Source organism: Solanum dulcamara, chromosome 8 (assembly GCF_947179165.1).
Source record: "Solanum dulcamara chromosome 8, daSolDulc1.2, whole genome shotgun sequence".
Classification (NCBI taxonomy): Eukaryota; Viridiplantae; Streptophyta; class Magnoliopsida; order Solanales; family Solanaceae; genus Solanum; species Solanum dulcamara.
The window spans coordinates 8,527,019-8,599,107 of record NC_077244.1 but is presented as its reverse complement, the minus strand read 5'-3'; the positions used below and the strand labels follow the sequence as shown (position 1 = coordinate 8,599,107).

Here is a 72,089-nt window from a genome sequence, read left to right as displayed (position 1 = left end):
GTGCAGATGGTTGGGTTGTATGCTGCAGGGATTTAAAGTGTTTTAAAAAGGGTGTGGTTGCTTCTAGTTGCAGCCACACAACTCTCCGTTTGGTATGGTTAAAGATTTTACGAAATAAAGGTTAAAAATTCTATTTTGTTATCGTAGTTTTATGCTAGTTGTTTAGAGCTTGTTTTGTGTAAAGTTGAGGTGATTTGATTGTATATATACTGCTGGTTGTTGTTGTTTATATGATTGTTGACATGGTGGCCGAGTTGAGATCTCGGGGATGGTGTATTTATGTCACGCCCCGAGAGGGTACCCTAGATGTAACCGGCACTCAGAAACCATTTTTGGCTCCCAAGCGAACCACATAGCCAGATCACACATCCGTTCATTCATTCATTCAGCGGAAAGTTTAAAAATAAAGAATAAATTAGCGGGCAACTCAAATCACCCATCCAACTCAAAGAATAAGGTCCATGGGCTAATAGATCAACTAAAATATTTGTCATTAAAATAGTTTGACAAGAATAACTCAAGGATAGGAATACTCAATCGACTCATCACTATCTAGTATATGAAGCCTCTATCACTACTATCTAATTGGTGTCAATGACATGTTCATGGCTACCTCGAATCAAAATAAAAAAAAGGGTTAACTCAATGCAAGAATACACAGATGGTGTCCTCCGAATGTAGGGGAGGACTCATCAATACGCTGAGTGCGAATAGATCCCCAATGATGCTCCTATTGACGATCTCTTAAACCTGTCTCTGCATCATGAAACAATGCAGGTCCGAATGGACGTCAGTACGTGGAATGTACTGGTATGTAATATGGCAGAATGGAACATACCTCAAGGAAGAATAGCAGCGGTCCAAATATCTCAAATTGAAAAGATAAGAGAGACTCAACAAGGCGTCATAAGTCTAAAGTAATAGTACATTTTTAGACAAAGACCAATCATATACCATACAGTCCAATCCAATCATACACAATACAGTTCAATCAACTCATTTACAATTCGATCCCTTTCAATCATGTACAATCCAATTATATACACTCAACTCAACAATCAACTCAATAATCAAATCCAATCTAGTCATATACCATTCTATTCAATCCAATCACAATTCATCTATTCCCAATCCGATCATAAACAATCTATTCAACATTCAACTCAACAATCAGCTCAAAGGACTCAACTCAGCAAATATGCAAATTAAATTATGCAACGTTTTACAATTCAACTCAAAGGACTCAACTCAATAAATATCTAACAACTCACTCAAGTGACCTAAGTCTAACAAGAAATAGTTTAGACATGACTAACTCATAAGCATATAGCAACTCACTCAACTCAACTGACTCAGAGCACTATCAACACCTAAATGGGAGTTTCTCTTATCCGACAACCATCACTTATGAGCAAGTGACAGTACAACAAAACGACGTTGTTGCCACGCCCGTTCATACTTTGTCAGGGTATGAACGAATCAAACACGCATGGATCCAATCCAACCAAGTCCTATAATATCAGGACAAAACTCTCGGGGAAGCATCCGACTTAACGGTTCAATCCTCCCTACATTTGGCAACACAAGTATTGGGTTCGAGTACGGACTATACTCTTGCCCAATTCGGTGCTCGATACTCCTCCCATGACTCGATGCTCATAAAACTCCTCCAATCATCTCAAACAAGCCCTCACGGCTAGTTTCATGTGGAACATTTCCACCTCATCAACTCTATTCTCATTTCAACTCAATTAACTCATAATGACAAGTCTAATTGGTCCTTCTTTCAAATCGACTCATCTCAAATCATCAAACTCTTCTCTTTAAAAATTTATACGATCTCAACTCAATGATTGCAGAAAATATTATGTACATAAAAATATAATTTCAACTCCTCAACTCAAACTCAAAATAGATACTTTAATGTAAGAATACTCAACTCATTTAAAGGTTCCTCATACTCAACTCATACTTAAACTCCTTTCTAAATCAAAGATGAAACTAATAATTCTTTAGACTCAAAATAGTGTATAAATAGTTTATGCAAAAGGTTCACAAATAATTTATTTAAAGCTCCTCCTCAAAGGATCATTTATTTTCAAAATATTTCTAAGACTCCAATCAACTCAAATTTTGCACATCATATACCACAAAATCACATTAGACTCCAATCCATTTTATCACACAACATCCTCATCAACATAACCTCTTCATTTAAATCATCACATCATCATCACATATCATCAAACATTATCATCACATCATTATCAAATACCATCATCACATCAATCATCAAACATCTACTCCAAAATCTTTATTTTAGTTCTATGTTCATTTTATAGAAGCAAAAGGACATTTTTAACTATCTAATTCATTCTTTTTATTCCAATCAATACATATATACAAAAAACCATCCATCCAAACTCAAGACAAATTATGACCAAAGAAATCTCATCTTGGGTTCATGTGAATGAAACATAAATCCATACTCTCAACAAAACTCAACTCAAGAATATCATCAACATCTATAAATCTATATACAAAGGTACATTTGAAATCAATAATATAAAAGATAACTATTTAGTAGCTCAAGTCATTAAAAACATCAATCAACTAATAGTACTTAAAAACATTCTATAGTTTAGGAAAACTTTCAAGAAAACCTTCTTAGAAGGTTCAACTCTTTCACAACTCCTATCCAACACATCTATGGGCATATGGAAGAACTTATTTTAGGTTAACCTTACATACCTTGTTTGAAGACTTTGAAGAAAACCTTGTGTTGGATCTTCAATGGAGAACTCAAATCTTGAAGCTCTTGGAACTCTTGAAGGCACCCTTTGTTGGAGAAGGATTTGGAGAAGAAGAAGAAGAAGAGAGGGAAAATATCTAGGGCATTTTAGAGAGAGAGGGGACTGAAAAATGGTCTAAAAATGTTCAAGAATGGTGTATATATAATTTGGAAAAAGTCCAAGTTGCCCCTCTTCAAAAATCTGAAAATTGGGCAAAACATATTGTTGGCGCTATAGTGGCGCGTCGCGCCACTGCAGCGCCAAGCCAAAATAGGCTTAAAACCCTGCACATCTAATAGTGGCGCGTCGCACCAAGCCCCAAACTACTGAGGTTGTTTTCTGGCGCTATAGTGGCGTGGGGCGCCACTAGAGCGCCAAGCCCAAATTTCGCCCAGGCTTGAAATTCCTGCAGTACTAGTCTGTAGTAAAATGGTCATAACTTTTGACTCCGAACTCCAAAAATTACAATATTGGTGGAATTGGAAAGAATACTCAAATACCTTTAATTTGGTAGGTCATAGTCCACCCAGTTCTTTATATCCTAGGAGATATGGTCGTTTTAAGTTGACCCTTATACTAACTCGTCCGAACACTTAATCGATTGGAGTTCTTTGGAGTCGACTTGGTGTTAGAGATCCCTTATGACCCCTAAACACATCTAACACACTTCAAATACTTAGGAATTAATCCTAAATCACATGTAGAATTATAATTCCTCCGGCCTGAGTCTACCCACACGTGAAGAAATGTTTGATTATTTGCGAAATATTTTCCGGGGTGTCACAATTTATATGGGAGATGCTGCCAAAATTTCGGCAGATTAGAAATTAATTTTTTTGAAGGATTAAGACAAGCATATGGTGGTGAATCTAATGACTATGTCAACTCTCTTAAATGTATAAAAACAAGTTGTACGCCTAAGCGCAGCTAGTAAAGAGCGGCACAGGTATGTAAAGCTAACTGTTCCTTCTTTTGACATGTCTTTGGCATAAGTATGTAAGGCTTACCCTTTTCTTTCAAGGAATGATCCCGATGTTATGGTTTCATAAGTGCCTCCATATTTTCTTTATTTTCAAAAGCTAGGTGTCAATGGTCCCAAAGAAATGACTATTTTTCTTATAACCCGTTAATGTTTTCCAAAATGTCTATAGTTTCCCAAAACAAAGGTTTACCCTTCTTTCTCTTGGCATGTTTTGACATAAGTATATAGAGATACTCTTTATTTTGGGCATGGTTTTTATGAAATAAGTATATGACCTTTTATACAATTTCAAGGAAGTCCTATTCGTAGAGCCACTAGGATAGCCATTTTTTCTTGAGTTTCCAAAGGATATTTTCTCGTTATTAGATATGTGTATATGATTCCGAAAGTTTTATTTTGATATAATCCATGAAAATTTTTGAAAGGTAATTGACATGACTCTTGTCCTTATTTTTGAATCATAGCTCATTTCGATTATTCTACGAGTCTTGAAAATTGATCCTATGTGCATATGTACACGATTTGGCGCCTTACAAGATTGTGACCTTATTCTGCGTTCTCTTAATATTATCCTTAATTGATAGTCTCATCCTATAATTATTGTTCCTTCAAGGTGAGACAAAGCGACAATGATTAGTCTATAATACAATCGAAAGTTACCGACCTTCCGTCACTCCAATATATACATGACTTTTATTGGGCTCTCGTGCATGCTATCTATATGTATATGGGGGATATAGTAAGGTGTATATATGGTGCTATAGACGCATTCCCACCTGATTAGTTGGAGTAATTTTCATGCTGGACACGGGATGCCCGGACGCGGGACATATGTGGGTGAGCCGACGTTGTTCGGTGATATGACTTTTATTTTCTATGTATATGAAAAAGAAATGTTTGTAAAGATAAGACAAGCATGCATGGCATCCGGCCTAAAAGGCACTCATATTTACAGGTTACTTCTCTACCTCATGATATGTTCTATATTTCTATTATGTTATTATTCATATTTATATTCCTTACTATGTTACTATTCATGCCTTACATACTCAGTACAAAGCTCATACTGACCCCTTTTTTTCGGGGGCTGCATTTTATGCCGCGCAGGTACACCCAGATGAGTAGAAGCTTTTGTAGAAGATGTTTCAATGGGGTTGGCAACTCCACTTGTTCTGGAGTGCTGCCGAGTCAGAGTTTATGCGCCATGATGTTTCGTTCGAAGTTAGAGACTTTGCAGACATAGTTGTGGGTATAGAGTGTCAGCTTTGTAAGCGGCGTCACCAGCTGATAGGTTATTATGTCGTATGTCACGAGTTTTATGGGATGATAGATTTTAGAAATCAAAATTCACAAAGCTTAGCTATGTTTTTTTCATTTCTTTTGATGTACAAGTCTAAATAGATTAAGTATGTAATATGAGGTAACAGGTTCGCTCAGCTCTGAGCATGGGGTCGGGTGTCCATCACACCCGATTAAGATCGGGGTGTGACAATCTATTTGATGCATGACATGTATGACTCACGTTTCAATATGCAAAAAAACAGTTTAGATTCTAAATAAGGATTTACATTATTCCGAAGGAAAGGTGTTAGGCATCCTTCATAATCCACAAAATGTGGTACCCGGTTAGACTTAATTTATCAAAAGAAGAGGAAATAAAATCATTATTTGTTAGTATAACACACATATATATAAAAAAATATGTACTACAATTGTATAATATATATATATATATATATATATATCAAGTAAATAATGTCTATTATTATCAACTATGTGTATGAAATATAAGAAAGACGATATAAATGTATATAAGAAAAAGGTAGTTTTTTATGCAATATTAAATATTTGCTCTTTTATAAAAAAAATAACTATTTTATCATATGAAAAGAAAAACACTTTTAAATATCATTTTTGGAAAGATATCTCGGAATACCTATGGTAAAATACTAGTAAATAATAAATAATTATCAAAATAATTTAAATATATATTTGTCTGTATATACTCTATAAAAATAAAATTTTATTATATAGCGGCTCAGATGTGTAACAGTAATAAGTGTTGTAACTACCTATTATTATTATTTTATTATTTTTGCCAATAAGGAGTAACGTCGTGGTGACTCAACTCAATTTCTTAAAAATATTTTAAAGAAATAATTTAATTTAAGGAGCCATCATAATTTTAGGATAATGAAAAAAAACAATTAATTATTAAAAAAATGTCTACGAGGGCCATCATTGGCACGGGTGCTGGCCATGTCTAGGGTGTATGCTCAGGGCGTGACAATTAGTCAAACAAAAACGTTCTTATTTCAAAAAAAATGCACTAACACCGTATCTATATGAAGGGGCCTTTTCAAGTGAATCTCCCACTTGATTTTGGTCAATCAAATAGAAAGACTCTTTGTTAGCTCTTCGTGCCTCCTTGACTTCTCAAACTAAACTAAGACTTTCCAACTAGACTATAGCCGGAAGGAGCTCTTTTTGTATTGAAAGTGTTGGTAAAGATGCTTATTGAAGACTTAGAGTAACCAAAGGATTAAAGATGCTTATTGAAGACAGTTCATCTTGATAACTCGATAAGTTGTATTGATAGAGCAAAACCACTTTTTCAATGGTGGGATCAATCCCAACCTATTATTCTCAGCCTACCAGCCTATTCGTGGAAGTAATTATCCAAAAAGTCTCCTTACTAGACCTAGCATCTTGTCATCGCTTTCAGATACAAGGAATTTGGACTAGTTATTAAACAACATATCTCACATTCTCTCTCTCAAACCTAGCCAAAGGAGCACATCTAGTTGAAAGACTCTCATTCTTAAGCTTTATTCATAAGTAACGAGAGGAGACTTTTAGAAATCCTCATGCCTTCTCTAGAGACAGAGATCTTACCGCTACCTCTGAGTTTGACAATCTAGTTTTCTAGGCTATTATCTTTTAGAATCTTGTTTCTCTCTGATCCTTCGTGCTTTGTTTTATCCTATTTCGATTATTTAGCTTTCCTTTGTTGTTATATCTTTATTTTAAAAAAAGGAGGATATATAGGGGAAAGCACACATTCTAAACTTAGCAAATAATTAGCAATCCTTGAGAATTTGCAAGACAATTCTCAAATTATTGACATGTTCATCCTCGCTTCGAGAATAGATCAAAATATCAATGATGAACACAATAATGAACATATCCAAGTATTTCTTCAACACCCTATTCATCCAATTCATATAAGCTGCAGGAGCATTTGTTAGTCCAAAAGACATAACCAAAAATTCAAAGTGATCATATCGAGTTATAAAGGCCATCTTCAGATGTCATAGTCTCTTACTCGAAGTTGATGATAGCCCGAGAGAAGATCCATCTTTGGGATGGGATACTTATTCTTGATTGTGACATTGTTCAACTACTGGTAAGCAATACACATGTGAAGTGAACCATCACTTTTCCTAACAAAGAGAATCGGATTATCTCGTGGGGAGATACTTGACGTAATAAAACCCTAATCCAACAAATCTTTTAACTGATCTTTTAACTCTTTAAGTTATGTAGGGGCCATTAGATAAAGAGGGATATAAATAGGCTAGGTATTGGGAAGAACATCAATACCAAAGTCTATTTCTCTTAGGGGAGGGATACCTAGAAGATCATCGAAAAACACTTCCAGAAACTCATTAACAACCGAAACTGACTTAAGAGTAGGAGCTTCGGAATTTCTATCTCTAACCTATAAAAGATGATAGATGAAACCTTTAGAAACCATTTTCCGAGCATCAAGGCATGAGATGAATTGACCCTTAAACACAAAATTACTACATTTCCATTCTAGGATTGGCTCATTAGGAAACTGAAACTTAACCACATAAGTTCTACAATCAATAGAAGCATAACATGCATGAAGCCAATCCATATCGAGAATAATATAAAAATCGGTCATATTAAGCTCTACAAGATCAACTAAGGTGATTCCTTGAAAAGATGTGACTAGACAATTTTTATAGACTCTTTTAGCCAAAAAACAAATGATAATAGGAGTATAGACCGAAAAATGCTCTAACAAAATCTCGAGACTACCATCAAATTTCATGGTAAGATTAGGAGTAAAAAAGATAGAGTAGCACCAGATTCTAACAATGCATAAACATCAAACTCAAAGACTCGTAACATGCCAGTCACCATATTAGGAGAATCCTCCAACTCTTGATGATTTTGTTGAGCATAAATTTTGTTCTGGCATTAACCACCACCAGGACCTGAAGTAGTAGATAATTTTCGTACACGAAGTCGCGAACAGTAAGCAATCAGAAGCCTAGAAGAAAGACTGTACCTACCAATCCAATAAGTAGATAGAGTAGAAGAGAAGGCCCAGAACAAGGTTGACTGAGACTGCCAACTGCAAGAGAAGAGACAAAGCAAGCCGGAAACTTCTTTTCATATATCCTTTGAGCGAGAAAGGTGTTGCGCCGGGGCCTCCTCAAGGTCATTTGGAACCACTTTAAGGCTGCTAAGCGCTTGAAAAGCATGCTAAGAAAGGTTGCTTCTGTTGCCCTTTTTGTGCAACAGTCCACCAGTAGCGGAAGAGAGGGTTACCATACATACAAGAGTCTTCCAGTTCTTACGGAAGCTCTTTTTTACCAGTCAATCAAGTAGTACAAGAACTGTATCTTATCTTATATCCCGGTGCGGCGGGTCGCCTTTTAAATTAATTAAGTAGATAGAAGAAATATTAAATAGATAAGGAGTAGATGAGTGAGTGACAGTCTTAGTTCAGTTTGAGAAGTCAAAGAGGCACGAAGAGCTAACAAAGAGTCTTTCTATTTGACTGTCCGAAATCAAGTGGGAGATTCAATTGAAAAGGCCCCTTACTATATGCAAGGCAATGGATAAAGGAGAAGTACTCGGCCCCATGCAAACGTGGACTCCTATGGTTTTCTTGAAACGTACCTCTCGTTTTCACTCTTTGAACTATTCTATCCTTCCTATAACTAGACTGTTACTTCGTACCACCTATAGGTATAAGAGTAACTAGACGTACCTAAAGCTTATATCTAGTAAGTATGTACCCAGATCCAACCACCAGATGTTGTAGATAAACCTACTAAAGAAGAAGTTGAGTATATCATAGCTGACCGCACCCATGGGCTAGCCCATACACCTACTGCACGAGTGGAATACTACTTAGTCAAGTAGAAAGGCCAACCTGAGAGCGAGGCAAGCTGGGAAGGGGCTGAGACTTAGGATTCGAAGACCAAGTCAGAGACTACTAGACATCTTGCAGAGCGACTCTCAATGAGGACGTTGAGACTATTCGGAAAAAAAAAGATTTTTTGGCTTAATCTGTGAATCTAGAAATTCATTTCGGCCAATTGAACCTTCTCGAACTCTTTCTTTTTAAGAACCAAAAAGATTTGTGCCAAAATAACAGATGCCAAGAAGAACAAAAGTCCTTGGACACGTAGTGATGCTGAGACAGACGACCGAAAGTTATAAGTTATAGTCCGAGTCTGAGGACGACCACCTCCACCTTTAGTAGCAACTAAAGGACAATTTTTCACTTGGTGTCCCGTCTTTCCACACCCAAAGCATACACCCGAACCTGCTAAGTATTCTCCTCGATGGCTCTTCCCACACTTCTTGCATGCGGGGATAGTTTGACAACTCGGAGCTCCTCCTTGAGGTTTAGGGTTAGACACCCTATCTTTGTTAAAATTTGGAGCCGGAGTACTAGATGAATGTTGATCGGAGAACTTTGAGCGAAACTGTGAACAACCACCATTTTTGGACTTTTCATGTGAATAGTCACCACCGTCGATTCTTGCCCTTTTTGACTCCTCAGCCTTATCCTTTATTTTCTCCTCCTGAATTTGCTCTTCACGTGTCATTAGACTTGAAATGTCCACTTCCTTCATGAACATGGTAATTCTACTTTCTTTGACTACTAAATCTGATACACCTGGGACAAACTTGTTCATAAGAGATCTGGCATCAGCAACCATAAACGGAGCATATTTTGACAATTGAGTGAACCTTAGTGCATACTCTCTCACTCTCATGTTACCTCGCCTTAGGTTAATGAACTCTTGTACCTTAGCTTCTCTTAACTCCAACGGAAATAAACGGTCAAGGAAAGCACCCTTGAACTCTTCCTGACCAATCAGACCCACGTCTCTAGCCCTTTCACCCTTACACTACTCATACCAAATATAGGCAACTCCTTTTAGTATGTATGCAGCCAAGTCCGTCTTCTCCACCAGAATAATTCCCATGATGTCCACAATCTTGCAAATACCCTTAATTAACTCTTGTGGATCTTCGTCCACCTTTGAACCATGGAACTTCTAAGGGTTCATCAGACTGAAGTCACGAGCTCTACTAGCATCCATACCCATATTTGGATTCACGGAAGCAATCACTTCACGATTGGCTTGTGCCGTCATAGCATGGGAAAACACTTAGAAAGCTTTATAAACTCGACATGAGAGACTTTCTCGGCTAGAGAGTCATTGGGAACTTGTGGAGCTTGTTTCTCCTCATTCACATTAGCATTGGAACTCCTTCAAACTTAATCTCTTTGTGTAGGCATGATTTTGTAGTCGCAAAGAACAAGCATTAGAAGGAAAACTTAGGGAGCTCAACTCTATTGCACGACATAAGAATGATGAAAGAAGTGAAGTGTCCTAAATGTCTCATATCCTCCTGTTTATAAATGTGGCATGCTTCACACCCATGAATAAGATTCTACTTGCGGCATTTCACACTTTAGGACACCTTAAACCTTATGCTCAGATACTAAGTTTGTCATGATCCAAGCTAGGTTCTAGACATGACACAGTGCTTAGGAGCCAGAGATACCCTAAACAAGCTCTTAGAATAGCATACATAAGAAATACTGAAAGAAAATCATAAATTCGGAATATAAGTCTCAAAAGATAGAATATCAATATAACAGAAATCAACACAATAGTCAAAATGAACTAAACATACTCATATAGTCTAGACATACCTTTACAACTTTAGACGGGACATAGGACAAGCCCTAACTCACCAAAACATAATGAAAGTAAGATAGTATGAACATAACAAAAGACATGATAGTTACGTCCTCAAAACATGAGGACTCACCAACAACTAGCAACTCCTAGTATAGAATTCAATGTCAGCCACGTGGAGGAATGGGAGCATTGTGACCTCTATTATGAGACAATAAAGGAAAAAGTATGTGTTAGTATATGAAATGTACTAAGTATGTGAGAAGCATGCATGACATGAATAAACGGACATAATAGGCATGAACATATGATGCATGACCAAATAACTTGAAAAGCATGAAGTAAAACATGAAAACATATGATAAGGTCAATGCATTATGAAAACATAATTTGAGAACTTCTAAGGAAATATAGTCATTTTTTGGGATATTAACGTTAACCGATATTTAAGACCATGTGAGCTATAACATGGAAACCGATATAGCTCCCACGTCAAGAAGAGAGAGGCTACTTGCCAAGGTAGACTACGTATCATAATCATCATCATGTGTTATATATGGATCCACTATCTAAGCCAATTGAGGCAAACCTACGGGGCACGTAGTTTGGGACTAGGGGTTGCTACTAGAGACTCTCTTACCAATTCTCCACCACCAAATCCTCTCGGTGCTAAGTTAATCCCAAAGGAATAAGTAAATCATTTATCATTCACATCATTAGGAAAGTTAATAATCAATACGAATCTATATCATAAAATATATCATAAGAATAGCTCCTTGAAAATCATGATCATAACATAATTCATATAGACACTTACCTTTCTAAGCATCTAAATTTAATTCCTTTATATTGTGAGAAAATCCTCTCAGAATTCATTGATGTTTGAAAACATCACTTCCATAATCATGCATAAATCCTTCCCCAAAATCATAGTTCATATGTGAAAATCATAGCATAGTGTATGGGTCCATGTGAAATCAATTTAAAATAATGTAATAAGGTGAATTCAAGCATAATAAAGTGAAACTATATCAATAGAATCAATATAGAAAGGACCCATGAAGAATTGACATGAAACCCTCTTGAATTAGGTAAAATTGAATTAGGAGAATTGAGTTCTTTTGGGACCCAATGGGTGAAAGGAATCTGTTGGTGAATTTTCACATACCTTAGCTATCAAAGCCCAAATATCAATAAAGATTGGAGGTTGAAACCTTGAAGATCCTTGAAAACTCTAGCTCTTTCTTGGGAAGAAGACTTGAGAGAAACCTTGAGTCCTTAAGTGACTTTGAGAGAATAAGAGGGAATGGGGTGAGTTTGAAGGGTTTGGGTAGTTGTAGGATGTCCAAAATAGTCCAAAATGGTGTAGTTTAGAAGTTAAATGAAGGAAAAAAGTCCAAATACCCTTACTTAAAAATTGTCGAAGGACCTACGACTGGTATACGAACCGTAAAGTGCAGTCGTACAAACCCCAGTTAAAAATTAGTTCACTTCCTATGACTCATGTCCTATGGGTTGTAGGTTTCCCTACAGGTCGTAGGACCCTATCATAGAAAAGGTGTACCCCAAACAGTAGCTACTGGAATTTGCACTTGGGATTTACGAACAGGTTCTACTGGTCGTCGAAGTATTTATCGGTCGTAGACCCATCTCGTCAAAAGGTCCTATAATTAGTCAAATTCCCAACCTTTAGGTCCTTCGTACGACCCCTTTCTACGGCTCATCAATCTTCGTCAAACCCTTTCGTCCTGCCAACTTTTCCAAAATCTCAAATGTCAAGCCTCTGATCTTTCTCTATGGTTCAAGCCTACGGATCGTATACATTTCAATTATCCGTAGGACCTCCTCATAGAGTGGCCTGACACTTAGTCAAATTTTCCTTTCTTCAAGCTTTTCCTACGACTGACTCATATGGTCCGTAGGTAGGCAGGCTTATTCAACCTGGCACCAGATGATTTCTGCAGCATTTTTCCTTTGTTTTGGCTCTCCAACTTTCGGGGTCTTACATTAACATATTCGTACAAGGATACTCTCGGAGCAAAGGCTTGAGCTCTCAGACTCACTTGCAATTACGTTAAGACAATCGAATTTACATTCTTTACTCCTTACAGCACTCTGTTTTCTTATATTTACTTTGGTTTAACTAATAATCAATATTCAAACCACTCATAAACTGACTTAAAAATATTTAGATTAAGACGCGTGCTTTTGAACTCATATACAAATCCAACTGTACTATTTTTAGTGTAAACAAGTGCCACTAAGCACCAATCATGGAGAAAACAGTATATAAGAAGGGTTTCTGGAAAATTGTGAGAAAATGCTTTCGAAGTGGAAGAAGCAATATTTATCCTTAGAGCACAATCACATTCACATTCATATGGAACCCGCTAACAGCATTTTCAGGTTAAATCAGGTCACAAGATGTTCTCCCAAAGTGAATGGACGAAAAAAGAAAGGAAGCGAAGATACTATGAATAATTAAAAAAGGAATATATGTAATTTGAAATATAGATGTATATTTCTTTTCGATTTTGGTGTAAGAATGAAAGTGTACAGGAAGCTGAGAGGATGACAGATTTTATAAGTTCATTTTACGTGCAGTACATGAACTGAATTTTATTTTATTTTTGTAACTGCATATATTATGCTCCCCTTGGGTCCAACAAATAATAAAATTCCTTAATCGATGATCTTTCAAAAACAACTTCTCTTCCTTCTCAGGAGTAGGAATAAGATTTGCTGTTGTTATTGTATTACTTATCAAAAGGCTATGTCAATTACTTATATAAGGAAATTCACCATTATTATTTTTTAGATTGATATGATCACCATTTTTCTAATATTAAAAGTGCAAGAACATTGAAAAAGTTCTATTACTCTTGGATCATATATAAACCTCAAGATATATTCTTCTAGATTTTCAAATTGTGATGTTTACTGTTCATCGGTAGTATACCATATCAATGCTGAACAAGATCTATTTCAGCTTCAGTAAAATCACAAACATTCAAGCTATATGTTTAGGGACTGAAGGATGTGGTTGAAGTTGTCAGCTTTGGTGTTCCAATTACGGTTGACGTTACCAAGATTTCAGAAACTATCAAAAAGATCGTTTCCACAGCAATTTCTAAGTTACAGGAAGTCGTTATTTTCTAAGATACAGAAGACTGTAAATACAATCAAAACATCAAAAGTGCTGTACCTCCTCAACAAGCCTGTCTCAAAAGCCCACTTAACATTCTAATTGACAATTTTTCAGCATCTAGTGCAGCTGCATTGAACGCCATTTCTTTTGCAGTGATTAAAAGTTGTATCATAGTGGTAGTATAGGCGAATAAACCACGCAAAAGAAATACACTTCTTATTTTTGTTAAGAGCTTGGATATAATCTTATACACCCGTCCAATGAGACTAATGGGTGTAAAATCTTTTAACTCTTCAGCACCATTCTTCTTGGGAAGGATTTTTCATGCATCTCACTCTGATGGAAGTTTTGAATAGTAGCCATTACATCTTCCTTGAGAAATTCCCAGTATTCTTTAAAAAATCCCATTGTGAAACCAGATCATTGCCCACATTGTTGGAATAGAATTTAAACTTTCAATCAATGTAAAGTACCACAGGATGCTTTTAAGAAATAGAATATCAAATCCATACAACAAGATGAGCATCTTTCTCTGGTTTAAAGAAACTGTTGTATTAAACTATCGGCAGTTATAAGAACACTAAAAACTGGAAAAGTTGTGTTGTACAGACACAACCAGAGGCACATTATTCTAGAAGACCCAAGCACGCCACTACTTGAAAGATAAAGGAAGCACACCAATATTTAAAAGATAAAGGGCATTTAGATATTCAGATCATCCCTATGCTCATCCAGAACAACTCGGGCAACATCTTCGATGTCCATACCTATCATACAACTGTGATTTAACTCCTGAAAGGTACCTGAAGCAAGTGACATATTGTGTCAGAATATAGAAAAAATTGGAAAAAAACTCTGAAGCATGAAAATTCATTGTCCTTTCAGAAACATTGCCTGAACAAGTTGTATAATAGCTAAGATCAAACAAGTTTTTTCAAGACAGAACAGAACATATACTACGAACCGATAAGCCGCTTTTAGAGGCTTTTAAGTTTAGCACAAATGCAGAGTCTTGTAAAGAGACAATAATGAGACTGAAGCTAATCATGACAGCAATAAATACCAGTAATCTTCCAGTTTCAAATTTATATCTAGCCTCCAAGCAACCTTATTTATAATGCTTCCATTATCATTGACAAGTCAAGGCAAGAGAACACAAACAAGAAAATATCAGCATGAAATTCACAAAAAAGAAGATCACAGCTGAACTCAAATGATTCTAGAGACGGGGTTAATTTTAACAAGATCACATTGAAAAACTAAACATAGAAGAAATTAGATATATGTTACTCTTATCTTATAAAGATAGTGTCCACAAGATTAAATATTTTTATCGACAACAAAACGTCCTAAAACAACAACTATGATGAAGCTACACATGGAGACATGATCATAGAACAGTTTCAAAATTCATAACTAGTACAGAAAAACAAAGAGGTACCATAACCAACTCTAAAAGCCAGCCTAGAAGAAGGTGATATCTTTTAGAAGTGGTTATAATTCTAGCGATTGATTTAGCTTCCCAAGGTTTCAAAACCACCAAGGTATTAGAGCATCACAAGTCAGTTCAGATATTAGTTAGTAGTTTAGTCGGTATTAGTGTTTTAGTAGTCCTTGCTTATTTAATTTTTTTGATAACATAGGAAACTCACAACCGCTACCCTTTGGGTGCACACAGGGTAAGACCCCCGCTCATATGCAATAGCTCGTAAACCACACAAGAGAGGTAACCCGGACTATGCAAGCCCGGTGTGACGAGCTCAACCTAGAAGGCAAACCTCTTGCTTTCGCTGGCAAGGGGTTTCGAACTTTAGACCTCCAACATGGAAGTCCCAAGCCCAAACCATTGTAGTCCTTGCTTATTTAGGATGCTGCATTAGCTAAATCAACAGATATTGTTTATTTAGATTACTTTAGTTCAGTTCGATTAGGAGTCTTATAATTTCTCTGTAACTCTATTTAATACCTTTCCGCATTCATTAATAAAGCATCGTCTTCCAGCACTACATATTCAGTGTTTACATTGTATCAGGGTTCTTCACGCTATAACAAGAACGATCCAAAAAAAATCCTTACTTTTCACGCAGATCAGCAGCAATGGCAACAACGATGGTAAAAATCCCAGAGTTGTCAATGCTGATAACACGACGGATACCAACATTATCATCTACGTCCCAATTACCCATCAAACTAACCGGTGATCACAACTTCACCACCTGGAAAGCCCAATTCTCCATGATTATGTATGGCTACAACCTTTTTGACCATCTCGATGGGACCACTCCGGTCCCCAGTCACACGATTTCCCTCGGCACGAACATATCTCCTAATTCTGTCTTCTTAACTTGGTTCCGTCAGAATCATATCCAGAATGGCCTCATGGCTTCTGTCGAACCCATCATTGCCTCTACTGTTGCTGTCACTGACTCAGCTAAATCAGCATGGGATGCTTTGCATACCACTTATGCGAACAGATCTCAAACTCAGGTCTTCAGTTTGCGTGATCAGCTTGCCCGTGTCACTAACGACTCTCGCTCCATCACCGAATATCTTCACACTATTCGGTCCCTTTCGGATGAGTTAGCGACTGCTGGTGCTCCTGTGTCCAATCCTCAACTCATCGTCAAAATATTTAGTGGTCTAGATAGTGAGTTTTGTGAGATCTCTGCTGCCATTCGTGCACACGATATGGCTATCTTCTACGACGAATTGTTTGAAAAACTTATAGACTATGAACATTTCCTTCGCCACGAGGATGCTAAGAAACTGTCTAGTCCTATCACTTTTGCAGTCGCTACTCCCACCAAATGCAACACCAAATAATCGCAACCATCGCAGACAGACCAACAATTCCAACAATGGCGCCATAACTCACTTCCAAATACTCCACCACAATGGCAGTCCAACCCAAAGCCAAACAGTGTTACTCAATGTCAACTATGTAACAGACTAACAGGATTGGCCACACCGCCAATGCCTGTCGCTCGACGTCTCACAATCACTTTGAAGCCAAAGCGAACTATGAAGCTGGGTTTACTGCCGCCACCAACCCCTAGATAGCTGACTCAGGAGCCACCCATCATATCACAGCAGTCATACAACCTACAGTTGTACCATGTTAACATAGATTTCTCCATAGGTGATGGTAACAAAATTCCCATTTCTCACACTAGTTTTGTTCAATTAAATGCATCAAATAATGTTTTTAAGCTGACCCACACTCTCTATGCCCCTTCCATTAAACGCAAGCTTCACTTTGTTTCGAAATTTTGTCAAGACAATCTAAAGTCTTGAATTTTTTCCTTTTGACTTTGTTGTGAAGGATTTGAAAATGCGGAAACTGTTGGTGCACAGTCGGACCATCAATGGACTGTATGAGTGGCCTGTCTCACATCCCCAATCTCACATGACTGCCACATCCATTCCTCTTCCTACTTGGTATCAACATCCTGGTCATCCTCACTCTAGAGTTATTAGGTTTATTTTAAATAAATTCTCGCTACCATTTCATGAGCTAGACAAACTTTCATTGCAATTCTTGTTTATCTAATAAAGCCCATCGACATCCTTTTACCCAATTATAATTGTTTGGCTCTAAACTGCTTCAAATTATTTTTAGTGATTTATGGGGGCCATCACCAGTTTTATCTCTTGAGAAGTTGTATTTTCGTTGACCAATATACGAAATATACTTGGCTCAACACATTAAAAAAAAGTGAATTTAAAGTTATCTTTCAAAATTTCATCCTCTGATGGAAAAACATTTTGACGCCAAAATTTTATCATTGTACACTAATGGCGGAGGAGAGTATAAAAGTCTTGACTCCAATCTTTCACTTCACAGCATTGAACACCTCTCCACCCCCACCCTATACGCCTCAGCGAGTTGCACTTGCAGAACCACGACATAGTCATATTGTCGAAACTGCAAGAACATTTTTACATGAGGCATCCCTTCAACCCCAATTTTGGTTTTTCATGTGTCATCATGTTTTCTACCTCATCAATCGCCTGCCAACCTCTCACCTAGATAATCAATCTCCATTCCAAAGATTACTTAGAAAATCACCCGATTATAACTCCCTAGGGATTTTTGGTTGTTTATGTTATCCATGGCTTAAACCATACTCCAAAAACAAACTTGAACCAGCATCGACCCCGTGTGTCTATCTCGGATTCTCTTTATCCCATCACAGTCACCAATGTTTAGACCCAATTTCTGCAAAGTTGAATTTATCCCGAGATGTGCGATTTGTTGAGAATATTTTTTCAGTTAAAACTTTGTTCCCAAACACTACCATTAATTAGCTCACCTATGGGCAAAAATGACAATGTCAAATTCTTCAGACCCTACACCTAAAACTCCAATAGTTTTAGATCTCCCCCCTTCACTAGAAATAGAAGCATGCACACTAGAAGATAAACTTGAACCAACATCGACCCCATGTGTCTATCTCGGATTCTCCTTATCCCATCACAGTCACCAATGTTTAGACCCAATTTCTGCAAAGGTGTATTTATTCCGAGATGTGCGATTTGTTGAGAATATCTTTTCATTTAAAACTTTGTTCCCCAACACTACCATTAATTAGCTCACCTATGGGCAAAAACGACAATGTCAAATTCTTCAGACCCCACACCTAAAACTCCAATAGTTTTAGATCTCCCCCCTTCATTAGAAATAAAAGCATGCACACTAGAAGATTTTCGATCATCGTCTGCTCTTTCTCCAGCCAAGTCCCATGGCAAGTCAAACTCACAGCCCTTATCTGACAATGCGTCAGGGGTGGATACAGCTTCAACTCTTGCAACTTCCCTTTCTAAAGGTAAATTTCTATCTCCCTCATCTCCTATAATTACCACTTCCCAAAACCCCTCTTCTATACTTAATGCTTAGTGTCTCCCACCACCATAAATTCACAAATGCCTATCCCCATAACACACATAGCAGCTCGCCTCCGCTCTTTGTCTATCGGCGTAGGAACACCAACCCTCAACACCCCGGCTCCTCGGCCAACTAGTCCTATCACTTCATTGGAAATCGCTCCTTCACCGACTAATTGTTCGTCTCCTCCTACCCGTGTTGTCACTCGATCCTAAAACATCACCAAACCCAAACAAATTTTTGATTACATAGCCAAATTGAATCCCACTATCACACCCACTACTGTCAAATAAGCACAAAACATCCTGAGTGATGTGATGCGATGAAATAGGAATTTGATGCTTTAATTAAAAACCAAACTTTGGAACTTGTTCCTCATGACCCGACTAAAAATATTGTATCTTGCAAATGGCTTTTCAGGATCAAGAGAAATGTCAATGGGACCATCAAAAGATACAAAGTGCGTCTAGTTGTAAAAGGCTTCACTCAGAGGTCGGGCATTGATTTTCATGCCACATTCAGCCCAGTAGTCAAGCCCACCACAGTTCGCATCATCCTCTCTGTGGCACTTCGTCACAATTGGCACCTACGTCAACTTGGTGTCAATAATGCCTTCGCCCAGGGAAACCTGGACGAGGAAGTGTACATGGCACAACCTCCAAGGTTTACTAGTAATGAGAAACCAACGCATATATGTCGTCTATGCAAGGAAATCTATGGCTTGAAACAAGCTCCTCGGGCATGGTACAATTCCCTCATGAGTTATCTTTCATCCATAGGCTTTGTTATGAAAAAATTAGATATCTCGCTACTTGTCAGACATGGTCTAGGTGACACATTGTTCGTCCTTGTGTATGTTGACGATATTATTGTCACTGGGAGCAACACTTTAAGTGTCAATCAGGTTATCACTTCCCTTGCTTCTCAGTTCTTTATTAAAGATTTAGGTAATCTTCACTACTTTCTTGGTGTTGAAGTGATACCTGAAGGTTTAATTCTCAGCCAAGAAAACTATGAGAATGAGATTTTAAATGATGAGCTAATAATCGAGTGCAAGAATGCCAACACGCCAATGAGTGCCTGTGAGTTACTCACCTTATCTGATGAAACTCACCTAAGTGATGCTACACATTATCGTCGAGCCTTGGGTAGGCTTCAATACCTATCTTTCACCAGATGAGACGTAGCCTATGCAGTAAAAAAGTTTTTTCAATTCATGCAAGCACCGTCAGATCTTCAGTGGAAAGCTGTAAAGCATGTTCTCTGATACCTGCGTGGTATCATTCAACTCAGACTACGTGTTACTCTCATTAAGACTTCAATCTATGTGTACTCTGATGCAGATTGGGGTGGGGGCATTGCTAACAGAGTTTCTACATCTGGTTACATCTTGTTTATTGGTCACAATCCAATTAGCTAGTCCTCAAAGAAACAAAATATTGTCTCACACTCCTCCATCGTGTCTGAGTACAGGGCAGTGGCTAATGCCCTTTCTGAAACCTTGTGGCTCACCAAACTCCTAAATGAGCTACATTTTCCAGTACATCAGTTACCTAAAATCTATTGTGACAATCTTGGAGCCACATTCCTGAGCAAGAATCATGTCCTCCATAGTCGTATGAAGCATGTTGCAGTAGACATACACTTTGTTCGCCACCATGTTAACATCAAAAGGGTTCATGTTGGTCATGTCCATGGTGCCTATCAAATAGCTGACACACTCACCAAGGCACTGCCTACATCTACTTTTGAGAATAATTTTTTCAAGTTACGCTTAGTGACCACAAGATTTAAAATTTACTACAATAGCATTAGGAAAGCAGCTACAGAGGTTCTAGGGATATCGTGGGGTAATTTTGGTGGTCATCAAGGAGATTGGTGGTGGAATGGAGAAATCCAAGGCAAAGTGGAAGCAAAGAAGGTTGCGATTACTAAGTGGAGTGTGTGGACGAGGAAGAGAAGTGGACGCTTAATTTAGTTTATAAGACAACGAAGACAGAAGCTAAGGTAGCGGTCACAACTGCTAAGACGGCAGCGTTTGAATGCTTATAGGTCGACCAAGGGGGGACAAAGGTGAGGATAAGAAATTGTATGGGCTCGCAAAAGCGAGAGAAAGAAAGGCTCACAATTTGGATCAAGTGAAGTGCATCAAGGATAAGTACGACAAGGTGTTGATGACGGAGACCTTTATTAAGCAAAGATGGCAAACTTACTTCCACAAACTTTTAAACAAAGATGGGGACAGAGACATTGTGTTGGGTGATTTGGCACATTCTAATAGACTATGGAACTTTGGGTACTATAGGTGTAATAGAGTAGAGGAGGTTAGACACGCTATTAACAGGATGAGAAGGGAAAGAGCGATCGGACCCGATGAGATTCCAGTGGATTTTTGGAAGAGCACAGACAAGGTAGCTGTGGAGTGATTGATTAGGTTGTTCAATGCTATGCTAAAGAAGGCAAGAATGCCCGACGAATGGAGGTGGAGTACAATGGTCCCATTATACAAGAACAAGGATGATATCCAAAACTGTAATAATTACAAGGGTATCAAATTATTAAGCCATACTATGAAGGTTTGGAAAAAAGTGGTGGAGATGAGGGTGAGGAAATGGGTGTCTATTTCTGAGAATCAATTTGGATTCATGCTAGGACGTTCGACTGCCAAAGCCATCCATCTTATGCGGAGATTGATGGAGAAGTATAGGGAAAGGAAGAGGGATCTTCATATGGTGTTCATTAACCTTGAGAAGGCTTATGACAAAGTCCCGAAGGATGTTCTCTAGAGGTGTTTGGAGGCTAAGGGTGTCCCGATGGTGTATATCAAGGCGATAAAGGACATGTATGATGGAGCTAAGACTCGGGTTAAAACGGTGAGAGGAGACTCAAAGCACTTTTCAGTGGACATAGGGCTACATCAGGGTTCAGTCCTTAGTCCTTTCTTATTCGTCTTGGTGATGGATGAGTTGACGCGATCTATTCAAGAGAAGGTTCCTTGGTGTATGTTATTTGCAGACGACATAGTATTGGTTGATGAGACACGAGACAAAGTTAATGCTAGGTTGGAGGTTTGGAGACGAACTCTGGAGTCCAAAAGGTTCAGGTTGAGCAGGATCAAAGCAGAGTATTTGGAGTGCAAATTCAATGGTGTAGAAGATGAAGCAAACACAGAAGTGAGGCTTGCCACACAACCTATTCCCAAAAGAGAGTTTTAAATATCTTGGGTCCGTACTCCAGGATAGTGGGGACATCGACAATGATGTCACACATTGCATTGGGATGGCTTGGATGAAATGGAGGCTTGCGTCTGAAGTCTTGTGCTATAAGAAGGTACCACCCAAACTTAAAGGAAAGTTTTACAGAGTGGTGGTTAGACTGTCCCGATTGTATGGAGAGGAGTGTTGGCCAGTCAAGAACTCTTATGTTCAGAAGATGCAAGTTGCGAAGATGAGGATGTTAAGATGGATGTGTGGTCATACTAGGAGCGACATGATTAGGAATGAGGTTATACGAGAGAAGGTAGGAGTGGCCCCAGTGGCAGACAAGATGAGGGAAGCAAGGCTAAGATAATTTGGACATGTATGAAGGAAGTGCGTTGATGCCCCAGTGAGGAGGTGCGAGAGAATGGTTGTAGGGGAAAATAGGAGGGGTAGAGGTAGGCCAAAGAAGTATTGGGAGAGGTGATTAGACAAGATTTGGCACAACTCCATATTACTGAGGACTTGACCCTAGATAGGAAGGAGTGGAGGATGTATATTATGGCAGAAGGTTAATAGGAGGGAGGGGTTAATGGAGGATCAGCGTATTGTGTTGTGTATTGTGTTTCTATTATCGTACTTTCATGTGGTTTGTGTTGTTTCTCCATTGTAGACTTTCATATTCATTGCTATGCTGTATTTATTATTTCTTAATCTTTTACTTAGATTTGATGCACTTGAGCCAAGGGTCTTTCGGAAACAGCCTCTCTACCTCCTCGAGATAGTGGTAAGGTCTGTGTACATTCTACCCTCCCCAGACCCCACTTAGTGGGATTCCACTGGGTATGTTGTTGTTATCATTCCATCAGTTTATTAACACACTAATCTCTAATACTAGCAGATATTGACGTAATAACAAAGATTGAATTTTACTAAGGAATAAAAAGAGCACAGATGAAAAAGAAAAAAAAGTTGATAACTGATCAATGTATTGATTGATCAGAGGAGAAATTTAATAAGAATGGCCACCAACCCTTAGGCGTGTAGCAGTAGAGTGCTTATTCTTCCATTTTTTGAAGTTTTCCTTCTTTAAACTCCTCCTTTTCAGAAACCATGAGAAACGAAGGACCAAATGGTGCCTTAAATATCAGCCACCGGATGGAATTTTCTGTTCCTGGAACCCATGGATCTAACTAGATGAAACCTAGTAATAACAAGCAGCGTTTACACTTTAAACTTAAAATCCATAGTCTAAAATAAGGAAACAAAAAGAAACAGTTGCAAATTTCCGTCCAATTTTTTGAAGAATGACAAAAGCCCCATATTGGTGATTAATGAGATGAGTAAACTCCTTATAAGGCTTGGAAAATCCTCCTCCCTTTGAGCTAGCTTTTGGGGTGTGAGTTAGGCCTAAGACCTAATTTAACACAATTCATTGGCATTTTCACAAAAACCTAGCTATTAGAATAGACTAGAGGAAGCACACCGAGGTGCTTTATTGATTTACTTTTACTAGGATGAAATTCAAGGATAGCTATTGACACCTAGAGGAATCAAGGACAGCTATTGATTCTTTTCCATCCAATTCATTGGCTTTATTTCATGTTTGATGGAGAGTACACGATAGGAGTTCAGATGGGATTTTACAGGTTTCTACGGACCTCATAGGAATCGAGAAAGAGAGCTATTGTGGAATGAACTTGCAGCAATAAGAGGTTTATGGAATGATCAGTGGGTAGTTGGAGGAAACTTTAATGTTTACGGATACGAGAGTGAAAAATATAATTGTAGAACAAGATCCAGTGCAATGAACAACTTCAGTGAATTAATTCTTGAGCTGAGAATTATTGATTTACCTTTACTAGGGGGCAAACTTCACTTGGTTCAGGGATGCAGACTCTCAACAAGCCTCAAGAATACACAGGTTCCTAATCTCCCCAGAATGGAATGATACTTTTAATGCCATAAAACAGTTAGCCATGCCTACAGTTCTGTCGGACCACAGACCTCTGCTTCTCAAAAGTGGTGATTGGGATACTAATTCTTCTTATTTTAAGTTTGAAAATATATGGCTAGAAACAGAAGGTTTCTCTGTGATGATCAAAGGATGGTGGAAAAACTACAACATTGGTGGTAGTCCAAACTTTTTCCTATCCTCAAAAAAAAAAAAAGACATTACTATCTGGAATAGAGAGACCTTTGGGAGACTAGAAACTCAAAAGGGAAGAGTGTAAGAGGAATTAACTATCCTTGAGTAAGCTAATGAAGGTAGACTTATGTCACAAGGGGAGAAGGAGAGAACACTTCATCTAAAGCTAAAACTGAAAGAAATAGCAAAGATTGAATAGGTGTCCTGGAGGCAAAAATCTAGATGTCTGGCTTAAGGAAGGAAATAGGAATTCCAAGTTTTTTCAAAGCAGCCGGCTCTCAAGGGAGGAACAATCAAATTGACAAACTGATGATTGATGGAGAGATCTGTGAAGACAAGGGAGAAATAAAAAACGAGATCTTGAGATTTTATCAAGAACTGTATAGGGAGGATGAACAGTGGAGGCCCAAAGCAAGCTTTGAAAATCTAAACAACATCTCTCCGGAAGAGAAAAACTGGCTAAAAAGAAACTTCGAAGAAGAAGAGGTAAAAACAGTCGTCACTTCTTGTGCTCCAGACAAGAGTTCGGTGCCTGATGAATACACAATGGCCTTCTATCAAAGTGCATGGGATTTCATCAAGGATGATATTATGGGAGCTCTCAATCACTTCCATCAACATTGTCACATGGTCAAATCCAACAATGCCTCCTTCATAGCTCTTATACCAAAAAGAAAAAGGAGCATTGCACCTTAGAGACTTCAAGCCCGTAACTCTCATTGGGAGTGTCTATAAGATCCTGGCCAAAATTTTAGCTGAGAGGCTCAAAACAGTTATCTGAAAATTGGTGTCAGGGGACAAAATGGCTCCTTAAAAATAGGCAAATCATTGATGCTTCTTTCATTGCAAATGAAATGATAGATGGTTGATAGAAATCAGGAGTTCCTTGGATTTTATGCAAGCTAGACGTGGAGAAAGCTTTTGATAAAACAAATTGGCAATAATACATGCTAGATATGCTGAAACAAATGGGCTTCGTAGAGAGATGGATCATATACAGTCTTTCTACTGTAAATACTACATTCTGGTGAACAGGGGTCAAGTTGGTTTTTTCTCCCCTCAAAAAGGAATAAACAAGAGGATCCCCTTTCCCCTTTCTCATTCATTTTAGCCATGAAGGGTTTGAGCAAGATGCTAGACAAAACAAAAGCAAACCACTGGATTGAGGGCTTCAAGGTGGAAAATGGCCCATACAATTCCATCTCCATCTCGCACTTATTATATGTTGATGATACCCTAATCTTTTGTGGGGCACAGACTCTCCAAGTTCTATCTTAATCTAACTCTCATGCTATTCGAAGTTGTCTCTGGATTACATATTAACATGATGAAGAGCAAGATCTACCCTGTCAATGAAGTCTATAATTTGAATACCCTGGCAGGAATTCTGGGATGACACATGCTCTTTCCCCTGTACATATTTGGTTCTCCCTTTGGGTCCAAAATATAAAGGACCAGGGATATGGAATGGAGTGGTGGAAAAGGTGGAGAAGAGGCTGGCAAACTGGAACATGCAATATCTATCTATGGGAGGAAGGCTAACCCTGATCCATAGTGTACTGGACAGCATACCTACTTACATCATGTCGCTCATCCCAATGCCATATGAGGTGAAAGAGCAGTTGGATGGTCTGAGAAGGGGATTCCTATGGAAAAGAAACAGTGAATAGCATAAATTTCACCTTGTGAAGTGGGATAAAGTCATATTGCCAAATGAACAGGGAGGTCTGGCTATTAGGGACCTTGACAAACACAACAATAGCCTACTTCTGAAGTGGTGGTGGAGGTATGACTAAAGAGACACACATCTATGGAAGGAAGTGGTGAATGCAAAATATGGTAAACTGAATGATTGGTGCACCAAACAGAATACAGCCCCTCATGGTGTCGGCCCTTGAAAACATATCAACAATCTCCCGGATGATTACTTCAAGGAAGTATCCTTTAAAGTTGGAAATACCTCCAAGGTCCGGTTTTGGAAAGACAAGTGGGTAATCAATCAACCCCTCAAAGACTCACCACAGGATATTCCTTTTAGCAACAAAACCAGACTCCTTTGTAGCTGATAGCAGGAAAGGCAACACATGGTTTACAAGACTGGGAGTTGGAGGAACTCACTGATCTATACAAGTTACTGGTAGATTACTCAATGAATCCCCAACTTCCAGATAACTTAAGGTGGGGGCTCAAAGAGAGGCATCTTCACATTGAAAACATGCTACAATCACTTGAATGCAACAGATGGAATGATGACACCTTAGCCTGGAAGTTGGTCTGGAAAACAAAATCCCCCAAAACTTAAAGGTTTCCTTTAGACAGCCCTTCATAATGCCATCTTAACCCAGGACAACCTGAGAAAAAAGAGGCATTCTGGTGGTGAACAGGTGTTTTATGTGCCAAAAAACTTAGAGATTGTAAACCACTTGCTATTGCATTGCCCTGTGGCAGCTGAGCTTTGGACTATGTTTTTGGCAATTTTCCCCTCTCAACCTAAAACAAGCAGTTGAAAGTTGGAGTTCATGGAAAGTGAACAAGACCATCAAGAAGATCTGGCAGATGATCCCGGCTTGTATTTTTTCGTGTTTATGAACAGAGAGAAACAAAAGATGTCATGAGGGGACTTCAACTCCTAATTGCTCTGTTAGATCTAAGTGTTTGTTGAATCTTTATAGCTGGAGCAACCTTTCCCCTGCAAATGATATCATCCCCTTCTAGATTTTATCAGTTCCCTCTCAGTGGCTTAGCAGCCTTGAGCTTTTGCTTTCGGTTCTTAACTCCAAGCTCCTACTTGTTTTTTTTCAGTGTTTGGAGTTATAACCATTTGATTTGTAATCTTTCATGCATCTCCTTGATGCCTTTTCAATACAGCAACTTATTTCATCAAAACAAAAAAAAGCCAAACTTGGTGGCCTTCCATATTTAAATTACGCTTACCATGTCACAATGTATTTAAGCTTATCTTCAGTTTCTGGTGTGACCGTGGTGAGCCTATTCTTCTCACCCACATATAAACACAGTTGACATCATAAAATAAAATGCCACAATCTAACTACAGACCTAGCTACTAGAATAGATAAGAGGAAGCACAAGATTTTGAACATCTGGGATTATATTCAACCAAAAGATACAAGATTTTAGATGCCTTTCAATCCAAAAATGAAAAAAAAAAGAAGCTAATATCTTATAGAGAAATATTTTGAATTAAAAAAAACCTAAACATTATATTTCCATCAATTTACTAAAACCCTAACCTCTAATACTAACAAAGTGACATAACAAGAAAGATTATGTCAATATTAACAGAAGAAATCTAGTAAGCGCAGCAACCACCCATTAGACATGTAGCAGTAAGAATGCTTGTTCTTCCATCTTTTAAGTTTTTAGTTTTTGTTGAAATTTTCCTTTTCTCTCTCCTCCTTTCGTAGAAACCATCAGAAAATAAAAGGCCAGAGGTTGTCTAAATGTCAGTCACAGGAAGGAATCTTCCGTAGTGGCCATTCTCTCCTGAAAATCATGGATCTCATTTCATTTTCTTTCAACAATCTTACATGTCAAGCCTGTTCCGCTCTATTAGAACATGCTTTATTTTCATTCTTCAGCAATCAAACCTAGCTAACATCCTTGGATAAATAGAGAAACAGTTCCAGAGTGTAATAAAGGAAAAGCAGAACTGGCTCTCAACAGTGAAAAAACATTTCTTGAATTCCTATACACAAAAGTAAGCATTTTCGTAGTGAAATCCCATATAAGCCACTAACCTGAACAAGCTTCTTCCTGCACCATAGGTACATGATTTTTAAACATCTATTGACCTGCTTTATGTTGTTTATCATGTCATTGAGACGTCTATCATTCCTCTCCATACAAATAGACCAGAAAAGGCAGGAAGGAATAGAAGTTGTGTGGTGCTTGTTGCCCCTTGATGAGGACTGCTCGTACCAGCTGGTCAGTGCAAGTTCAATGCATCCAGGCATGACACACTGGAAACCAAAAATAGCAAGAAACATTGTCCAGATCAGTCTAGTGAAGCAGTGGATGATTTATAAATTCATCGATACTTTAAAAAAAAAGCATCTGCTGTATAAAACGATTCCTCTTTTTGCAAGTTGTCATGGGTTAAACAAGCCTAGTGAACCAGGTAGCTCTTGGATCTACAATTGTCTTCCAAAATATTCTCAACAGTCAGTCCTTTTGAACGCCTCCCAAGGAAATTAACTGCCTTGCTGAAACTTCCACCACAGTAAGTCAGCAACCTGATCATGGAGAGATAGCCTCCAATTTCAGCAGTAATTCAGTTATATCTTCAAAATCCCAATCGAATAGGCCCTTCGCAGGACCAAACTCGAGCAACGTTCCAATTGCCATCAGCTTCTGCAAGGAAATCGTATCACAACCATAGTGAAGCAGAATAAACCAAGCGAAAGAAATACTCACATTTTATTTTTCAATTGAAGCTGTTGTATCATGTCAAGGACGGAAGGATTCTCCCTCTTAACATTTACCAAAAACCCAGTTGTAGTTGCATCAAACGAGAATCCCCTTCCAACCATTTCCTTCATGAAAGAAACCATTTCACTAATTCTGTTGCACCTGAGAAATCCTTGCACCATAACATTGTAAGTGATATTGTTTGGAAAGCAATCATTGTCTTCCATTTTTCTAAGAATATCTTTAGCTTCATCAAACAACCCTTTAAGACAAAATCCATTTATCATTACAGTGAATGTTCTCACATCCGGAAGCAATCCAATGAACGAAAGCTTCTCAAAAACAGCAAGAGCTTCATCGAGTTTACCATTTTTGCACAATCCATTAATGACAACATTGTAAATTGCAATACTAGTATCTTCTCTCTTTCTTTCCAACTTTTTAAAGAGTGACATAGCTTCTCCAACAAGCCCATACTTAAAATAACCATTGAGCAAAGTGCGACGAGTGTATATATCAGGTCTAGGGCCCGTAGATAGCATCTCGGCATAAATTTTTTCCGCATCGCCAATTCTTCCAACTTCAAACAGACCTTGCAAGATAATATTGTAGGTAACAATATCAGACTTTGATCCCTTTTGAGAAATTTCACAAAACAATAGCATGGCCTCGGACAATTTCTTTTTCTTACAATATCCATTTATAAGTATGTTATAGCTAATAATGTCAGGCTCAATGTTCTTATCTATCATGATATCAAAAATTCTCCTCGCTCCATCAAGTTGACCACACAAACAATATCCATCCATTATCACACTGTAGGTGATTATATTGGGCTCTACACCTCTTCCCACCATGAGTTTCATTACTTCCTCAGCATCTGCAACTTTCCCTTCTTTACATAGTCCATCTATCACTATGTTGAAGGTGCGCACATCTGGATAAATATTAAGGTTCAAGGCCATATCAGAGAACAAAGTCCTAACCTTATCCCACTGACCAAGCTTACACAAACCATCAATCACTGAATTATAGGTGACTATGTCTGGAGGAATGCCTTTCTGTTTCATCTCGTTCAAAAGGCTGATAGCAGCATCTAAGTTCCCATCTCTGCAAAGGGCATCTATGACGATGTTGTAGTTAAATATGTTGGGCTTAGTGTTCCCCTGTTCCATTAATCGGAGCAAACCTAAAGTCTTCTCCGTATGACCCCTTTTACTAAGCCCATTCATTAGGGTTCCATATGTGACTTCATCAGGTTCACAAATCTTGTCTCTCACCAATTTTTTGAACAATTCAACAGCATCTTTGACCTTATTTTCAGCAAAGATTCCCCTTATTAGGGTGTTAAAGGTGACGGTATCAAATGGAATACCCTTCTTGAGGTAAATGGGTAACACCGAAAACCCACAATCAGCACGATGCATCAGGGAATAGCTGTTAATCACGCTAGTCAAAATGAATCCGTTAATTGGGATACCCAATTTCTGCATTTCTCTAAAAAGAGAAACGACAGGAGAGTAATGCCTCCTATTTATCATAGTGTTAAATAATTTAGAAAATTCAACAAGAGAAGGAAGAGGCTTCATCCTAACCATTTGATGGAAGACAATAACAGCATCATCTAAACACTTGATGTTAACCCCAAAATCATACTTATCGATTGCCGAAATGGATTTATTACTATAAATTCTGACTGTAAATCCATTTGAATGTGAATTAGGATAGAAAGAGAGAAAACGAATACCACAAATTTTCTTCATCTCCAATGCCAAAGGAATCTCTCTCACACTGAAGATGTGACCTAATTTTGAAGGAAACTTTGTTCATCACCATTTTTAGGCATCACCATCATATAAGAATTTAAAATATTTTATTAATATAATATTATATCAATTTAGTATTTTATTTAAATTTTACGTTTAGTATATTTAAACAAAAATATTTTTTATACATTTAGATATTGAGAAAATAAATTATTTTAACTATATAGTATTTAGATCTTAATGCAATATCTTAATATTCAAATTCAGACATCTAAATTTTAATGCACGTCTTAATTTCAGACGTGTTAATATTAATGAAAACAAATATAGTCTTAGTATTCATATCTTAATACAACATCTTTATATTTAGATATGTATTCAAATTCAGATTCAGACGTCTTAATTTTAACGAAAATAAATGGGACCTAATACCCATCATCCCATCAGCTGCTGCCAGAAGCAACACACAGCAACATCAGCTTCAACATGTAACTTGCAATATCAAAAATGACTTCCAGCTGTTGCAGACTTGCAGTAATTCCAACAATTGGAGAACCCAAGAAGCTGAGGCTCGAATGGATAATCGGAGACGTTACTCGAGCGACTTTATTTAGCTAACTTAATTTCTCCCAATGACGTATACATTTTTCATATCCAAACTTGCAGCAACATGACATCATCTACTTTCCTTGCATGAGGTACTCACATCTCATGGACAAACTCGGTATGACAAACCTAAGAAGGACAACAATGACACGACCGCTCTCGATCCATGGAAATTGGAAGTTTCGTATACTTGCTCTAATTTGATTTAGCTATGTTTCTAATGTAGCTTAGTTGAATAGGACTAGTGTAGGTTTTTTTTTGTATTTACATGGAAGGGGAGAGTCTCCCTCATTTACATTTTTCTTAGTCGCATTATATCGAAAGGAGTCCTCTCATAGGTTTATCGCTTTTCATCTAGTATCGGGGATGAGTTGGCCGACCTTAGTAGGTTAGCCGACTTATGAATCATCTTAAGGTCAGAGGTAAGGTTTATATCCCCTCTCTATGTATTTTTATGTTTTTTATATATGTTAAGGCTTGGGGTGCTGCTCAACCTCTAACTGTGCACGAAAGGTGGGAGCCTCGTGTAGGGTGTGTTCCCGAAGGAAAAAAAAATACCCATCATCCCATTGAACTTGACTCCTTTTCCTTTTTAAATAGGTCCCCAAAAAGAATATCGTTTTACTGTAATTAGAAATAATTTATAATTTTCTTTAATCTTTAAAGAAATAATTTATAACCATATAAATATTTAACAATTGTTTAAATCATAAATTTTAAAAGTCTTTAATTTTTTTTTAATATTGTACCAATCAAATAGTGTCATATAAAATGAAACGAAGACGATAATAAATGCTTCCTCCGTACATTTTAGTTGTCTTGATTAGCGAAATAATTGATCCAAAATAATTACTATCTTTCAATAAAAAATATCAAAAAAGGGAATATGGTGTACTAATTTGGATTGGACCATAAAAATCTATTGATGATAAAATGATCATAGAAGGAATTCAATCACTACTAATTGGTATCTTTATTTATGCATCAATGACGATAGATGCATTCTATTGAACTAATTGTTTCTATATGAATATCCTCATTATATTCTTTCTTATTTTGTCTTAAGTTTAAAAAATTAAAATTTAATATTGTGGACAAGATTCCAAGAAGAAAAAAGTGGAAGAGAGAGAAAGTGAAGGAATGGAAAGGTGATTTTACGATTTAATGGATTATGGCCTAAAATACCCTTAAACTATGGGATTTGGTACAATATTTCTTCTCATCCACCTAATGAGTGTGGACCGCTAGAAATAAGAATATTTTTGAGCCAAAAGGTTGACGTCAGGGGTATTTGGGGGCCAAAAGATGGACGGAGAATAATTTTGTATCAATTCAAATAGTTGAAAAGCATTTTAGGCCCTTCTCCATATATTATATTACTAAATTAAGGGTAGTTTGGTACATAGCATTTTGATAGGGCATCCCTATAGACAATGTTTAGATTGTGGTATGGCGTAGAAAAGATTTTTTAATACATGCCGATATTTTTTAACAAGAAAAGTTCCTTCAATGTCTGCTCGTAGTGTATCCCTAACAGACAGTGGTGGAACTTTCAAAATTGTTGCCTCCCTGTTCTGACGTCCTTACTTAGCTAGCATATCCTTAATTATCCATTTGTCATATTTAATCCATTAACTATATAAAAACTTATCAAGTTTGATCCATTAACTATACATTTACCAATTTTAGTCGTTTATATATTTAAATAGTTATCAGTTTTGGTTTCTTATCCATTTTTATACAAATAACTTAAGTATATATTAACGGAATCTATGCCTCAATGAAATTAAATCATTAACTCATTTTTCAGTTGTTTCTCTCTTCCCGCTACTTTTTCTTCAAATTACTCTTATAAAAAGACAATAAACTCAAGGATTCAAAATTAATCTAGGGTCCAACTGCTCCACGGTCACGGCCTCGGGCCCAACAATATAACAACATCTCAATAAAAGCATCACAATCCTACCGCTAATCATAAAGTGAAGGAATTAAGAAGTGGCTCAGACTTAAGGTCAAGAGAGAATAATAACTAAAGGAACAACACCTTACCCTAAACATGCCACTCCATCTCACAACGGAGCACAACTAAGACAAACATATGAGTACGACGAGCCACTAAGCTCTTAAACACTAGCACAAAATACACCATACACAACAAGCCATATCGAATCAACATACCGTTACAAGGGCAATAAAGCACATCCTAAGGCGTTTAAGATTCAATCCTAGCCTAAGGCCTCAATATCAATCCTAATAAGGATAATTACGCTAAGATAACTCATGAGCAAGGCTTCTAGCCTAAACTAAGGATTTCACAAGACAACACTAGTCTAAGGCTCAACCGGAAACCAAAGAATAGAATAAAATGAAGCAATTCTAAAACTTGACCAATACCAACCTGTCACTTGTAATTTATACTAAATATTATCTTAATAAAGTCAAGAAAGTAGACTTTTGCCTGCCTAGAAGCCGATCACGTGCGCTCCAAATCCGTCGCACAAGAGTTATCCGCTTATGAAACACCTCCAATCGTTATCACGCTAACAAAACATCAATCACAACATCAATACAAAGGTTTAGATACTAAAATCACAATAATTAGAGTTGGACCCAAAATCAAGTCTAAAACGGAATTGTGGAATCTGCGCCGAGAATCCCAAATAGACTCCTTCAAAGTCCCTACTTAGCTCAATGAACTTGTGTCCCAAAAATAGACATAATTCGAGCTTAGAAACAAGCAACAATAGCTCATGCAAAAAGACTTCTCAAGAACACCATTGGAGGCCATTAGAGGTTAAAAGACCAAGGAATTACCTGTGAAACTGGGTTAAATTGACTTCCCAAGAATCACCACACAAAGCTCCAACCAATTCCAGCAACAACAAGCCAAACCCACGAAGAATCGAGTCAGAAGCTCTACAAATAATCTCAAAAACAAAGGGAAAAGGCCCCAAAATCAGTCTTAAACGGATTGCAGATGCTGCAAAAGAGGCCACTTACTCCGCTAAAGCGGTTGACCTCAAACAGGCTGTCTAAAGCGAGCCTCTGGCCGCTAAAGCAAAGGTTGCTAAAGCAAAGGCATGGGCGTTAAATCGGCTAACCTTGAGCTAGTTAGGCTCGCTAAAGTAATGCCCTCTCCGCTTAAGTGAAGCCAGGGGAGCTTAGGCGGCTGCACCTCCACCAAGCACCAGAAAATTTAGCCAAGTCCTCATGGATTCAGCTCAGGTGCTCGAGATTGGTTTGGAATCCCGTACACGCAAATGAGATATGCTAACCCGTCAAAATCAATATTTTAGACTCGACGACGATTCGAAACTTTCAACTGAGGTCGTCTCGAAAAAAGTGGGCTCCACACACAGGCACCGTCTTAAGACAAATTCCACAAAGAAGCTTGGAATAAGCCCAAAAACCTCGTAATCATCACAGAAGATCATTCTAGACCAAACTCGATATTTTGAAGCTAATGGAACTGTTAAAATTTCATTTTGAGGCAGTTCTTAGATTATTTTTTACGGAATTCAATCATTGAAACGCTCTAAAATACATAAACTTACACAAAATCCAAACGAACGACTCGACGACCGAACTGTCAGTCCCAGCAAGTCATAAATGACTTGGGGTCACTAAAGAAAGCTCTAAATGCTAAGAAGATCGAAAGACGGAGGAAATGACTTGGAGGGTCATTACAACGATATCATAAGAGGGTTCGAGGTTGGATCGAGCCTTGTGCTTCCTGTTGCGATGTGGGATTCGCATTCACAAGGGTCGAGTATGGGTCAGAGTCAAGGGATCACATTCGCGAGGGTGTGTCGCATTGGCGATGAAGGACTGGATTTAGGCAGATTTAATTTCCTTTTTTTCATTACTCGATTTTGAGATCTTGGGAACTCAGTTTTGGACGACCTAATTATGTTTTACCTGTTAATCCATCCTTTAATTAATGATTAAATTAATGTTTGTAATTGGGGATTCTAATCTCCTAATCACAAAATAGACATGGATTTTGTAAAATATGAATGAGCTTTCACAGATGGAACAAGTTGCTCAATCTAGAGACATTAAAGATAAGTTACAAAATAGACATGGATTTTGTAAACATGCATATTTTAGGATGTTGAGTTGCATACTGTCGAGAGCTGGAAGCCATCAGTTCAGTAATTTTAGTTGAAGAGTTAAAGATGTTGGCTCGCGCGAAGGAGTGGCTCTACGACTTTGAAAAAAAAGGCAATCGACTTAGGTCTCCAAATTTGAAAGGCCTCTTTTTTTTAAAAAAAAATGAATATAAGTATCTTTTTTTTAAAAAATGAATATAAGTATCTTTTTAAAAAAATATTGAGCATTATTTGTGGAAAATATACTTTTCGCATATAAGGAAAGAAGTACAATAAGGCCTCACTAAATTATTATAGGTGGGACCATGAAATATTCTTATATTGTAAGGGTATTATTTAATCGATAAATTAATATTTATTAATTTAAAGAGTGTTTTGAGATTCAGAAAAGGTTAATTTTAATATACAAGACATGGAGACTAAATTAAAACCCATAAGAAAAAGCGTCATTTTTTAATGAACCCACTTGTGAAAACGTATTCATGAAATTGAGGTCATGATTAATGATCTCTATTACAACAATAAAATGGACGTCAATAATATGTTGGATTACCTGAATGAAAATAGTACATGTTTAGAGGTTCGGAGCTTAGAAGAAATCGTGGATATCATTGAAAAAAAACAATGTTAATGATGAAGTTGAAGATAATACAATACCTTTGGAACCAGTTACACGTAAGAAAACACTTATCATATCTAGAACTCTTCACAATTTTATGGTGCAGTTCGAAAAGACAATACTACAACTTTTGGATGCAATAAGAAAAGTTAGAGATGAGCTTCAACTATATTTAAATATTAACAAAATACAATAGAATCATATTTCACTAAATTATCTTAGATATATTCCTTTTATAGAATTATTAATTTATAATATTAATGGGACCATATATTTATAAAGGAGTCTTCTGAAAATATATTATCTTATTATTTTATCGAAATGTGTGATTTTTTCCATTGGCCCAAGTCGGGACCAGAAGAAAATATTGTCTTAGAGATATTATTAATTTATTGAGTATTAATTTAGTGAAATTTTACTATAATAGAAGTTTAACAAATCTTGAGTACTCTGTTTCTTGACTTATTTATTCAGAGCTCACAACGTGGTGAATATGTATGGTTCATGCTCATAGGGATACACAATTTATTTATACGTCTTAGGATATTCTATTACTTTATTTATGAAGTAAGTATTGTTTGTGCATTTGGTAAAATTGTATGAACTAGGAAGACAATGTAAAGATTGTTTTTAAGCTGTTTAAGGTTGACATGTTAATTATAAAGTAACTCAACTCTTGTCATTTATTTAACACAAAAAGTCACTTGACTCCTGCCATTTCACGCAGAAAATCACTCAAAACATTAATGAATAGTATACTTTAGTTCTATGTGAATCATAAAGCACGAGAGTTATGGATGCAAAGTTATTTGGATTTCAGTATGAATCAATTTTAAAAGAAAATATAAATAATACACACTACATTACTCGCAACAATCATGGGATGTGAAAAAATCATTGGTTTATCAAAACTTTAAATCCACAATTTTATTTCCCACGGAAGTTGTTCAACTGACCACCTTGAGACTATGTGTAACACCCCGGAATTTTTTTACCAAAGACTCGAACATCTCTTCACGTGTGTGTAGACTCGACCGAAGGACTTGTAATTTTATATATGAGTTAGGATAAGTTCCTAAGTATTCGAAGTGTGTTAGATGTGTTTAGGGGTCATAAGGGATCTCTAACACCAAGTTGAGTCCAAAGAATTCCAATCGATTAAGTTTTCGGAGGAGTTAGTATAAGGGTCAACTTCAAACGACCATATCTCCTAGAATATAATGAACTGGGTGTCCCACGACCTACCAAATTAAAGGTCTTTGAGTCTTCTTTCCAACTCCACCAAGATTGAAATTTTTGGAGTTCGGAGTCAAAGGTTATGACCATTTTACTACAGACTAGTACTGCAGGAATTTCAGGCCTGGGCGAAAATTAGGCTTGGCGCTCCAGTGACGCCAGACCACTATAGCGCCAGCAAGATTTTTGCCCAGGTTTCCAGATTTTGAAGAGAGGCAACTTGGACATTTTCCCTAAACATATATACACTAACATAGGATGTTTTAGGCTCATTTTTTCAGCCTCCTCACCTCCAAAGAAACCCCAACCTTCACCCTCTTCTCTTCCAAACATCTCCAACAAGAATTTTGTAACACCCCTCAAAATTTTCCCTAAGATTCGGGCCTTCTTTGTATACGTGAGGGGCCCATCGTATTTATTTCGAAGTATGTGCTTGAGTTAAGATGAGTTCCTGAGGAATTTAAGAGCGTTGGAGGTGATGTGGGGTCATTGAGGACCCCTAGGACCGAGCTAAGTCCAAAAGATCCGTCGTGGCTAAGTTTAGGACGAGTTCACGTAAGGGTCGACTTTTAACGACCCTATCTTTTGAAAGACGTCAATCTGGGTGGCCCACGACCTATCAAATTAAAGGTCATCGAGTCGTCTTTCCAACGCCACCAAAAACGTAAATTTTGGAGTTCGGAGTCAAAAGATATGACGACCCTAAGATAAACTAGCACGACGGGAATTTCATTTTTGGCCTGGGTTGCAACTGTTGGGGAAATGGCCTTGGCGCTGTAAGGGCGCGACGCGCCACTAAAAGTTGTGCAGGGTTTTTCAGGCCAAATTCCCAGAATTCAAAACAATGGGCTTGGCGCTGTAAGGGTGCGACGCGCCACTATCGCGCCAGAAACATGCCTCAGTAGTTTGGTCCCTGGCGCGACGCGCCACTAAAAGTTGTGCAGGTTTTAGGCGTAATTTGCCTTGGCGCTGTAAGGGCGCGACGCGCCACTATCGCGCCAAGGGCATTTTGGCCTAATTTTCAGAATTTGGAGGAAGGGAAATTTGGGAATTATCACAAATTATATATACACAAGCCTTGTACATTTTGGGGTCATTTCTTCAGCCCCACTCTCTCTCTAAAAGCCCTAGCTCCTCTCTCTTCTCTTCTTCTCCATTTCCAACCAAAAAGGAGTCCAAGAGCTTCAAGACCTCAAGCTTCCATTGAAGACCCAACCACAAGGTTTTCTTCAAGTCTTCACTAAGGTATGTAAGGCTATCCAAAACATGGGTTGAGTCCACTCATGTGCCCTATTCTTGTTTTGAGGTTAGATATTCATGGGAATGGAGTTTCTTGGTATGGTACATGTTTGAATAAGTTTTGTTCCCATCTTATTTAATTATTTATGTGTCAATGTTGTTGAGCTAAGAGGTTCCTAAAATGAGCCCTTATGTGAGTATGAGATGATGAAGAAATGAGTTGCTAAATATGTTTTCTTGGTCTTCTTAATTATGTAGATTTGATAAAGTATATATTTTCTTTAAAATGTTGCCTATTATAAGAATGTCGATTTAAAGTCTTGAGGATGTGATGAGTCACAAGAATTTTCTCAAATGGATGGAGGTAATGATTGATTATATCTAGATGATGTTATATATGTACATTTAAAATATCTTTTGAAAATATGATTGAGATTGAGTGAATAGTATGCTTGGAAGAAATTTGATTGTGATAGAGTTGATGAGTTGGCAAGGTTGTAATGAGACTTGTTGATATGAGTTGATTGAGTTGATTTGATGGAGTTTTATGAGCATTGAGTCTTGGGAGGAGTATCGAGCACCGAATTGGGCAAGAGTATAGTCCATACTCGAACCCAATACCTGTGTTGCCAAACGTAGGGGGGATTGAACCGTTAAAGTCGGATGCTTCCCCTAGAGCTTTTGTCCTGACATTATAGGACCTGGTTGGATTGGATCCATGAGTGTTCGATTCGTTCATACCCTGGCAAGGTATGAACGGGCGTGGCAACAACGTCGTTTTGTTGTACTCTCACTGGCTCATAAGTGTTGGTTGTCGGTTAAGAGAAACTCCCAAATAGGCTTTGATAGTACTCTGAGTCAGATTGAGTTGAATTGTATATGATTGGTCCAGTCTAAATCATATCCTTGTTTAGACTTAGGACATTTGATTGAGTTGTCATTCTTTTTGAGTTGAGCTCCCGAGTTGATTGATTCTTTCTTGATATTCGTTGTATTCGGCCATTTTACATACTCGTACATTCCATGTACTGACACCATTTGGCCTGCATCGTTTCATGATGCAGAGACAGGTACTAGAGATCATCAACCGGCGCCCTGTTGAAGATCCACATACACTTCCAGCCAGTCGGTGAGTCCTTCTAGTTCCTGGAGGATATTAGGCCTTCTTGTACAGTTTTGTTGTCCTTTATTTTATTTAGATTGTTGGTAGCCATGGGCTTGTCATTGGAACCTTTTAGACTTGAATAGAGGCTTCATAGACTGGAGTGTGGGGAGGTCGATCTGTCTTCTTGAGGAATCCTATTTTTATTGTCTTCTTTTGATTGTAGATGTTTGGCCTTCGGCCCTTATGTTATGAGAAGTATTTCATTAATTGAGTTTTCCGCTAAGAGAATGTGCTTGAATGAATGAGTGACTGTACCAGGTGGTTTGCTCGGAGCTCAGAAATGGCCTTCGGGTGCCGATTACGTCTAGGGTACCCTCCCGGGGCGTGACAAATTTGCCCTAAAAAACTCAAGGATTCAAGCTTTCCATTGAAGACCCAACAAAAAGGTTTCTTCAAAATCTACTCTAAGGTATGTAAGGCTAACCTAAAATACGGATTGAGTTCTTCCATATGCCCATAGATGTGTTGGATAGAAGTGGTGAAAGATTTGAACCTTTTATGAAGGTTTTTCTTGAAATTTCCTAAACTATAGAATATTACTAAAATGTGTTAATGATGTTTTTGAGTTGAATTCGTTGAGAGTATGGATTCATGTATTCATTCACATGAATCAAAGATGAGATTTCTTTTTGGTCATAATTTATCTTGAGGATGAGATGGATGATTTTTATGTATAATAAAAACAATATTATTTTTATAGTGAAATGAGGTATTCTTTTACTTAAGTTTGATGAAATTGATTTTGAATTATATGAGAATTGGGATAGTTACAATGTGAATGGCATAAAAAGAAATGAAACGTTGGTAGAGCTCGAATGTCACTTTTGTTTCTATAAAGGAAATATAGAATTAAATAAGGATTTTGGAGTAGATGTTTGATTGTGATGTGATGATAATGTTTGATGATGATGTGAATGATGATATATGATGATGATGTGAATGATGATATTTGACGATGATGTGAATGAAGAGGTTATGTTGATGAGGATGTTGTGTGATGAAGTGGATTGGAGTCTAATGTGATTATGTGGTATGTGATTTGCATAATTTGAGTTGATTGGAGTCTTATGAATATTTTGAAAATAAATGATCTTTTGAGAAGGAGTTTTAAATAAATGATTTGTGAACCTTTTTGCATAAACTATTTATACACTATTTTGAGTTTAAAGAATGATTATTTTCATCTTTGATTTAAAAAGGAGTTTAAGTATGAGTTGAGTTTGAGGAGTCTCTAAATTATCGTTTTTGAACATGAATATTTTGAGTATAAATGAGTTGAGTATTTTTACATTAAAATATCTATTTTGAGTTTGAATTGAGGAGTTGGAATTATATTTTAAATGCACATAATATTTTCTACATCCATTGAGTTGACATGGTATCAAATTTAAAAGAAGAGTTTGATGATTGAGATGAGTCGATTCGAAAGAAGGTCCAATGATACCAGACTGATTGAATTTTGAAAAGAGTCCAATGAGACTAAATGAGTTGATTTGAAATTAAGTCCTAAGAGACTAAATGAGTATTTTGAATATTTTACTCACTTGATAGATATGTGTATATTGAGTCTTGGGAGGAGTATTGAACACCGAATTGGGTAAGAGTATAGTCCATACTCAAATCCCATAAACTACGCCGCCAACGTAGGAATGGATTGTATCGTGTTGGATATTTCCCTATTTCATTGTCCTGAAATGATAGGACTTGATTGATTGACGGATCCATGATTGGTTGATTCGCTCATACCCTAGCAAGTATGAATGGACGTGGCAACGACGTGGCTCGTTGTGCATCACCTAATTATAGGTGGTGGGATTGTTGTCAGTTAGAGAAACTCCCAAATTGAGTGGATTGTGCATGATTTGATTGGTTTGATTGAGCTTGTTGATAATTGAGTTGGATTATGTCACATTACTAAGTTCAAATTTGCATATTTATTGAGTTGCGTCCTATGACTTGATTGTTGAGTTGTTTGTTGAATTGATTGTATATGATTGAATTGGATTGGATGATATATGATTGGATTGGAGTAGGTGATATGTGATTGGATGGTGTATGATTGGATTAGGTTGAATAGAGCGGTATGTGATTGGATGGGATCGAATTGTAAATGATTTGATTGAACTGTATTATACATGATTGGAATGGTTTGTATGGTATATGATTGGTCTTTGTCTAAAACTGTATCCTTACTTTAGACTTATGACACTTTGATTGAGTCTCTCTTATCTTTCTGAATTGAGATATTTGAACCAACGTTATTCTTCCTTGAGGTATGTTTCATTCTGCCATATTACATACTCGTACATTCCATGTACTAACGTCCATTTGGACCTGCATCGTTTCATGATGCAGAGACAAGTCTAAGAGATCGTCAATAGGAGCACCATTGAGGATCTATACACACTCAGCGTGTTGGTGAGTCCTCCCCTACATTCAGAGGACACCGCTTATGATATTCTCGCGTCGAGTTAGCCCTTTTCATTTTGATTTGAGGTAGCCATGAACATGTCATTAGCATCAATTAGATAGTAGTGATAGAGGCTTCATAGACTAGATAGTGATGGGTCGATTGAGTATTTTCTTTCTTTGAATTATTCTTGTCAAACTATTTTAATGACAAAGATCGGAGTTTGATTTATTGGCTCATGGCCTTTCTTTCTTGAGTTAGATCGTTGATTTGGATTGCCCGCCAAATTATTTCTTTATTTTAAACTTTCCGCTGGTTGATTGATATTGAATGGATGTGTGAATGGATCAAGTGGTTCGCTTGGGGACCAACAATGGTCCTCGAGTGCCGGTCACGTCTAGAGTACCCTCTCGAGGCGTGACACTATGTGCCTCCACCATTGAACTGATGATGTGGTAGGAATTTCATACCACTAGGTAGAAGAAGATACATTGACAATCGTCACCCATTCAAGATAAAAACCTGAAAAATCATGTCAAATAACCACACATCTCGTAGAAGAAGAAGAAGTTCATACTAGAGTTTGTGTTCAACCTGTTTCGAATACAGAGACGAGATTGGGAAAGGAGTATAAATACTCAGGGAAAGGGGACAATACATACAAAATAGCCAAGCTTCAACTTCTGAATTGACCACTGAACCAGTAAGAGGATGAGCATCCTCTTAAAGAGTTGAATTGGAGTCACTTCCTTATAAAGTAAATAAATGGTTGTAAGAATTAACTAGCAGAAATCAGCCAGTAATTTAGGAACGTATTGAACGATATCCTAAGAATGAGATACAGATTCAATCTTAAGAATGTAAAGACAAGGTATACGACTGAGCTGATGTGGTTTCATATAAGGCATTAGGCAGCAGATATATCCTGCAGCAGCTGGCTGCATTACAGTTCGAATCACCAAAGTCTGGTGGATATCTGATTCCATTCTCACAGGATTTCTGCTGTTTGCAGATATCATCCTTGTTAGTGCTTTTGTACTTGTGAATCGATAAACCCCCTTGAAGAATTAAATGCAGCAAGTCATAAGAAGACAATGTAAAACAAAAAATGAAGAAGGCATAGCCAACAATCAAACTAGATGATCATTCATTTTCATGGTTGATCAAGAAGATGCACAATCAAGTAATCATTGTTCTTATGCCATTTGGTAATAAGCAATGTACTTCTTTAGGCAAATACTAAAAACTAGCATACTAAAAAAGTAGGGGTTTGAAATAAAAGAACGATCCCTCTTCCTGTAGAAAATAAACAAAAAGAAAGTACTAACAAAATCCTAAGTTCAACAGATAATTAGTTTTTCAACCTCAAAGACACAAAAGAGATTAAGCATTGAAAGCTTCAGATATGAACTTCATATCACAAAGGACCCAGCAGTCCATAAGATAAATGACATGACATGTCTTCTGCGCAATTGATGCTTAATATGATCACACAAATCATATTCCCTTGTGTTGGGTTATGGGGGACATAATGAACCATCAATTTCCGCACCATTATATATGCACTGTACAAGTTTTTCCATTCATTTGCAGTATATTATTAAGCCAACTATTGATTTTCTAGTTTGAACAGTTTGCAGCCTACTCACAAGTGTGAAAATAACAAGACGCAAACTGAGTTGCTGCTACATGAACAAGTTTGTTTGCAAACAACAGTTTCAAAAGGTAATACATAAATTAGAGATGCAAAAAAAGGTATGTATCACACTCTATTCCGATGAATTGCACATTTAGCACTTCTTCTTTTTGGGATAAGAAATTACAGCTTAGGTGATAAACCAGGACCAGCTAAATAAAACTTACTGATCAATTCCAGGATCAAGTGAATGACTTGCTGTGAAAAAATTTAAAGTACCATGGAGCATAGAATTCAACCAAGATATCCTGTCTCATCTAACACAATTTCGTCAAAGTTATTTGGAGATAGTAGCAAAACACTCGAAGGGATTGAGGAAATCTCGATATTAATCCCTAAAAATAAAAGAACAAGAATGTCAGAATTGCCTATTTGAAATCATCCTGTTAGTCCACATATAATTCAGTTCACCACAAAATTTATCATACCTGATACTTATTCCTTATCATCGTTGGCAAATAAATTTGAGAAAAGAGGAAACAAAGCATCCTAATAGATAAACACAAGTTAGGTAGAATCAACGAACCCAGTAATACTCTAAACTTCAAAATAAGGTTAGCACAAGTGAAAATGAGATGATTGAAAATATTAGTTATTTAACGTCGACGGTAAACACAGGAAAAATCAGAATGTTTTTAGATACGAAAGTGTAAAGTATGTCTTCTTCAACTTACATAGTAATAATAGTGGAAGAAATGAAAAAACATCCCAATATCACAAAGTATACCTTGCAGTGAGTACAGAGCATAGCGCAAACTTCCCTTCTATTGTGTCAATCTCACTAATTACTTCACTAATTAAAGTAAAGTTACCAGCAGTATAACACAGCACTGAAGCATAAAATAAGAGACATAACTGTTTTTCCACAAAATCTGGATATAATATAACATGCTGAAATTACACTAAAAAGTTACAATTGATAATCCAAAACTACATACAGTAGAGAATTGCAAACAGATTTCTACGTCTTCAAAAGAAATCCGCTACCTCCATCCTCTAAGTTAGTTGGAAATGGCGATATGGAGCACAACCCTTTCTAAATTATGGTGACGATTAGTCAAAGGCCCAATGAACTTATATTTGACAATTTATTGTTCTATGAAACTCTATATTCCCAATAAAGTATCGGGTGCTCTTGGATCATATATAAACCTTCACAAATTATATATTCTAAAATAACTAGAACATTGTATTGACCGTTCATCTATAGTATATCCTATCAAGTTTTGAATAAGATTGTTCCCCTCTTTTGTAATACTTTTTGGAGGTGGTCAGCAGTCCGACCCTTAATGCTGAGGAATTCAACAGTACTAGTTTCAAAAAGAAAAAAACAGATTGTTCCCAAAACATTTCAAGTTACGTGCAGTTGTTATTGATTCACAAAAAGACGGAAAATAATAATACATGAAGGCAACTATATAGAACAAAATATGATATTCCTCGACTTACAATGTGTACACATAAGGGAACTCACATTATCACTCAAAAGTGGAAAAAGAATTGAAATATCAAAAGTGATGTACCTCCTCGGTAAGCCTTAAGCCTGCCAGGAAAGCTCAAGCGATGTTCTAATTGCCATTTTTTTAGCTTCCGTAATTGCATGGATGCCACTTCGCATTGTGAAAGTAAAGCCAAATAAAGCAAGAGAAAGAAATATTCACTTCTTATATTCAGACGGAAACTCAGGTATCATGTCAAGGACAGAAGGATTCTCCTTTATAATGTCTACCAGTAACTCAGTTGTATTTGCATCACATGTGAAGCCCTTTCTAACCATTTCCTTCATAAAAGATGCCATTTCATTAATTTTACTGCACCTTAGATATCCTCGCACAAAAACATTGTATGTAACATTGTTTGGCGTACGACCGTTGTCCTCCATTTTTCTAAGCATATCTTTAGCTTCATCCAAAAACCCTTCAAAACTAAATCCATTTATCATTATAGTGTATGTTCTCACATTCGGAAGCATTCCAATTAAAGAAAGCTTCTCAAAAATCACACGAGCTTTGTCAAGTTTACCATTTTTGCACAATCCATCAATGACAACATTGTAAACTTCAATGCTAGTATATTCTATCTCTCTTTCCAACTTATTGAAGAACGACATAGCTTCTTCAACAAGTCCATACTTAAAATAACCATTGAGCAAAGTGCTATGTGTGTATTTATCAGGTGTGGGGCCCGTAGATAGCATCTCGGCATAAATATTTTCTGCATCGCCAATTCTTCCAACTTCAAGCAGACCTTGCAAGATAGTAGTGTAGGTAACAATATTAGACTTTGATCCTTTTTGAGAAATTTCACGAAACAATTGCATTGCCTCACCCACTTTCTTTTTCTTACAATATCCATTTATTAGTATGCTATAGCTAATAATGCTAGGCTCAATGTTCTTATCTATCATGATAACAAAAGTCTCCTTGCTCTACCCAGTTGACCACGCAAACAATATCCATTCATTATCGCATTGTACGTGAATCTATCGGGCTCTACACCTTTTCCCACCATGTGTTTCATTACTTCCTCGGCATCTTCGACTTTTCCTTCTTTGCATAGTCCATCTATCACTATGTTGAAGGTGCACACATTTGGATAAATATTAAGGTTCACGGCCATCTCAGAGAACAAAGTCTTACCCTTTTCCCACTGACCAAGCTTACACAAAGCATCAATCAATGAATTATAGGTGACTATGTCTGGAGGAATACCTTTCTGCTTCATCTCGTTCATGATGTTGATAGCAGCATCTGAGTTCCCATCTCTGCAAAGGGCATCTATGATGATGTTGTAGTTAAATATGTTGGGCTAAGTGTTCCCCTGTTCCATTAACTGCAGTAAACTTAAAGTTTTCTGAGTATGCCCCCTTTTGCAGAGCCCATTCATTACGGTTCCATATGTAACTTCATCAGGTTCACAAATATTCTCTCTCACCAATTTTTTGAACAATTCAACAGCATCTTTGATCTTATTTTCAGCAAAGATTCCTCTTAATAGGGTGTTAAAGGTGATGGTATTAAACGGAATGCCATTCTTCAAGTAAATGGGTAACACCGAAAACCCACAATCAACACGATGCATCAGGCAATAGCTGTTAACCACGATATTCAAGATGACTCCATTAATTGGGATACCCAATTTCCACATTTCTCGAAAAAGAGAAACGGCAGCAGAATAATGCTTCATTGTAACCATTTGATGGAAGACACTAACAGCATCATCTAAACACTCAAAATTCCCCTTTACTGAAATGGATTTATTACTGTAACTTGTGAGTGTAATTGAAGAATCAGAAAAGAAAGAGATAAAGGGAATACCAGAGCGCAGAGAAATTCTATTCATCTTCACCAATTACCCTAATTTTACACAATTAATTTGTCTCTTACGCGACTCTCTATACTGTGAATAATTAAAGTGACAACCATCTAACCATACGTTTGGTACTTGTGCACACTATATCTAAAGTTACAGTTTCTTTTTTTTTTTTTTTCATTTGGAGATTCAACAAATTTTATACTTCTCCTTCAATAATTTTGAGGTTTTTTTTGTTCAACAATATTTTGTTGTTGAGAGCATTCCGAAACATGGATTTTTAATAATATTTATGAATATTATACATTAATATTTAATTTATTTACATGTAAAATAACAAAAAGTCATAGAAAGTATATATCGAATATACACTGAAATACATTATCATACACTCAAAAGACCAAACATAACTTAAATAAACATAAAGTATACTGTGGTTATTCAATCCAGATAAACTCAAAATTACCTTTGAATAGTCCCAAATTTTAGATATGAAATTCTCTCCCCATTTTAAGTATTTTGATATATAATTCACCCGAAACGATTTACGTTTGCGGTACGTTAATTTTTTTTTTAAAAGGAAAGCAATGAAGAAGATGAATGGGGATGAGGAGGAGGAGGAGAAGGGAGCAAGAAGAAGAAGAAGAAGAGGGGAGCAAGAGGAAAGAGAAGGAGGAGGAGGAAGAGGGAGGACGACGAATAAGAAAATGGTTGTGTCTAGTTATTTTTTTGGTAAATAATATAGTTGAACAACTATTTTTCATAATTTGTATAAGTTGGGATAAATAAATGGTAAGTAAAATTTAGAAAAACTTGCATAAATAGCAATAATTATAGGGTTATTGAATTTGAATACCTATAAATATGTTATTTACTAAAAATTACTACAGTCTATATCTATAAATCGTTATATGTGTGTATAATTTTTTTAATTTATACATTAATACAAGTATTATAATACACTAACTAAGGTAAAATTTGTTACTATAACGGACAACCCTATATTTACGTCCCTAAAATTCTCAACTTCCCATTATTAAATTAACAACTACTATTTACCATATTCAATAGGAATCCAAAAAATTAACAAAAAAAAATATTGGGATGATTCTATTCTTCTAGCATCTTCATTGTTCTTATTCAATCGTTCTAAAGGTATTCAATAATATATTTTTTGAGGTGAAATTATCTTGCTTGTTCTGATTTTTAATAGGCGAACTCCATGTAAGCATAACTGTGTTGATCAAGCGTTCTGAAAAATAGAACGAAGAAAATTGCTACATTAAATATAATATTGGTGGAGTATTCTTGAAGGAATATGCTTCATATTCTATTTGGTTAATCTAATTTGTGGTCATGAGGAACATGCTTCGTATTCTGATTTGGTTAATTTAATTTGTGGTTTTTGAATATTGATCTAACTATAAAGTGTATCAAACTCGAATACAAAGTTGAAAGTAATGATAGGCCTATGAAAATACGCAACAACAAGGATATACGGGTATATGTTCAGTTAAAAAAGATGAACACTGAATTTGGAGTATATCCCTTGTATGTGAGTACATTCAACAGTGATATAGTTTACTCAGAAATAGGGAAACCTCCATTGAAGGTGATGTGATGCAGCCTGAATATAATCATGGGTTAAATGACACAAGTGATACATTATCTTTGGTTGCATCATTCAGAGATAATCCAATCGATGTATCTGGTGGAGCGAATGATTTTATCATTACTAGCAGAGATCATAAATAAGTAATGGTGAATCAAGTATATGTGGACAAGTCGACTTTGAAGGTTGTGATGGAAAAGTATTCAATTGAGAATAGGTTTAAGTTCTTGGTGGAGAAGTCAAACTCTATTAGGTAAATTGACGTTTTCATTGTTTCAAATTTAATTTATTTATTATTGATTGTAGTTATACACTTGTATGCCAGAATAAAAAAATTAGATGTAATTGTATTTCCAAATATACATTTGTATGCCATTCTGAAGAATGCAAATGGTTAATGAAAATGTCAAGTATAAATAAGTCGAAAATGCTCAGAATTAGAGTTTTCAACTCTGAGCATACATGACCTTTGAAAAATGGGGTGTATTCACATATCCATGCAACAAGTGGATTTATTGGAAGCATTATCGCATCTAAATTGAGAAATCATAAGAGGAAGTACACACTGAATGATATCATAATCCACATGAAATTAGATTTGGGTGTTGATGTTAACTATATGCTGGCATGAGGAACAAAAGAAAAGGCATCGGACTCCATAATGGGGCAACCAGCTGCCTTGTACTAAAAATTGTCCGGATACTTGTATTAATAGGGGTGTACATGAATTGGGTTGGTTCGGATTTTTTACAAATTAAACTAAATTATTTATGTCGGGTTATTAAATCTATAAATCAAACCAAACCAATAAAAGTCGAGTTTTTCGATATCAATTTTTCTCGGTTTTTTTGGGTTTTTCGGATTTTTTCGGGTTTCTCGGATTTTTCATAGTATCTAATAAAAAGCACAGAGCAGTGCTTCTTAAAAAGAGTTATAGAATAAAATATCAACATATAAGATAGAGACAGAACATTGTTTGAAGTTTTAACTTTATAATATAACTTTATAAGATGAGTTTTTTGTATATTATTTAGATGAGCTTCTCAAGTCCAAATCTAAATATAAGAAAGAAAACAAAAATTGTGATTTTTTTTTAATTTTTTTTATAAATTACATTTTAATAAATATTTTTATGTAACACATAATTTAAAAGTAGTATATTTATAATCGGGTCGGTTTGGGTTCGATTTGACTTTTTTTAGTTAAAACCAACCCAACCCTATAATAGTCGGGTTTTTTTTCAAACACCAAACCACTAGTCGGGTTTCTTCTGGTTTGGTTCGATTTGTCGATTTGGTGTGTTTTATCGATTTGCCCTGTACAACCCTACTTATATACATCGAATAAAACATACCTTGGCTCACATAATCGAATAAAGAAAACATCTACAAATGAATTTTGTATTTGTTTTTTATCATTGCATTTTTTTATAAAGGTATTTGATTCTTGTAGGCCAATTGTTGTTGTAGACGCTAGCCACCTAAAATCAACATACACCAAAGCTTTCGTTTCAGCCGACACTTTAGATTAAGCAGGTATTTGTAATAAATGAATACCTGTGTGATAATGTTTTATATTTATAACAAGATTTGTTTATATGTAACAGGATAGATTCCAAAAATGATGTTGCTTGGACGTGGTTTTTCGAATAATTCAAAGAGGTGTATGGAGAAAGAGAGAGAATATGTGTGGGGTATTTAACAGACATGAAAGCATTATATAGGTTGTTTCTAGAATATACGATAATACGCAATGTTACGCCTGTACATAAACCTTGTGTGCTAACGTATGCAAGAATTTTAGTAAGTCAAATGAGAAATTGAGTGAGGTTTTCATCTACACTATGTCGAAGGCATATAAACATAATGAATTTGATAGGCTAATGAATAAGGTTGAACAAGTTGATATTAAAGTGAAGAGGTATTTGGAGTTGACTGGATATGAGAAGTGGTCAAGGTTGTATGCACCAGTTCATTGGAGTTGGATGATGATGTCAAATATTGCAAAGTCCATTAATTCGACATTGATAGCAGCAAGAGAATTGCCGATGTTCGATTTTCTTGAACAAGTCCGAATGATGTTTGCTAGATGGAATTGCGCAAATAAAAAAAACGCGTCCTTCACATTCACTCCTCGTGGGAAATACATTAAATATTCTTTGTAGAATATGTGAATATAAATATTAGTGTTTTCTTATGAGTTTAATAAGCTAGGAGTTATATATGTTTGATTGGATGATATTTGCTTTTTTCTAATTTCTTCTAGTTTTATTCAGTAAATAATTATTCACAATCAACAGGTGAGTTCGTACCCGCTCTGAGCAGTTGGATATCGATAAACATAATGACTTAATTAATCAGATTCACCATAGCTATTTCCTCAAGACAAAATGAGGTTTTATTGAGAGATCTATTAGTAATTAGCCCGCATTCATACAACAAATCAAATAATTTAATTTGGAGGAGTTAAAAAATCAAATTGATAATATATATTTGTTTTACCCAGTTCATCTCTCTCTTAACTTGTGCTCTTAATAACTTCTTCTTTAACCCTCACCCTAGATATAACATCTGACAACAAACATGTTCTTTTTAATTATGACGGACTTCAAAGTCAAGCTTAACTCATAAGACTTTACAGGTTAATCTATATATATCAAATGCCAATACTTTTTTCTTTACATAATTGATTTGATGGAATTATTTTTTCTTTCTACTTTTATTCTTTTTGACTTTGGTGTAAATGGGCAATAATCAAAATATTCTCTCTTATCTTCCACAATAAAGAGAGTCTATCCTTGTTATTAAAGTTTCACCAGTTTCTTATATTTAGTCACTTTTCTTGTTTTATTAGAAAATAAAATTCATTAACAAAATAATTTATATACACATATAATGTAATATATAATTATTATTATACCTCCCAAAAAGGAAACTATTTATCGTTGGATACCCATTACTTTCATACCTTTTATTTTTAACTATTTCACGCATATAGTTTGGGTTGGATTCAATTTGGGTAAATAGTTTCACAATTGGTCTATTAGGTGTAATTTTCCCTTTACACTATCAATATTTTAACTTGTTATAATTTATAGAGAAAATAATCTAAAACCCCCCTAATCTATATCCGAAATTTCAACTACACACTCCAATAATACGGGAGTCCTATCACCCCCTAAACTATTTAAAATCGTAATTAATTTCATCCTAAATGCTTATGTGGCAAAGTGAGTGTATTTCAATCTCTTTGAGAGAGTGAACACTACAAATACATATTAAAACTTTATTTTTATTAATATCTCCTCTCTCTTTTTTTTTACCTCTCTTTCTCATTGAATAACCTCCTCTACCCACCTACCCCGTGCCTTCATCTTCTTCATTTTCACATCTAACCAGTACTCTTCACATTCCTCTACAAAATTTCTTCATCAATCCTAACTCTTAAATCTACTTAGTTATTATTTTTCAATTAAAATTTTAAAAATAATAATTACTCTTTCTGTAAGAACCCATATAAAAAAACAAATTCTCTTCTCTCAAATGTGGACTCCAACAAACATGAAAAATAATTTCATTCTTACACAAATTTCCATCAACACTACCCATATAATTTCACATAGAATCTTCAACTCATTTAACCCCTATATTCATGCTATACTAATGAAGAGTATACAAAATACAAATCAAGATCCAAAAGTAATGAATATCTTCAAAATGGAGAAATTCTAATTAATTGAATTGGGTTTGCTATTTTCACCAACATTAGGAAGAGGAAAAAATTAAATTGCATTAAGATTGTGAAATGACACAAAAATCTATGGAGTAAATTGTGCAATAATGAAAGAAGCTGTAGAAAAATTCAATTGAAATATCAATACGACGTCGTTTGGGAGAGGATTGTTCTGGCCCTAGAGAGTACTTTCACTCATTGAAAAAATTAATTGTTCTTTCTCCTTCCGGCAGGTTAATCGCGACGAGGAGGGGGTTGGATTTGGGGATGGTGATGGTGATGCCATCAGCTATAATGGAGGTTTTGTAATGGGTATAAATGAAAAAAAAGAAAGAAAAAAATGTAGTAAAAATAATTATAAATTTATTGTATTTATTATGCGGCATTGACATGACGTTGAGGTGGTGTTGATGTGGCGTGACGTGACGTGTATTACACCACAAGATACATAACTGATTATGACATTTTAGGGTAACAACAATTACAATTTTAAATAATTCAGGAGGGTGATAGGACCCCCGTAATTAAAGTGTATAGTTGAAATTTCGGTTATAGATTAGGAGGGTTTTAGACTATTTTCTCATATTAACATGCAATTCTGATTTGCATTCAAAACTAGTTTATGAGTATCCATACTTTTCTATAGAAAATAGAAGAATTGATGTGAATCGATTCTAAATTGAAGAAAGAATCAAATATTTGTTGATCAAATCATTTACTCTATAATTTACTTAATCATCGGCAACATTATAGACGAAAAATTCATCGATTTTAAAAAATCATGAGGGTTTAATAACTGTACCCTTCAAAAACTAAATAGAAAGAAATCTCCAGCTTTTTAAAACAAATTATAGTCAATTTTTATAGAAGTAAAATGTTATTCAAATTCTACATAATATTCACAAATAGTTCAATTGAGACTTTCATCAAACATACTAATAGACATTTTTCAACATTGGTGTCAATTTCCACCCGGCCAATTCGATCAAGTAGAGCTAACTCAATGGAATTCATAACCATTTCAATCTTCTCCTTATTTCCTTGGTCAGGCAGCAGTGTTCTCACTTTCAGAGAGGATGGCTACTGAAAGCAAAATTATATAAAAGCATGATAGCACAATGGGTTAGAGCTATGTTCAATTGGGTAAATCCGCGCAAACAAAAACTCTTTCTGATTAGGTACCATAAGTTAGGACTCACATATTTTCCAAGGGAAAGAGCGCTCAAGACTTGAGCAGGCAATGGACCTGAAGCTTGTCTTCTCCTGTCATATCTTCAACATATTGCTTAATCATCATAGCGGAATCTTTAATTTGGCGGTTATATTCAACTCTGATAATTTTTAATGAATAAATATCACCAAAACTAGGTGGAATCTCCTCAAGCTTACGACATCTCCACAGTACTAATTTCTCAAGCACGGGAAAGGATTCCTCTCCAACATCCCACTTAACAAGATTCACTTCATCCAACTCCAAAAATTTGAGATTCTCAAAGGTGTCTTCCTCCCCCATGTTCCATTCTTCCCCCTGGATGATTGTGTTCTTAAGGGTCAAATTTTCAAGGTTGGGCAGTCTCGCTATTGTTGATAGCGAATCGGATGTCAGAGGAAACACACCCAACCACAAACTTTTCAAACTCGAAGGGAAGTGAAAATCCCATGCCCGATTTGCCGCTACAGAGGGACCACTGTCATTTGTGTTTGAACTTTCAAAAACTACTCTGAGGTCCTCTAGTTCAGTTAGGAAATCCAATTTTGGGAACCAATATCCTTCTGTTGAATAATCCCATGATTCCTTGAGACGAAATGCAAGCCCTTGAAGATTGGGAAACCTTTTGAAAATATCCTCTGTGTCTTTCGAATAGGAAAGCTTGAGATTCTCTAACTGTCTCAAGTTCTCTAACTTTGTGTCATCTGCTATCAGTATTGGTTCATCTGCACTCAAATCAAAGAAAGAACAAGAACTCATGAACAATACTCGCAACTTTATAAGATCCCAAATTCTCGGTAATAGTACCAAGGTTGATCCTATGTTAGACACCAAGAGGGTTTCTAGATTCCAGAGGTTTGACAAAGACGCAGGCAGAGATTTGACTTCTGTCCCAATGCATAAGAACCTCAAATGATTCAACATGCATATTTCATTCAGCAAAGAATCTTTCACCTTGATAAAAGAGGGATCCAGGTATAACACTCTAAGAAGCCTCAAGTGTCTTATGTGACATATGTCAGAAAAACGATCGTCCAGCTTGTCTCCTATTATCCTCAAAGAATACAGGTGTTTACCAGAATGCCTTATCTTATTTGAACCGAACAGGACAAAATTGTTAAGTCCAAAGATTTCGCTTTTACAATCAATGGTCACTATACGTGGCATCAAATCTGAAGAAGAAGGTGTTGCAATTGAACTTATCCGATCAAACAACTTTTCCTTTCTTGCTTTTATCAAACAAAAGTCATGCACAAAATCATGAAGTCGGCAAGTCGGGTGATCACCTATCTCATTGAAAAGAATTACCAAGCTACTGGAAATTAAGTTATCCAAATAAACCTTCATCACTTCTTCCACACTCTTCATCTCTGTCTGTTCCACAAGTCCTTCAGCACGCCAAAAATCTTTCAATGCATAGATTATCACTGGACTATCCTTCGGAAACCTTGCAAGGTAAAGAAAGCATGGATTTAGGTGATTTGGTAAATGGTCATAACTTAATTCTATAACCTTCATCACTTCCACTTCACTGTTCAAAATAACGGAACTCAAATTATTTCGAACTTCAAGCCACACAGTTTTTTTCTTTTCCTTCCTTGCTACGACTCCAGCAATCAGATCATCCACCAAAGGAAGCCCTTTACAATTTTGGGCTATTTCTTTTCCAACATCCAATAGTTCATCAGGGCAACTCTCTTTTCCAAATGCTCTTTTCTCAAACAATTCCCAACTTTCTTCTGATCTTAGCAATCGAAGGTTAAGAGGATCAGTGTTGAGCTTTCCATGCAAAGCCACTTCCTTTTCTCGAGTTGTCAAAATAATTCTACCTCCTTTCTCAACTTCTGGAAAAGGTCTTGTCAACTCATCCCATGTAGTAGTATCCCACACATCATCTAATACAATAAGATACCTCTTTCCATACAGTTGTTTCCGTAGCTTATCAGCAACATCAATATTCTCACTCACTTTTGAATCCAAGCCACTAACTTGATTAAAAATATTACGCAACAACTTCTTCTCATCATATCCTTGCTCTACTGTGCACCATGCACGAAGGTTGAAATGACTAGAAACAGATTTATTATTGTATACTTTGTACGCCAAAGTAGTTTTACCTGAACCCGGCATAGCAGTGATCAAAATGACATCTAGATTTGCCGGTCCACTGATGAGCTTTCTAATTATCCAGTTTGTCTCCTCCTCAAAACCGACAATTATTTTACCAGTTGTCAGTGACTTGCTTTCAACTGGCTTCTTGGGAGAGTTTACAACTATGAGGCTCCTGTTCTTGGGAATCTTCTCAAGTAAATTGGAGATGTCTTCTTTAATAAGCTTGATCTTTTTTATGGTAATGGGAAGTGAGAAAATAAGATGTAATAGACCATTGTCTCGAACAATAATTGAATCAATGAAATCTTTTGCCTCATATGCCACATCTAAGACATGTGCCCAGAGATCTTTATACAATCCTTGCTCAACATTCACGAAAAAGGATCTTATGAATTCTAGGTCTTGTTTCACCAGCCCAATTTCTTCCTTTATCAAAGTAATTGAAGAAGCACAGGAATCTAGCAAATCATTCAAGTGTCTCTGTAGCATATGCATGAAGAGCGGTCCATCACTCATTGGGAAGCAACATTGAGATGAGTCCGGGGATTTCAGATAAACATGTTTGAGATCTTCCTTGAGGAGTTCAATATTTTCCAGCAAATCTAGAGCTGCATGATTTGTTTGGTCGGTATCCTCTTTGTTCCTTAATTTCTCTTCTAAGTCACGAAAAAGAGTTGATATCTCCATGGTAAGTGCTCCAACACGAGCCAACAGATCAAATAATTTGTCATGATGAATAAAGTTCTTGGGCATATCAGAAAGAATAATTAATAGGAACTCTATCATGATGTGAATGTTTTGAGCCCCTGAAATGCTGGTGGTAATAACATTTACCATGTTCTCTTGTAGATGAATCAGATATTCCCTAAGAATGTCCAGAGAGGTTCCCAGGAGCTTCTTAATGAAGCGTCCAACTTCTGCTGAAGTTGATGTTTTCAAATTAGTAAAACATATGTGCATCACCTCCAGTTCAATTGGAAAAATCTTCAAGAATAGATGAGATAGCTTGAAGACTTGAGTCTTCACTAATTGTTTCATCCCAAAGGAAAAGTCCAACTCTCTCAGCCATAGGTTGAAACTGAGGTAAGACATATTCAACAATCTCGTGCTCAATGCAACCATGCAATATCAACACATGGAAATCTCTCATGTTGCCACACACATTCTGAAGAAACTCATATGGATAAACCTTTTCAGCAAAATACTCAGATAGATGATGGAGATTCAGGAGGAGGAAGTTCAACTGCTCGTCTGTAATGGTGGCACTTGATTTAGAATGCTGACATGAACCGATACAATCATCCATATTATTGGCGAGGCTAGGAAGAACATGATTCATGTTGTATTTACACCCGATGTTGTTGTCAACAACATCCAAAATTGATCGAAGCAGATCTTTAACCTCTTGTCTTGCAGCAGTCATTGTATCTTCAAACTTCTCCAAATTGGAATAAGAAAGCTGGACATACGTACAAATAAATGTTAGGACAAATTTCAGATTTTCAATTTGATCGGTCATGTCAACAACTATTTGATCTTCTTCATTCTTTAACCTCTCCATGAAATCCAGAACATTGATAACGTCCTTGCGAAGAGCCGAAAATGATACCTGCCATAAGACCAGATGTCATATCAAATTTTCAAAGCCACAGACAATTCAATACTTTACTCTAGGCAGGCAACTAACATAGGTGGAGCTTTTTATGGGTTGGAACAGAACACAATAGATGGTGTAAAATATCTCAATTCAATGTGTATGTTACCCTGTGTTTTAGGCAAGCAAAATTACTCTACTTCGAATAAATGTTAGGACACCAAGCCCTTAAAGTCTATACGTGATAGATAGAATCATGGAATCATGACAAAGGGAATGGTTCATTCTGCAAAATGAAAAGATCTATTTACGAGTTACAAATAGAACATATAAGCTGACAGTGTAATTTAGCATGTTATAACAATAGTGTAATTAATCCTAGTGCATGATTATCCAATAGGATTAATTGGATAATGATGCAAGTTAATATTAACTTCAATATGTATATATTGTATGACATACCGATGAGTTTTTTGCTTCCTCTTTCTCTCTTTCTCCTTCATTATATTTTCCTTTTTCCATGATTGTAATTTTCCTTTCAAGTTCTCAAGACCTGATGCATAAAAGTACATAAAACCTTTATCAACATAAAAATTCATATCAGGAAACAATATTGTAGTTATAGTCAGTCGTAAAAAGTAATTGTAATAAACATAGTTGGATGGGCTCCAAACATTAGAAATAATCATGAATTTTCGTAGGAGAGACATTTTACGGACCAATATTAAATTTGTAACCATATGCATAATTACAATTCCACCAAAATTTATTCTGCTTCTTCTTCCCTTTTCAGTGATTCTACCTCTTCTACCAATTCCTCTTTACACCAAAAGTGAAATAACAACAAACAATTCATCTGGATATTGCTGCCTATGTCTTCAAAACCTCACTTTTTTACCATATAGTCCACCAAACACAAGCCGGAACAGAACTCCACCATCCTTCTGTGTGACAATTACTCCTTCTATTCACTCCGCTCTCTCCAACCCCCTACGTCTCTCCCGGTAAAAATTCACCCACACCAGATGTTAATACCAAGCTAATACAACTTATCATGGTAAGTAATAATTCAATGAAGTGAAAATATACATTCTTATCTTCACATATACTCCCTCTGTCCAATGTCCATCTTTACTTGTCTATTATAATAAAAATAGTTGTGCAACAATGTTTGTTTAGTTTGAAAAATCAAAAGATAATTTACTCTTTTGTGTCTATTTTAGACTTGTTATTATGTACTATTCAATATCTAACACATTTCCCAAAGCATTAAATTTTAATATATTCAAAGGATAATATAATCTATTATTCATTTCATTGTTGTTTCTTAAGGTGTGTGCTAAGTCGACAACTATTGTTGGACATTGGGCGTACTCTACACAGTGTTTTGATTCTAAGACAACGGGAACACAGTGATGTGTTTGGTACGAAAGAAGAAACAAAACAACAAATGTTTGCCATTTCTAATGTAATCATATCTGTCATCTGTTCAATTTCTACTTAATATTCACAAACAGACAGTTCAGTGGAGACTTTCATCAAACACATTATAGACATCTTTTTTTAGCATTTGATCAAACACATTTTTTTTTACAAGAATCACAACAGCAAAAACAAGAAGGACCTGTTTTGGTGCTCATCAATTGATATTCATTTTGCAGATATAGAGATGGCTGCTCCCCCCCCCCCCAAAAAAGCACAAAATATGTGTGGAACAGAAGAGAGAGAGAGAAAAGATAAAGAGGCGTAGGTGGGTTGTTACTGGTTCAGATAAGAAAAGACAATAGTTGATTGATGGCCTAATCAGTTTGGAGACATGTTTTTTAATATATTAATTTATTTGTTAAATTTTGACTCGACAAGTATATTAAGAAAATAACGAGTGATACAATGCATTTATTATTTTATAATGCATTTATCATTTTATGTTTATTAGTTGATGAGTCTCCAACATATTTATTCATTTTATTTTTCAAAAACATATATTAAGGGTATAATAAAAAAATTATATTTTCTTGATTTATTAAAAATAACAAATAAAAGTATAAATAAAATTTGAAAATATTTTGACAAATAAAAGTGAACATAGGGAGTAGTATTTTTTGATGCATATACTTTGCATGTGATCATATAGTATATTATTTTTTAAAATAATGTCAATATTATTAAACAATAAATTTAAATAGTACAAGTTCCTATGAATAATGGATGCCAATTTTTTTATGATATTAAATGTGTGCATAGTTGTGAAATTAATATTCGAAAATATCTATATTTATTTATAATATAAATTATAGATAAAGTGTTATGACGCTTCTTTATAGCCTCCAATTACATTTATCTTTTTTTTTTTTTACTTTTTCTCATTTTAAAATTAATTTGATATGTAAAAATTAAAAAAACAACTCTTAAAATCTCTTAATTATACCTCTTAAATATTATTATTATTATTATTTTGGAGGAGTTCAAGGTTCCGTTATTCAAATAAAACTGTACAAAGTAGATCTAAAAGGATGAAATGGATACCAACCTGATTTCAATAGAGGTTCCAAATCCCGAGAGAAGTGAAATATGCCTTTGTAATTTCAATCCTTGTTCACTCCTTTTCTTCTCATTTCTTTTTCTTCCTAAATGTGTTAACTTCCTTCTTGGCAGATGGTCCCATCATGGGAATATCTAGTAATTATCTTTCCAGTATTCTTTTCCTTCCTCAAATCTGGCTCTTTCCACTTGACTTCAACTACTTTGCTTTTTGCTGGTGGAACTTTTTGTAAGCTAACATAGCATAGACTAAGTAGCATTTGAAGATTGAAGAAAAGGTGTCTTTTAAGTGTTGGTTTTGTTTTTAGCGATTCTTGGGTCAAAGTTACTTAAAAATTTAATTAAATTAATTTAGGACTAAATTAATATTATCAAAATTTCTTAATCTTTTCAAAATACGAAGACACCCTATTCTTCAACTATTCATTCAATAAAAATATACCCATTTAAAAGAAAATCATTCAAACTTTCTTCCTTGGAAAAATAACCAACAATGGCTCCTTTATAACCACAGATCGATTGTCACTCTGTCCAAAAAATCAACTTTGTCGCCGGTTGTTACTCAAAGCAGGATAACTCTTTGTTTTTTGAAAGATTTTTTAATTCTGAATAAGAACACTGTTGAAATTGAGTTTTGAATTATTTTTTTGGTAAATGAACAAGAATTCATTATATCATTGAGAAAATTGAATAAGGGGGTTAATGGGTTTGTTTTTTCTTGTTTATGAAAGAAAATCGAGAAACACAAAAAATTCTAATTTCTAGAAATCTTAAGAATATGCGAATATGTGTTGTTGTCCAGTGAACTTATTTTTTGTTGTTTTTGTTCTTTTTATGAGCATTGTTGATTCAAATAGTGTAGGTGAAAAATAAAAAAGTTTTTTTGTTGAGAAATCTGCAAATTCACAGTACACATATTTGTTGAAAACGGTAGTGTCATTTGTTGCAATAAATGACTCATATGTATGTAGAAATATAACCAATTATGTTGTATTGATTTATTTTCAACATATAACTTATTTGTTGAAAGAAGGGTCATATGTTGCTACAGATGACTCATATATTGGTAGAAATTCCAATAGAATAGTCATCTATTGCAATAGGTAACCCATGTGTTACAACAATAGAAGTGTCATCTGTTGTATTTAGTGACCCATATGTTGCAACAGTAGGATCTTTGTTGCAACAGAAGCTTCATTTGTGTCAACAGATGGATCATATGTTGCAACAGACGACCCATTTTCTTGAATTTTTTTTTTTTTTTTTGCATTTGATAAGTAAACTGAGCCCATATTTTTTTGAATCAACTGTAACCTCTTTTTCTTTTTACCTAGTAGATAAAATGTCATGAGAAACAATGGATGCTCAATCTTTTATTGCTTCCTCTTCTAACAAATGTTTTTCCTATCTATGCAAAGAAAGTCACCATAAACATGATGATTTTATTAAGCATGTTAATGAATTGACAAATACTATTAAGAAATTGACAACTAATATGAGTGTCATATCATCAAAGAAGATTGCACAACCTTTGAAGAATTTTACGAGGTTGAAAAGTCAATTTCCAGCTCAGTATCAAAAATAAAAATAAAAACCAATATCAACTCCTGTGAAGAGGAGAGACACAGATGCCCCAGTGAGGAGGTGTGAGAGGTTGGCCATGGATGGTTTCAGAAGAGGTAGGGGTAGGCCGAAGAAATATTGGGGAGAGGTGATTAGACAAGACATGGCGCAGTTACAGCTTACCGAGGACATGACCTTAGATAGGAGTGTGTGAAGGACCCGCATTCGGATAGAAGGCTAGTACATAGTCGCGTTATCCTACCCTATTAGTAGGCGCATTAGCGCACTATAATTTCCTTTATGAAGGACTCAGATTAGGATAAAAGGCTAAGTGATTCATCATTTGCACCATAGTAGTTGTAGTTCTGCTCATTGTTTATTGCTTTTTGATTTCTGCATTATATTGTTGTTTATAGTTATGGCGCCGTTGTACTTTGACTGTTTTATCTATCTTATCTTATTTATTTATTTATTTATTGTAGTTATGCCTCTTTCTTCCCGTACCACTCTACCACAACTTTCCCTTTTGTTATTTCTGTTTTCATCTTATTTTCTATATGTTTGCCCCTATCTGACCTTTTATCTTGTCCTCTCTTAAAGCCGAGGGTCTTTCGGAAATAGCCGCCCTACCTTTCAAGGTGGGGGTTAGGTCTGCGTACACTCTACCCTCCCCAAACCCCACATTATGGGATTATACTGGGTTTGTTGATGTTGTTGTTGTATAGATTTTGGCTCAATCTCAAAAGCCAAGGAGAAATTCATTTCTGATATGCGGCAAAAATATCCATTTGAAGGTTATAACATTTTCGGCGAAGGTCCAACTCAACTAATATCATTATTTTTGAAATGGATACGCGAAGGTCTTTACAAGAAACATGCACAAAAAGTAAGTTAGTTAACTATTATTTATGTTTCTGCATTCTACTAATTTATTATAGTTAATATTTATACAATTATAGGAAAGACTAGGATGAGCACTATATAGTTAAATGTTCAAGTCATAGATTCAAATGACTAGATTTTGTCGTTGCTTTTCCGAAGACGAAGAATTGATCTACCTAATGTCCCAATCCAACAAGTGTTGGAATGACGAGGAAAAACTACTACCACGAATGTAGACTTACCAATCTTTTTATCCACCGACATCAACCCTTAGCTTGAAGGTCTTAGAAAACTGCATACCTTAGCATATCATCAATCACTTTCCCAGTTATCTCCCCATATCTTCCATTAGAACAACCAAACCATGCTAGTTATAGAATTCAAAACCATTACAGGACTCCTCACAACGCTTGAGATGAATGTATGTAGACTCTTTTCTCGAAGTACTTTCAATAGTTTTAACTCGACTAATGAACACATACACCATTCCTACGACCATAGTAAGATTGAAGAAGCCACATGTTCTTTTGAACCCAATTCCTCAACTCCCTGAAGATAAATCCTTAGACTTTGCTACCAGAGTACATACCTTGCTCTCGCCTCCTTTCGAAGGCCAAACTACACCCCATTAATTTTTTTTATTATAAGTTAAAATCCTTTTATTTCTACCATGCGGTCCTTTTAATTGAAAATCCTTACCATATAGTTGTATCTTAATATTTATCCGTCCTGACTCTTATTACTATACTCAGCAGTCCTTACCATTATCACAAAGTCAATTTTATCGTCGATATGATACCACAAATCTAGTCATACAGTCAAACCCTGTGAATTAACCAAATTTCCATGCATACTTTCTCGCTAGCACTCTCAATTGCCTTCATACAAGTATACTTGTTGGAACTTTCCTTACCTATAAACATATCATCTCAATGTCAGTCCACTCCTTTTGGCTTATAATGAAGTTGCCAGTCCTCAATTAGATCCTCGAAATACACTTCACACTTAAACACATTAATATCATATCAAGACCCATTGCTATAATATTCCTTATAAATAAGGCCTAACTCAAGTGTCAGTAATAACAACCAGTTGGTTTGTCAAATATGAATATAACATCAAATCTCATTACATGAGTAGGTGGGACAACTGATAACTCCTTAGTAGATAGTATTCACACTTGATAAAAAATGTATCAACCATTAGAATATATCATATCCATCGAAAAAATCATACTCAGAGAGCCCACACCTTTCTACCCATTGAGTAACCCCAATACATTACCAAAACAATTTTGTCTCTAGCTGAAAGCAATATGCACCCTTTCATAAGTCAGGTTGACAACAAAAATAACACAACTCATAAACCTAATCAAGTTAACCCAGGTACCTCCATAGTAGTCGTATTATGTCCCTTCTTGATATATTTCCACTCTATGAAATCATAGTAGAAATTTTGATCTCGATTGGCGCAAAATCATCCTCATCATATATTAAGCAACCTATTCTTTTTATGATGAACTTCATTAATTGTATTCTCCAAAGTTACAGTGCTCATTACCTAGTCAATCCTTTAATTACACTATTTCCAATCGGCAAACAACTTCAGATATTGTATAAACCACGTAAGTACTATTCTCGTTGCTGAATAACCAATTAAAATGGATAAGATGTTCATGAGGTCTCTAAACCATTGTTCATCTTTCTACACCATATTCTCAAAATACATCACTGAACCACAACCTTACTTACTCTTTTCAAATCGCAGACCACACATTATTTCCATAAGTCTATTACTTCTACCTTAATACAAGATCTAACACCAAAACCATGCGATGACATCTTAATTGCATGGATGCAGAACTAAGCATGAGTCATCACTATAAGTGACAGAATAGAGTGAACAGATAGGAATTATATCAGATCAAGGACGCACGAAAAAGAATCAAGAAGTGAAGATTTTCCTAAAAATCATCATAGCCTCTCAAAGATAAGTAACAACGTCTTCGCACTAATCTTCGAGACTCCATCAGACCTGGCTTGTACATATATGATACCTATGAACCTGGGCTTTGATATCATTTTATCACAATCTAAACACGGGTGTGATAACATTTGCATTATCTCACCAAGACAAGTAAGCATAAAACCCAACGAAATAGAAAATGAGGAAGTAAAAAGAATAAAAGACTAATATAACTTCAATAACACAGATAACATAACATAACTCAATATAACCCCAAAACCTAGTTGTCACATTACAAGCCCCTAAGTATTACGTTAGATTCAAAGAAACACAAGTCTCAATGTTTTAAATTCTAAAATAGAACAAGAACATACTAAAAAAGAAAGAGGTGTCCGTCGAGATGACAAGTAGCTACCTCACTCCAATAGTTGTATCGAACGTAAAAGGGAAGAAGGAATAATCACAATGATTTGGGCTCAAAACCTATACAAGCGTAGAAAGAAAGGGTGAGTATCAACCAAAAACGGTACTCAACAAGCAAATAAATAACTCTAGGTAAAGACACATCGAACACGAGTACTCCATCGCATGACATCCGAACCTTCTCAAACTACAACCTGCATAGAAGTCAGTCCAACCTAATAGTTCTCACTCCATAACGACAATACAGAAATAGGACATCACAACTTGCACTTTAACACGCATATATAAATATATAAGCATCATTACAGTTTTTCCTCGAACAACAATCAAAATCCACATCATAAATCATGAATATCAGAATACATAGATAAGTGCAATGCAATGTAGTGTCATATAATATAGTTTGATGCATGTTTGTCCTAATGATACATATCTGCTGAATCATCAGTTTGGGACCCATGAGGGATATATCAGTCTGTGCACCTACCATGATGCATGGCATGATCCCTATGTCATCTTAATTTGTATCAACCATGACGTGTGGAAAATCCTCTTTTTCCTCTTAAAATAATTAACCACGGCGCATAGTACGTTTCCTTTTTCCTCTCAAAAAAATCAACCACAACACATAACACATCCTTGTTTCCTCTCAGTCTTTCAAATCATCATACAACATTGGTACAATATCAATGCAAGTAGATATATGCAAATACTCAATGAGAGGAATATAAATTTCACATTCACAACCCAGTACAAATAATCTCATCACAACATCATGAATAAGTTGATACAATCATTAGAACCATTCAAGGCAATATTATATAATAAAACCAACAAGTTCCTTCTTTTATTCCACCTTTACTATAATTAGAGTTTATTTAATAATTATGAAAGCATGATATATGAAACCCTTCACCAAGACCCATTACTCTCAAGCATACAATGACATACAAGGTTCAATACACTCACCAAAGAGTTAAGAAGTCCACTTACCTCAAAAGAAAATCAAGCAGTCACTTTGTCACTTGGGTATTTCCTTTCTGATGGGTCTCCAACTCCATACGAACTATTTAAATATGGAATCACAATAAGAATACAAGAAAAATAACACCCATATTGTTAATTTTGAAGATCGGGTTCAAAATGACCCAAACATGCATTCCCAAAAAATTTGGAATAAATCTTGAAATTTACATAAAATTACTTTATCCAAAGGGTTTGTAACTCACTGGTGAAAACCAATTTGAAAAGGGGTAAAAACGAGTTCACAATTCTAAATTTACTAAAATCTAAGTTCTTGAGAAAATCCACTATTTTTGAAATTGAAATCTTAACTTTTGATGTTAAAATCGATAGATAGACATTGGGTAATGACGATTTAATGTTAAAAAGGCTTATCCAACACCTTAGTCTTGAAAAAACTCATTGAAATCACCTAGGGGTGAGTTCTCAAGGTCAACAATGGATAAATGAGGAAAATTTTACGTTTTCGGACTTAAGTCACTACTTGTAATGACCCTGAAGGTCATTTTCGATATTTTTGATAAAATTACCATTATACCCCTCTCATTAGCTTCCCCAAGTCAATTTTGGTTGGGTCTAAAAGTTGGATTTTGAAAATATTGTGAAAAGTTGAGATTTGCTAGAGAAATGACTTTTAAAGGCTTAAGTTGTTAATTTTTAAGTTTCGGAGTCATTTAGAGTTTTGAGTCTCGGAATTAAATTGCATCGATTCCATTAGTTCTGGAGTGTGGAAATTGATCTTGAAGATTCTTCGTAACCAGATTTGGAGTTGAAACGTTGATTTTAAGCTCGAAGTTGGAAATTTAGTTAAAATTTGATCCAAGTTTGACTTTGGTCAACATTTGGGGTTTGGGTGCTCGAATTGGATTTTTGATGGTTCCAATGATTTTGGGAGGTGATTTCAACACTAGAAATGACTTTCTTGTAATGTTTAGAGGTCTTGAGTGTATTTTGGATATTTTAAGTGTCGAAACTAGTTTAGTTGCAATTAATCAAATTTTGGGTCAAGGAAATCTCAAATTTGAATTTTGATGGTTCCATTGAGTCTGAAATATCAAATTTAGTAGGGTTGCATATATGATTTGTGTACACAGATATTGAATGAATCCCAAGGGTCGTTTCAGTGACTTTTAAGACTGGTTAGGATCTGCTATCTAGTGCCTGTGAAATCCTTCTCTGCATTTGTAGAGCCTTCACTGAGTTTCCGGAGGAGAGTAATGGTTTCCCTCTTTGCATTCGCGAAGACAAGGCCACCTTTGTGAAAGGATAGTTAATCCTCCTCCGTGTTCACGGGGACTGTGCTGCTTTTGCGGAGGATTATTTCTGCTGCCTACGCGTTCGCAGAGTAAGTTATCCGCATTCACGAAGTATGTTTTCCGCGTTTGCGAAGAGAAAATCTCGCCTGAATAGTGATATTTTTCCATAGTCGAGATTTAAGCCACTCTCCACCATTTTTAAGTTTCCAAGCTTGGGGTAGGCGATTTGAAAGGGATTTCTTGCGGGGAAAACATTGGGTAAGCAATTCTAAGCTATTTCTTGATTATCCATTACTTAATTGGGATTTTTAAATATGAAATTGGTGATTTTGAGTTGGGGGAATTGAGGTTTTTCAAGAACAATGCAAATTTGGTTTTCTATTGATCGTGAACTCATTTTAACTCATTTTTGGAATTGTTTTGACCATTAGATTTCTTACTACTTGAAGAATGTTTTCATCTAAAAGAAATCAGATTTCCGAGTTTGTTTTCCGATATGAGATTTTTTACCATTTTATCCTTCTTTACCTGAATTGCTTGATTTTAGTGTTAATAGCTTTGAAATATGATTGTGAGTCTATGTTTGATTAGATTGTGGTGATTTGGAGTATCGTCGGAGAAGAAAAGCTTTGATTTCAGATTATTCGTGACTTTGGGCCAAGACAAGTGGAATTCTAACCTTTGTTAAGTATGTTGAAGCTTGCATTTTCCTATGTGAGTGAATTAGGGTGTATTGGCTTATTGGATTGGGTTGAATTATATGATTTAAAGTGTGATAGTGAAATTCGGGTATAGGTAATTATCTAAATATTGTGAATTATGAGATATTGACTTATTGTGTAATTGTGGAATATATGACATATATGTTATTGGCTGAGAAGTGATATGAGTGAGATACTAGATTTTTGGACTGAGGTTTCTACCGATCAAGGTGATTTGCCGAGGTCTCTTCCGATGGATGAGGTCTTTTTCGGTGGATATTATGACCGAGGTCTCTTCCAACAAAGTTGATTGATCATGATCTATGTGAGGCCCCATGAATTCCGATATGAGGTGATCAACAGATGTGTATCGTAGGACAGACATGCATCACGATTATTTGGCATTGCATTTGCATCTAATTTATCTTGTGGCTGCAAATTATTGAGCTTACATATGTGTGTTGAGTATGATGATGAGAAAAAATGTGTATTCTCTATTTGTGGAATGTCTGATATTTCTGAGATAATTGATGTATAAATTGTATAGATTGGGTTGTCTGAGTGTAGGTGTGTAGTTGTGGAGGTATGTGGTTGGGATGTTAGGAGTAGATATGTTCTGCATTGCTTTACCTAGGCTTTAATTTCCCTTTTGCTGAGCACCGTGTTGTTGGTGCTCACCCCTTGCTTCTACACCTGTGTAGGATCTGAGCCCGGTACCTCCCGCTCTTAGTATTTTAGTGGATTGGACCGAGCTTTCAAACATGTGAGAGGTAGCAACTTGTCTTCTTTGGCAGACCCTCGTTGCTCATTTATCTTATATTTAGATCTATTTGAGGACTGAGGCATTTGGACTTGTACTTTCTTATTTCTATCAAAAACTAATGGCTGATACATATGACACCAAATCTTGGATAGTTTAGAATTTATTTTTCCGCTTATCCTTATCTATATCATATTAGACTTTATTCCGCTTATTTTGAATTGTTCAAACTCTTAGGATGACTCTTCTTGGTGGATTAGGCGAGTGCCATCATACTTGAATCCAGTTCGTGATACTGCTAGGCAATTTATCCTCCAAGAACGCGGGCTCCACTCTGCCAATGCGGAGTTCAACTCCCAGACCCTTCATGAACACGAGAGTTACTCCGCGAATGCAAAGGTCAAGTCTCAAACCCTCCACGAACGCGTCCATGACCCCTCAAACACGAAGGGGGCACTAGTTATTAGCAATTACAACAACACACCGAAAACAAAGATTCACCAAATAGGCTTTCAAGATTCATTTATAACTCCGAGCACACAAACCAAATATGTTGTCCTACTAAATTCAACATTCCAAACTCAATGAAATCGTCATAAATGATTTGAGGTCTCAATGATACGAAACCCGTTTTAGTCATAATAAACTAATTTTCACCCAAAAAAACAAACTGTCCTCGAAACCTCTGAAAGTTCATCTAAGATATCACATCAGTCTAAAATCATCCCTCGAATCCAATGGATTCGTTGGAATTTCAATCAAAGCGTCCGAACTCCGAAAGTTAATGAAAGCCAACTCTTCGACTAATTTCACTTAAACTTCCAACTCAAAAGCTCAATTCCGCGTTAAGACTTCGAAACTAAAAATAACTAAACTCGTAGATCAAATTCTACATTTCTGGGGTGATGAAATTGTCAGAATTCCATTCTAAGACTCATTTCTCCTGTTGTTATCAAAAATCACTTTTGAACAACTTAAAGTCTCCAAAACTCAAAAATTTCCAAAGATCACAACTTTTCAATAAAACTTTTAAAACCAACTTCATAAATGGATCAACCATGTCTCGGGGCAACTATTGGGAGGGGTAAATGGTAATTTTCCAAGAATTCGAAAAATGACCTTCAGGGTCATTACATATTCTTAGGATACCACTTCTAAATTACTGACTTATTTATGCTAATAAATTACTAAAACTAGGCCTCTACTTAATGATAAGTGAAACTCAAAATCAACTCTTCTTGATCTTGGTTCAGTGGTCATTTCAGTAGTTGAAACTTGGTTATTTTGTATATATTGTCCCCTTTCTCCAAGTATTTATACTCCTTTCTCAATCTCTTGTCTCTATATTTGAAACAAGTTGAAAAACACACTCTACTATGAACTTCTTCTTCGACGAGATGTGTGGCTATTTTGAAGAGAGTTGGTACCTTCAACTATCTTACGAATCAGGTTCTTAGTTTGTTGTTTCAAGAGAAAAACAAGGAACTAGAATAAAGGACACAACAATTTTCTCGTGGAAAAACCTCCTCACTAAAGGAGTAAGAATCACAATTTCAATTTACTCAAACCTCAAAGTTTTATGATTATAAACTAATAATCAAAGATGTAAAAAGGAAAATTCAAGGGATAATGTATAAGTACCACCCTCAACTATAACCGAAATCCCAGCGACACACCTTAACTTTACTATGGTCTTATTACCCATCTAAACTATTTTAAAATGGAATAAATACATCCTAAAAGCTGACGTGACACAGAGATAATGCACATTTTCTTGAAGGCAAATGATGGATGAAAAAACTGGACACATATCCTTTTTTAATTGGTAACTTTATAATTAGTTAGTACACATAATTATTAATATTAAAACTTACATATATATTTAATTATTATCATTTCTTTCCATGTAAAATATTTATTTTAATTTCTTCCTCACTTTAAATTTTTTATCTTTTTTCTTTCATTAATTTCTTATCTTTTCACTTTATTTTTTTTTAAAATAAATGATGTGGACTATGTGAAGAAGGTAAAGTCGCAGATACGAGGAAGTAATGAAACTCATGGTGGTAAAAGGTGTAGAGCCCGATATAGTCACCTACAATGTGATAATGGATGGATATTGTTTGAGTGGTCAACTTGATGGAGGAGAACTTTTGATATCATGATAGATAAGAACATTGAGCCTGACAATTTTAGCTATAGCATACTAATAAATAGATATTGTAAGAAAAAGAAAGTGGATGAGTGTAATGACATTGAGGGTGATTTTTAAAAATTTGTACAAAATACGCGTGAACAGTAACATACATGAACAGTAACACGCGTGAACAGTAACTTTTTGACAGAAAATGCCCCTTTCTTCCCATTTCAATATTTTTCATCATTTGTTTGATTTCTTGAACTCTTTGAGGTGATTTGAGAAGAGATTTTTAAGGCAAAGTGTTGGGTAAGCAATTTTTGACCTAAAACCTTCCTTTTTTATTAAGTTTTTGATGATTTTAACCCCTAAAGTTTAGTTTCAAACCCCAAAAATAGTTGTTTCTTTCCTAATCCGAATTTAAGAAAAATGGTGATTGCTAACTGGTTTTGAGCTCTATTTTTATGAGTTTTTCAACCATGAGTTCCTTATTACAAGTAGAATGTGATTGTCCAATAAAATTCCAGATTTGACCCTTTTCGAAAATAATTAATTTTTGGACTATTTTACCCCCGGTTCCGAAACCTATCAATGTAGGTGTCATTGGACTCCTTGTGTTGTGAATGTTTTATTGTTGATAGTGGGTTGTCAATCCGAGCATGAAATTCGAGAGCTTCTTTTTCGGTGAAGGTGTTCTAGTGCGGTTTCGACAATTGAGGTAGGTTTGACTATCCTTCTTTGAGACTGAGATGGGGTAATTAGTCATTCATATGTTATAAACTTTGGGATGGGGTTGTAGTATGGGATGAGAATGTTATATATATTATGATGTTGTGTGGGGACTTACTTATTAATGTGTTGACGTGTGGGGGTTTATTTCTATTATATAGCCCGTGTGGGGGCCTTATTTGTTATCTTATTTGCTTTGAGAGCATGTGACTCCTGATTTGACTAAGAGAGAGGATTGAATATATTATTTGACTTGTGATATCCGCCTGAGGTGTTGAGTGGGGGTTTTGAGCATGCTTGAGTATTGAAATATTATTGAGAAAGGGGTAAATATTTAAATGGGAGTATTTCTTTCCCATTACTATTTATTAAGGGTGAATACATTGTGTAGGTTAAGTTTTGAGAACTTTGAACCTTATACCAAATGTGAGTTGAATATTACTTTCATACCATAATTATTTTGATGCATTCATCGTCATTCATCATATCATGAAACATGGGAAATCGAGAAATATGGAAATTCTTTTTTAGAAAGAAAATGAAACACGTTTAAACCTTTGTATCTTGAGTCCCTGACCGAGGTAGTTTTCCGACAGGGTAGTGGATGCATTGTGATCCCAACCTTGATATCTTGAGTCCCTGACCAAAGCAGTTTTAGGATAGGGTAGTAGATGCATTGTTATCCCTTGACCACGAGGAGGTGGCAAGTATAATGAAATATTGTGATTGGGATATATGGTCTGCGAGACCCCCATGGGTCCTGCTTGGTAGCACAGCTCGGCAGGTGTATACGACAGGCTATGCGACAGTCTTGATTCCATCGTACCACCACATCATTACATCATATTGCATTGCATTGCATTGATATCTATGCTGCTTGAATTATTTGATTAATTGTGATTATGAGCTATTATTGTGGGTTTACTTTACTCGTGCCACTATATATATATATATATAAACTGGCAACACCGATGCCGAAGTGGGACTTTTCTGTATGCAGGTGGAAGCGTTCCTTAGTTTATTTCATAAGTTTGATTAATTCATTATACTCAGTCAGCTAAAACCTACTAAGTACATGTGAATTATACTCACCCCTACTTCTGTATCCTTTTTTGATGCAGATA

The 72,089-nt window shown here is 36.0% G+C and overlaps 3 protein-coding genes and 2 pseudogenes across 5 annotated transcripts; 1 reads left to right on the top strand and 4 right to left on the bottom strand.

Moving 5' to 3' along the window:
- Positions 1-14,364: 14,364 nt before the first annotated feature.
- Positions 14,365-30,386, bottom strand: LOC129901713 (putative pentatricopeptide repeat-containing protein At1g12700, mitochondrial). Of its 3 annotated transcripts, XM_055976969.1 has the most exons (4): positions 30,160-30,316; positions 28,571-30,001; positions 27,895-28,116; positions 14,365-14,708 (listed from the first exon to the last, which is right to left on the bottom strand). In XM_055976969.1, exons 1-3 carry the CDS (start codon positions 30,186-30,188, stop codon positions 28,083-28,085), a joined length of 1,494 nt encoding a protein of 497 aa, XP_055832944.1. In that variant the 5' UTR covers positions 30,189-30,316; the 3' UTR covers positions 14,365-14,708; positions 27,895-28,082. The 3 variants fall into 3 exon arrangements, with proteins under 3 accessions (XP_055832944.1, XP_055832943.1, XP_055832942.1); XM_055976968.1 differs by having other exon boundaries at positions 27,895-28,507; positions 28,571-30,386; XM_055976967.1 differs by having other exon boundaries at positions 28,571-30,386.
- LOC129899780 (uncharacterized) lies at positions 16,147-16,728 on the top strand. The gene has a single exon (XM_055974798.1). The coding sequence runs from the start codon at positions 16,147-16,149 to the stop codon at positions 16,726-16,728; it is 582 nt and encodes a 193-aa protein (XP_055830773.1).
- An 11,873-nt stretch (positions 30,387-42,259) lies between the features above and the next one.
- On the bottom strand, positions 42,260-46,146 carry LOC129901714 (pentatricopeptide repeat-containing protein At1g62930, chloroplastic-like; annotated as a pseudogene).
- A 42-nt stretch (positions 46,147-46,188) lies between these two features.
- Positions 46,189-46,839, bottom strand: LOC129901715 (putative pentatricopeptide repeat-containing protein At1g12700, mitochondrial). The gene has a single exon (XM_055976970.1). The coding sequence runs from the start codon at positions 46,753-46,755 to the stop codon at positions 46,222-46,224; it is 534 nt and encodes a 177-aa protein (XP_055832945.1). The 5' UTR covers positions 46,756-46,839; the 3' UTR covers positions 46,189-46,221.
- A 6,099-nt stretch (positions 46,840-52,938) lies between these two features.
- On the bottom strand, positions 52,939-57,533 carry LOC129901733 (putative late blight resistance protein homolog R1A-3; annotated as a pseudogene).
- Between the last annotated feature and the right edge of the window lie 14,556 nt (positions 57,534-72,089).

Bases quoted from the DNA above. Each gene is read 5' to 3' on its own strand.
- LOC129899780 (XM_055974798.1), top strand. From the start codon at position 16,147: ATGTATGGCTACAACCTTTTTGACCATCTCGATGGGACCACTCCGGTC.
- LOC129901713 (XM_055976967.1), bottom strand. From the start codon at position 30,327: ATGAAGAAAATTTGTGGTATTCGTTTTCTCTCTTTCTATCCTAATTCA. The intron at 28,117-28,570 runs GTGAGTATTTCT...TTTGGTTTCCAG, and splicing joins CTTCAATTGAAAAATAAAAT to TGTGTCATGCCTGGATGCAT.
- LOC129901715 (XM_055976970.1), bottom strand. From the start codon at position 46,755: ATGAATAGAATTTCTCTGCGCTCTGGTATTCCCTTTATCTCTTTCTTT.